General features: G+C 29.7%; 1 non-coding gene across 1 annotated transcript; it reads left to right on the top strand.

Moving 5' to 3' along the window:
* The first annotated feature begins 42,593 nt into the window (after positions 1–42,593).
* On the top strand, positions 42,594–42,756 carry LOC145271564 (U1 spliceosomal RNA). Its single transcript, XR_013865974.1, has one exon. It is a non-coding gene; the product is annotated as a U1 spliceosomal RNA (small nuclear RNA).
* The last annotated feature ends 29,333 nt before the right edge of the window (positions 42,757–72,089 follow it).

Raw genomic sequence — 72,089 nt, 5'->3', positions numbered from 1 at the left:
AAGTACGATTGAAAATGTTTGATTTATGTAAAAATGGCAGCAGTAAATAGGATTGCTGGACTTTAATAAATGTTTGTAGCTAAATTTTTCAGGAAAAAAGTTCAAGTTAAAAACGTTTAAAAGAAATAAAACCAGAAAAATGCTAAATTGAAAATAAATTTTTTAACCATATTAACTTGCCCTGTCGTAAGATACGCTTAGATATATTTTAATCTATGCAAATTTCATATCCATTACTCTAACAGCGCCATTTCTATAGTGATTATTATAGTATACCTAATCCATAGTACTGGCCCGGTATACAGTACTGATTTCAAACGATAATAAAAAATGACATGGGTGCCATCAGCTTGAATAGAAAGCAAAGCATTTAACGGTCCAACTCCAGTCGAAATCATTCAAACGATCGTCAAATGGATAAGAAATAGTTAAATATGAAACGACTTTAACGTTTAAATGTATATTTACGCATACATAAAAATACAATTTAATTTGATTTATACATGCGAATTGTCAATAATTATTTTCAATTTTAACAGCTTAGCCATTATTTTTACCGACCAAATAAATTTATAAAGTAAAAATAATTGTTGAGGTGTAAAAATCGAAAAGAAATATATACAATTCGCATGTATAAGGCAGATTAAATTGTTTTTCCACGCATGCGTAAATATACATTTAAACGTTAAAATCATTTCATTGTTTAACTATTTCTTATCCATTTCACGATAGTTCAAATGGAGCTGGAGCGCTAGATGTTTTGCTTTCTATTCAAGCTGTTTTTGTTAACTTTTGTAATCACTACTATATATCGGGTACAATATATTAATCAATAGGATAATGGCTCTATAATATTAAATATGAAATCTGCGTGAACTAAAATATCATATTTACGCGTAGTTTACGACCTGGACATGCCGGGTGGCATTACAATGTATTATAATATAAAAATCACTATTAAAATTGTCGTTATAAGAATGTTGAATTGTTTGGGTTTTTTTTTTTTTTAATTACATTTTTACCTCAAACAAGGCACATTGCCACTTTGGTGTAGGGGGCTACTATCAAGGGCAACGACTACTGGGGTACTATGTAGGGATTTGGGCAGCAAGATGTCGGTTCACGTTACACTTGAACTTCTGCACGTCAGTACATTTGGGGAAGCAGGGACCTGGAATGGAATTCCAAAGTCTAACGGTTCTGGGGAAGAAACTACTGAGTAGAAAGATCTTTTACATCTAGGGATCTCTACTGTGTGGGGGTGGGATTTAGCAGCCTGTTGGGTTTGTCGAGGGTTCTCACGTCGTGGGGGCACAAGTGCTTGCAGTTCGTCAGAGCATTCTCCACTAAAATACTTGTAGAACAGGCAGAGGAATGCAACATTTCGTCGATAGGACAGAGGCTGAAGCTTAGATGCCAGTTCAGGGCAATATATCAGATTAGAGTGAGTTTCTAACAGTATTTTGTCTAGTTTTTATTTTAAACCCCTCCCCCCAAACTTACCGTTTGAAAGAGAGATTCAGCCGCCATTTTTAACTTTCCAATACATCGGTAAACACAAATACGAAATCTGCATACATTAAAATATATTTAAGCGTATTTTATGACTGGACAAGTTTATATGATTAACAAAAACAATTTTCAATTTAGCATTTTTATGACTTTGTGTTTTTAAACGTTTTTAACTTAGCTTCCCCCCTGCAAAATTTAGCTACAAACATTTATCAAAGTCCAACAATCCTATTCACTAGTGCCATTTTTTTAAACATAAATTAAACATTGCCAATCGTACCTGCCTATCTCATCTTTTGGTCGTGCCGACTTGCAGTGCAAAGGCAAATTTCGTGACAGTGTTGCTGTTGCTGTTGTCGACTGTTAACATATAATAACGCAGAACGAATATATCTTAATTTTATTCGTTTATTTTTTTTATTTAGCATTTTTATGACTTGATTTTTAAACGTTTTTAACTTGGCTTTTTTTTCTTCATGAAAAATTTAGCTACAGCCATTTAAACGTATCTTACAACCGGGCAAGTTACAGACATTTATTACAGTCCAGCAACCATATTTATCGGTGCCATTTTTTACATAAATATAACATTGCCCATCGTGCCTGCCTATCTTATCTTTCGATGGTGGCGAATCCCAGTGCAAAAGCAAATTTCGTGACAGTGTTGTTGTGTTGACCGTTAGCATATAACTAATGCAGAACAAAGATATCTTAATTTTACTCGTTTTTTTACCTTTAATTATTTTCGTCTTTTGAATGGACAATACGTTGCAAACATCATCGGAAAACGTTTACTCACACGTAATTAACGAACTTTTAAGAATTTAAAACGTTTCATTATAATCGTTTTTCGTTTTTATATCTTTTAATCTTTTCTAATCTTTATATTTTATTTTCATTTTCATTTTTCAATATTCATTCAGCCATTTTTTCTACGTTTCAATCGTGTTTTTGATTTAAACATTTTTAAATGCTTTTTCTTAATGATTTGGACACACACAATCGACTTTGTAGAATTTACCAAACAAAAAAAAATCCCAAGAAACCGAAAAAAAGTGACAGTTTTGAACAAAAACAAAAAGAAATCATCCAATTTTCATGGTCTTTTTTTTTCGTATTGAATTGTTTAGAAGTAAAGGTAAGTTTTTATTTTTCGATATTTTATTCCCTAACAATTAACAATTTAATGCATTCAAAATAAGATTTTGTAAATTTTATTCTATGAAAATTTTGATTTCCTTTTTACCAGATCTTGCGTTTACCAGGTCTTGCTTAAAAAAATGTAATGGTAAAGAAATTTAGGTTAGAGAATTTATGTATTAGAAAGTTAAAAATGGCGGCCGACTCTCTCGTTCACAAGGTAAGTTTTGTGAAAGGAGTTAAAAATAAAAACTAAACAAAATACTGCTAGAAACTCACTCTATATATATTACCGTGACATGGGCTGACGTATATTCGGTAGGTTTTTAACAGTATTTTGTCAAGTTTTTATTTTTAACTCATTTTCTCAAACTTACCGTGTCAAAGAGAGAGTCAGCCACCATTTTAAACTTTCTAATACATTGGTAAACACTGTAGTTTCATCTATAATTTAATAAACAACAGATCCCATAAAAATTGAATGTAACCTAGAAATAAGCAAAATTAGTTTGAAAAAAAAATCGAACTAAGTGTTCTAATTATTGTAATGATAAACAATTGTTTTTTAGCAACAAAATCTGTTTTTTTTCTGCCAGTAAATCGAATAATAATCGATGATAACAACCGTCTAACGCAATTCTACTGCAACAACACAACGTTGTGAACCACAAATCCAATTTGTTCGTACGATGAGGGTCAAATACGCAAGAAATATACTCAGAATTATATATATATATATATATATATATATATATATATATATATATATATATATATATACTCGGGTTTTTTTGTATATTCAAAAGTAATGGACTAATGAATTCAACGAGGTTGTTAGATAGTGCTCAATAAAAAGAACTGATAATACTTGTTTATTGTTATATGAACATGCTCACATCCCGCTGCTACAAATAGCCACTTGTTTCAATCAAACAACAGATATCATCAGGCAGCGACTTGACTATTCAAAAGTCCAATGAATAATCTTTATAAGCTTTATTCATTGAACTTTTGAATAGTCAAGTCGCTGCCTGATGATTTCTGTTGTTTGATTGAAACAAGTGGCTATTTGTAGCAGCGGGATGTGAGCATGTTTATATAACAATAAACAAGTAATATATATATATATATATATCATTCATTTACGAATATACCTTATGGAGTGTTTAAAAAATAATTAAAACTGTTTAAGCTGAAAAAAAATGTTAATAAAACGGTGTATAGCAGAGAAGCCAACAAACAAACAAAAGTTTTTAAAAATTCAAACAAAGAAACAAAAAAATATTACCAAAGGCAAGATAAGTTACTCTTTTATGTATCTGGATAAGATTTGAATTTTTAACGTATTATGAAGTTTTATTCCGTTCGAAAAAAAAAGAACAAAATAAATTAGTGCCGATTTGCAAAGTTAAAAAGGAAATATAACCAACAGAAATGCCTTCTTCGAAGTGTCATTACTGGCTTAAAACTCTACAAATAAACTAAATACTGAAAGAAATTAATCCAATAAGTCTCACCGTGAAATTAATTGGATAAATTTCTATGAGTATATTGATTTGTTGTCGTGATTTAAGCGATTATCGAGACTTCCCAGTTAAATGATTACATGTCGGCTATCTTCTCGTCCTAATTTACCAAGTCGGCACTACTTTTGTTTCAGATTAAATAGACGCTTTAAAATATGTACAATCACACAAAACTTATTCAGGTAGGTAACAGAATAATTTATCTTGCCTTTGGTAACATTAATTTGCCATATATTTCAATTTTTGATCCATTTTTCGTTTGTGGGGTTTTTCTATTAAATTCCCAAATATAATTTTACATATAAGGAATTTTTTTAAAGACTTTTACAATTAATTTATTTAACTTCAAAATTTACTTTAATTTGCTAATGTGGCAACATATTTTTCATTATAATCCAAACAATCGTCATAGCAACCCTAACGACCTCTTTCGACTTTTAGGAAAAAAAACCTAGCACTAAGGATGTGGAGTGTTGGCGCTTAAAATATAGTTATTTCCCCGTGCTGTGTTCCAAAAAAATTCCAAGATTCTACCTTCCACGCGCTGTCATAAAAACGTGATTTACCGCTGTTAAGAAAAAAAAAAAATGAAAAAAAATAAAAACTATCTCAATCAAATTAAGTGAACTTTTTTTCTTTTTTTTTTTTTTTTTTTTTTTTGGCGATCTTCTGTCCAAAACGGATACGTAAAATATAGCCCCCCTTTTTTTTTTGAGACATTTTTAGTTTTTAATGTCTTGATTAAACTATACAAGTGCCAAAAATAAATGATGTGAAATGTTTTTTTTTTTAATTATTTTTAGTCCAATTTAAAAAAAAAAAAAAATGATTTGTTTTATTATGAAAACAAAATTTACAAAATGAAAATTTCTTTAATAAAAAATTTTCTAGATGCCAGCCATTGTAAATGAACATTTTTAATTTAACAATAAACGGTACTGTCATAAAAACGTGATTTACCGCTGTTAAGAAAAAAAAATGAAAAAAAATAAAAACTATCTCAATCAAATTAAGTGAACTCTTTTTTTTTTTTTTTTTTTTTTTTTTTTTTTTTTTTTTTTTGGCGATCCAATACGGTAGAAACTGGATTTAACTTAAATTCACAACTAATAAGTAGTATTTTGCACACACGCAAGAAAAACGTTTTAATTCATGAATATTTTATATGGAACATGGCAGTACTATGAGATGTAATAAATAAAATAAAGTGTATTATGATTTGTTTAATTTGGAAAAAAATGCTGTTTATGAAAAGATAGATTGAATAACTTTGGCTTTGTTTTACTTTGGCATCCCCGTTGTTCTGAGATACTAGGAACATGGCGGTGTATGCGAAAAATTCGTCCTAGGCAATGTTTTAAGTCAATGTTATTTAAAAAAAAAAATCTAGATGATTTTTTTTCACTTGCCTTACAAACTTTATTTGAACTTTTAAACAAACTTTTACAAACATAAAAAATAAACTTTTATAATATAGAATTTAAAAATTTATTTAACTAAAATATATGATGAAAAATCGCCCCCGGTTTTATCATGTCGCAGTAATGTCCAAAAATTACGAAAAAAAACGAAGGTGTAGAAAATTAATTTACAAAAAATCAAGGTACTTGTACAGTTTAATCAAGACATAAAAAAATGAAAAAAATGGTATTTTTTTTAGTTCACCGACCCCTCGGCATTCATCTTTAATTTATCGACTTTTTACGCTGAGAACGAATATCGCATTCATTTTTTGCGCAAACAAGTAGTTATCCAAATTTGACAAGAAATATTTTTCATAAAATAAAAAAGTTTTCGCCTCATTTAAAATTAAAAATATTGCTGTCAGTAAGTTTCAGGAGCGGTTATGTTTTTCGTTCTTTTTTTTTGGGGGGGGGGTATTCCATTATAGAACTTTAGGTCAAAGGTGCTTCTGCACTTTAATTAACCGTTTTTTCATAAGTCACGCGCCGACATTTATCGAGTAGAATACTATTCAACATTTCACATAATTTCAGTGTTTACATTTGGGGAAGGCGGTGGAGGGATGTGGGCGGGAGTGCTGTTGCTGTGGCCCCCAAAAAAGAACGAAAAACATAAGATATGCGGGTTTGTATTACTGTACACATAGATTCGAAAAAGTTGTCAAAAAACAAATATATAACAAATAAATGTTATCAAAAGGTAGATCAGTTATTTTTCTACCTAAATGGATATAATTTTCGTGTTTTTATTCAATGTAACAATAACATGTTTATTCAGCTCGAAAACCATACAGTGTTCACCAATGTATTTGAAAATTCAAGATGGCGTCTGACTCTCTCTTTAACACGGTAAGTTTGGGAAAGGGTGTTATAAATAAAAAAAAACTGGATGAAATATGTTAAAAATTCGCTCAATATATGTTACCGTGACATAGGGTGACATATATTCGGCGGGTTTTTAACAGTATGGAGAAGAGGGCATTCCTTCACATGCCTTTTTTGGCGTTTTTTTCGTTATTGGAAAACAAGATGACCGCCATTAAAAAATGATAAGGATTACGTTGGATACTGAATGTCTTCAAATACGGATAGCTGCTAGAAAGGACTTGTCCTGCCTTGATAGAGTTCAAGATAGACTTCGTAGCCTCGTAGATGTCCTTTTCTCTTCCCTGCAACCTCTATCTCACAGAAGAGACGTTGCGAGTTTGTCTCTGATGTGTCGTTATTTTCATGGAAAGTGTTCGACTAAGCTTTAGTCTATGGTCCTCCATCGCCAAACTTTCACAAGAAACACTCGTCTAGTTGAAAAAAACTATCAATAATTTCCGCCACTCTTTCCCTGTGCCTAAACCTAAAAGTAGATTCCATGAGCAAAGCTTCACTGCACGCCTGTAGAATTTTCCTGCTTTCCGGCTAACTACAATATGGTTGTGTTTACGTCCAACGTAAACAAGTTCTTGTGGAGCCGTTACCGAATTTCCATTACTAATGATTACTATATTGTCCAATTTCTACTGTACACTCTTTAACCCTTATCCTCTAGTGACCTCTTGGCCTTGATAATGTCGTGATGTCTATGTAAAAAAAACTGCGTGTTTGCACAAATAATAAATGCGATATTCGTGCTCACCGTACTCGAAAACTTATAAAAGTCGACAAATTAAAGGTGGACGCCGAGGGGGTCAGTAAACTAAAACTTTACCAAAAATATATTGTACGTACTCGTTATGGAATAAAGTTTTCATGAAAAAAAAATCACTTGATTTGATCAAGTATTTTTTTTTCCAAGGAAAATCAAATTTTAATAAGATCGATTCGGTAGCGACACCCCCCCCCTCCAATTTAATATATATTTTAGCTTTTTTGTTTCTCTTATTTTACAAAATTTCTTTGCCCTTTTTTAATCCTTTTTTATTTTGTCATTTTTTTTATCAATTTTTCGTTTAAAGCCACCCACACATCCTCGTGCCCGTAAACAGCCAAATGGCAACGATAGATTGATATCAATAAAATGGGATTTTCCTCTGTAAAAAAAAAAAAAAAAAAAAAAAAATACTTGATAAAATTTAGTGAATTATTTTTTTTCGGGGAACTTCGTTCCCTAACGGCTACGTACAATATTATTTTTTCAATATTTTCATTTTTTTAATGTCTTGATTAAACTGTACAAGTACCAAAACAAAATTTCGAAGTGAATAAAGTTCTGATAAAATTTCTAAGATAAAAAAAAACTTCCTTTGTTACGATTCGAACTCTTCGGTTTCTTTTATTTGCCAACTCTCAATTTTCGTTAATTGTATTCGAAACGTATTTTCATTTATATTTAATTTTATCGTTTTTCGTAATTTTTGGATATGTTCGTAAGTGTTACATGGTAATTAAGTATACACCATTGGTTTTACTCAATGTTCGTTCATTGTATTCGAAACATTTAATTAATATTTATTTTCTACCTTATCGTTTTTCGCAATTTTTGGATATGTTCATTACTGTGGTATGACAATAAAGTAGATACCATTGGTTTTACTTGGAAGTTTGTATTTCGACTTTAGATACAATTAGTTTTATTTTAAAGTCTGTATTTCGACTTTAGATGTAATAAAAGCAACTTATATTTTAATGTTTCCCAATACTGTTTATAAAAAACAGATTTTATAATTTAAAAATTTTGAAAAAAGAAAGTACTTGTACAGTTTAATAAAGATATTAAAAAAAAATGAAAATATCGAAAATGTTTCAATTGTGCGTATCCGGTATGGAATAAAGTACTCTGAAAAAGAAATTCACTTAATTTCATCCAATATTTTTTGTTGTTCCATTAAAAAAAAATTTTTTACAGCGAAAAAACAATGTTTGATACCGAACAAAAGGTTCAATTTTTAAGAAGAAACGCTAGCATTAAAGATGAGGAGAGAGTGTTGTCGCTTTACATTGAGGTATCTCCCCGTGGCGCGTTCAAAAAAATTCCAAGATTCTACCTTCCACGCGCTGTCATAAAAACGCGATTTATTGCTGTAAAAAAAAAAAAAAAAAAATTCTCAATCAAATTAAGTGAACTTAATTTTTTTTTTTTTTTTAGATCTTCTGTCCAAAACGGATACGTAAAATATAGCCTTTTTTTTTCGATATTTTCAGTTTTTAATGTCTTGATTAAACTATACAAGTGCCACAAAAAATTATGTTAAATTTGAAATGTTTTAAAAATTATTTTTAGTCCAATTTAAAAGCATAAAACAGATTTATTATTTTATTGTAAAATAAAATTTACGAAATGAAAATTTCTTTAATAATAAATTATTTCCTAGATGCTTGTCATTGTGAATGAACATTTTCAATTTACCATTTCTATCTTGGTGAGTGTGCAAATTAGTCATCTTTTATAATAACGCATTTCAGATGAAAACAGAATTACGTACTTACTTGTCAGGTAAAAATAAATTTAAATTTAAAGAATTACGAAAAAAAATCATCCAGTAAAAAATAATTTCAAGTAGAATAGAAATTAAAACTTGTCGAAAGCAATCTACTTTTTGGGTTGTTTTAAAAATGGAATAGAAATTAAAATTTCGTTTCGTTTTACTCTTTTTTTATTATGTCAAATTGGTTGCATATTTTACCAAAGTAATGGTTGACAAATATACTTTTTAAAAGTTTTATTTATTGTTATAATTCTTAAAAATTTATTTAATTTATTTCTCAAATACTAGACTACATCTTCAAATTCTAGATTCTATTAAAATATTATTTGTTGCTTAGTTGTTCTTTCTTATGAATGAACAGAAGTTAAAAAGATTCATTTCAATAAAATATTAATTACAATATTCTTATTCCCCTGCTGGTTATGTTAATCATTTAATTAAAATACTTTTTATTCATAAGTTTTTTTTTAAATTTAATCTTTCTTGTACATTTGCGATGAAAGGGAGATAACTTTTTATAGTCAGTTTTTACTAATTTATCGTTTCCATCTGAATTTTGCTTTTTTTTAATTCTGTATTACTGGTCTTAGCCTAATTTTAAATTAATAATACTAACATTATCTTTTAATGACAAGCTCATTTTAGTTTAAACTTATTATATTTTTTGTGTGTCTGCACACCTCTCTCTCTATCTCTCTCTCTCTCTCTCTCTCTCTCTCTATATATATATATATATATATATATATATATATATATATATATGTGTGTGTGTGTGCTTCATAACTATGTTTAATCTTGGTTTTTAAATGATTAATATATAAATTATATTTTACTAACAAACTCATTTTTATTTAAACTTAATATATTTTACACACACACATATATATATATATATATATATATATATATATATATATATATATATATGTGGTTCATAACTATGTTAAATATTTTTTTTTAATGATTAATATATATATATATATATATAACATAGATTACTTTTTAGATTCAATATTTACCAATTCATCGAAAGTACCTGCGTTTCTATCTTAATTTTGTTTTATTTCTATTACTGGTTTCGCCTAATTAAAATTTTTTAATTCAAACTTTATCTTCCTAATGGCAATCTTATATCAATTTCTCTCTCTCTCTCTCTCTCTCTCTCTCTCTCTCTCTCTCTTATATATATAATGTGTGTGTGTGTGTCATGTTTTTTCTTGTTTTTACAAAGATATAATACATATTTGAACATGTCGTAATCAACGATTGTATTGTGGCTATAAAGTCCGACAACAAGGAAACTCCAAACCAGATGTTTTGGATTTACTCTGACTCTTTTTACCTTGCCTTTATAAAAGAATCAACAAAGCAGCAGAGTGGAGCTATTCGTTTATAGCTGATTAATATTATTAGAATATTAAAATATTTCCATGTTTCACAAAAAATCAGGGAAATTCATCGTACTTATGATTGTATCACTATAAAATCAACCTCCTGGCCATTGTTGAGAAGATCAGCTTATGGGACAGAATAAAGAGGATAAGAAAAAAAACATGCCAGAATAGTCACAAGAAAAGCATCAGCTTTTTACTTTGCCTTTAGTTAAGAATCAACAAAGCAGCAGAGTGGATCTATTCGTTTATAGCTGATGAATATTATTAGAATATTAAAATATTTCAAATTTTCACAAAAAAATCAGGGACATTCATCGTAATTATGATTGTATCAATATAAAATCAACCTCCTGGCCATTACTGAAAAGATAAGCTGCTCAGTTTAGTTTATGGGACAGAATAAAGAGGGTAAGAAAAAAATGCCAGAATAGTCACAAGAAAAGCATCAGCTGATGATTATTGAAGTCTCCTGTTCAAGAATGAGGATACATTCAATCAAGAGACCGAACAGATCTTAGATATGATGAAAAGCAACAAAAACAATCAGAAATTTTAATTTATTGTATCAATATAAAAAATATATTTATCAACGGTAACAGCAATGAAAAATTAACATGATAAAATATTAAAGAATCGGTTTTGGAATCGGAAATTAGGCACAAATTTTTCCGATTCCGATACCGATTCCGATACACCGAAAACTACCGATTTTTCCGATTCCCGATTAATCGGTACAGCACACACACACACACACACACACACACACACACACACACATATATATATATATATATATTATATATATATATATATATATATATATGTCTGTGTGTCATTACCATGTATATTCTTGTTTTTACAATGATGAAATATATAAATTATTATTCACCTTTGAATATGTCGTAAGAATAAAAAAAGCAAACATGCCATAATAATCACAAGAAAAGCATCAGCTGATGATTATTGAAGTCTCCTCTACAAGAATGAGGGTACATGCAATCAAGAGACTGAACAGATCTTAGATATGATGAAAAGCAACAAAAAACAATAAGATATTTTATAACAACTTAAGTGAGTTTTCTTAAAGATTATGATTGTATCAATATAAAAGATATTCATCATAGATATGATTGTATCAATATAAAAGATATTCATCATAGATATGATTGTATCAATATAAAAGATATTCATCATAGTTATGATTGTATCAATATAAAAGATATTCATCATAGTTATGATTGTATCAATATAAAAGATATTCATCATAGTTATGATTGTATCAATATAAAAGATAATCATCATAGTTATGATTGTATCAATATAAAAGATAATCATCATAGTTATGATTGTATCAATATAAAAGATATTCATCATAGTTATGATTGTATCAATATAAAAGATATTCATCATAGTTATGATTGTATCAATAGAAAAATATTAATCATAGTTATGATTGTATTATATAAAAGCGAAATCTCTAAATAATTTTTCTTATAGAGTTGGCTCTCGCTCCTAGACAAGGTTCAAAAGAGAGTCGTGAATCTGATAGGCCCTTAACTGGCATCTAAGCTTCAGCCTCTGTCGGATCGACGAAACGTTGCATCCCTCTGCATGTTCTACAAGTATTTTAATGGGGAATGCTCTGACGAACTGCAGCTGTTATATAGTTATTCATGTTATGACTAAAGTAAGAGTCTTATTAAAAGAGTGTTGTATCTTAGAGAGGGAGAGAGATGTATGTTGTTGTAAGAAACTTAGAGAGATTGTTCATGCTTTGAGAGATTGTTCATGTTATTACGATTCTTATATATTAAATGTTCATTCCTTAGACGTGTAGAAGAAGAAAGCTCTTAGAGTGAAGGAGATAGTATTGAGACAGTCTTAGTGTAGATATGATGTAGATTCACATTGTGGATATGAGATGTCGAGACGTGTATGTAATGACATTTTATAACACAAATATATAGACATATACTACAATTGTCACTTTACCTTTTTGCAAGAATCACAAACACAAGACGACGTTTTTATCAAAACACATAATGGGTTTATTTCTTCACGACCGGCCGTGGTTTCCTCATCAAGAATTCAAAGCTTCATATTTTAGTTTCAAAGTGACGTCTCGCTTACTAGACGTTCGAATTCCAAACTCCAGACTCTCTCTGAGTTTCTCACTGACTGTCTCTCTAACTAACTAACTCTCACTTCCTATATTGAGAAATCCATGCATTCCGGCCACGTGAGAAAAATTCACGTGTTTCAACATGCGCGACTTTGCACGTTTTTCCGACATTATGATTTCCCAATAAACTATTTTTCTTTGATGTTTTTACAAAGAAATTCAACCTACATATCTAATTTATTTAACCCATATTTTATTATCCACATTCTTTCTAACGATTGAATAGTTTATTATTTATCTCATCAGAATTAACAATTTACTGGACATTCTTTTAAACCTATTTTTCTTTAAAATTTATGTCCAGGGTTTGATTTCTGCTTTCTCTCATTTTATTTTCATTTTAACTAATCTCTCTATTTTTATACTTACATGAAAAGGGGACAGCCCTTATCATGTAACACAGCCACGTGCCCCCACGACGTAGACACCCTCGACAAATCCGACAGGCAGCAAAATCCCACCCCACACAGTAGAGATCCCTAGATATAGAAGATCTTTCTACTCCAGTAGTTTTTCCCCCAGAACCGCTAGACTCTGGAATTCCATTCCAGGTCCTTGCTTCCCCAACTGTACTGACATTCAGAAGTTCAACTGTAACGTGAACCGACATCTTGCTGCCCAAATCTCAACATAGTGCCCCAGTAGCTGCTGCACTTGATAGTACCCCCTCTACACCACAGTGGCAATGTGCCTTGCTTAGGGTGAAAATGTAATTAAAAAAAAGAACTCCATAACGATAGAAATTTAAAAAAATATTTTAATACAAATTATTACAAATAATATTGGCAATAAATAATAAAAGTTAATGTAATTTCTTTTTGTCATTGCAGATGTTCCTGCTTGAACGCTTGTTTTAAATCCGAGCATGTCTATATTTTCTTTAATATTTGCTAAAGTTAAAATCGGATTCGTGTGAAATTGTTTGTTCTGATAAATCAAATTCAGTAAAGCATATGAGAACTCACACTGGAGAAATACCATATTCTCGCAAACAATGTTAATGTTCACGTACTGAGCAACCAGATCTAGCGATGCATATGAGTACTACCACTAGAGAAAATCAATATTCTCGGGAACACTGTCAATATTCAGGTTCTGAGGAACCAAATCCAGCTATGAATATGAATACTCACACTGGAGAACTGCCATATTCTTGGGAACAATATAATTATTCCCGATCTGAGAAACCAAATCTAGCGATGCATATGAGAACTCACACTGGAGAAATACCATATTCTCGTGAACAATATATATATCCACGTTCTGAGAAACAAAAATTAGCGGTGCATATGAGTACTAATACTAGAGAAAATTCATATTCTCGTGAACTATGTCAATATTCACGTTATGAGAAACCAAATCTAGCGAAGCATATGAGTACTCACATTGGAGAAAAGCCATATTCTCATGAACAATATCAATATTCACGTACTGAGAAACCAAATCTAGCAATGCATATGAGTACTCACACAGGAGAAAACCCATATTCTTGGGAACAAAGTCAATATTCACGTATTGAGCAACCAAATCTAGCGATGCATATGAGTACTAACACTAGAGAAAATCCATATTCTGTTGAACACTGTCAATATTCAGGTTCTGAGAAACCAAACCTAGCTATGAATATGAGTACTCACACTGGGAAAATGCCATATTCTTGGGAACAATATCAATATTCACGTACCGAGAAACTAAATCTACCGATGCATATGAGTACTAACACTAGAGAAAATCAATATTCTCGTGAACACTGTCAATATTCAGGTTCTGAGAAACCAAACCTAGCTACGAATATGAGTACTCACACTGGAGAAATGCCATATTCTTTGGAACAATATCAATATTCACGTACCGAGAAACTAAATCTACCGATACACACGATTACTAAGGCTAGAGAAAATCAATATTCTCGTGAACTATGTCAATATCCACGTTATGAGAAACCAAATCTTGCTATGAATATGAGTACTTACGCTGGGGAAATGCCATATTCTTGGGAACAATATCAATATTCCCGTACTGAGAAACCAAGTCAAGCGATGCAAATGAGTACACACACTGGAGAAATGCCATATTCTCATGAACAATGTCAATATTCACGTTCAGAGAAACCAAATTCAGCTATGCATATGAGTACTCGCACCGGAGAAAATCCATATTCTCGGGAACAATGTCAATATTCAGGTTCTGAGAAACCTAAATTAGCGATGCATATGAGTACTTACACTAGGGAAAAGCAATATTCTCGTGAAAAATATCGATATACACATCCTGCTAAACAAAATCTAGCTACGCATATGAGTACTAACACTAGCGAAAATCAATATTCTCGGGAACAATGTCAACATTCAGGTTCTGAGGAACCAAATCTAGCTATGAATATGAGTACTCACACTGGGGGAATGCCATATTCTTGGGAACAGCATCATTATTCACGTACTGAGAAACCCAATTTAGCGATGCATATGAGTACTCACACTGAACAGCCATATTTTCGTGAAAAAAGTCAATATTCACGTTCTAAGAAACAGCATCTAGCGAAACATATAAGAAATCACATAGGAGAAAAGCGATATTCTTGTGAACAATGTCCATATTCATGTTCACGTAAATCACATCTTGCGATACATATAAGAACTCACACTGGAGAAAAACCATATTCTTGTGAACAATGTAAACGTTCTTTTTCTACAAAAGCTAATTTAGATACACATATGAGAACACATTCTGGCGAAAAACCATATTCTTGTGAACAATGTAAACGTTCTTTTTCTCAAAAAGCTAATTTAGATACACATATGAGAACACATTCTGGCGAAAAACCATATTCTTGTGAACAATGTAAACGTTCTTTTTCTACAAAAGCTAATTTAGATACACATATGAGAACACATTCTGGCGAAAAGCCATATTCTTGTGAACAATGTAATCATTCTTTTTCTCAAAAAGCACATTTAGTTACACATATGAGAACACATTCTGGCGAAAAGCCATATTCTTGTGAACAATGGAAACATTCGTTTTCTCATAAATCAAGTTTAGATACACATATGAGAACACATTCTGGCGAAAGCCATATTCTTGTAAACAATGTAAACGTTCTTTTTCTCAAAAATCAAATTTAGTTAAACATATGAGAACACATTCTGGCGAAAAGCCATACTCTTGTGAACAATGTAAACATTCTTTTTCTCGAAAATCAAGTTTAGTTGAACATATGAAAACACACACTGGCGATTATATATCAGGACCTCAATAACAAAATATCAGGACCAAAAAAAATGATCTAAAAACGACATGGTCTCTGAAAGAAATAAACATTATACCGGTTGTGATAGGAGCAACTCGCTTAATAAAAAAGAATCTTCATAAATACTTAGGAACAATCCATAGAAAACCAAGCTGTAATGAAATACAGATAGCAGCCATAAAGGAAACAGCATCTATCCATAAAAGAGCCCTCGGATATAAATTTAAATCACAACGGAATCAAGTGTTAGCTCCAGGAATGAACCCCTTGATCTCTTAAAGTTTACTGAAGTAAAATACAAAAAAAGCGATTTGATAAATGTGTTAAATGCACAATAACACAAGGGAAAAACAACATCTGAACATCTACAGATCAATGACAGCCTCATTGACGATTTTGAAGTGGATTCCACATACAAATGCCTCGCCATTGAGAAAAGCATAAATGTTGAACACGATAAGATTAGGCGTAGGGCAGAACAGAAATATAGTGTACGTTTGAAAAATATCCTCAAATCTGAACTAACCCCCAAAAACAAAATTACAGCTATAAACACAAAATTATAGCTATAAACAAGCTTGCAATACATGTGATCGCATACGGTTTCGGTATTATAGACTGACCTCAATATAACATAAACAGGCTCAATACAAAGACCAGGAAATGACTGTCCCTACATATGTTAACATACCGAAACCAATGCATGAACAGAATATACCTATCACGAAAAAAGGGGGCTTAGGCCTGAATTCAATCATAAATATCAAGCCACTATAGTGAGCATGGGCCAATATATTAAAAGTTCAACGGACATGACAATGGAAATGGTGAAAGGCCATCATGATCACCTTTCTCAACAAACCTCAATCACAAAGCTTGCTGAAAACTTTGGAGGATTCATACCGCAGAACACTGTCGACGTACATGATTAACCAGCGACACATATTGCAAGGATAAAAAGAGAAAATACACCGAAATGAGATTGCAGAACTAAAATGATGCACTCACCAGATGGCGACAATCGACAACCCGTCCTCATACAGGAAGCTAACCAGACAGTCAATATATATAGCCCAGCAACAAACCCTGTTGCACAGACACGTGACACAATGGAGAGATCTACACCGAAAGAAGGAGCACCCAACAAAATCTCCTCATCAATGAATGGCCTGTCAAAGAAACAAGACCACCAGATTCTGAGGAGACGACAGAGCCAAAATAATACTCAAAATCTACTGACAGATGCAAAGCAGATTAAGCTAGAGAACCTACTGGCTAATCAAATCGAAAGAACTATGCATCTACAACTACAAGATCGACCCAGACTGGTCCAAATAAAGATGACCAAGGCCTTCAAACATCTCGCTGTAAAAGTGAACGATGCCCTCTCTAAGTTAGTAGCAACAGATGCTTCGTTAACAGAAATCAACTATGCAACATATGGGGCTGCATGATTTATCCAAACAAAACTCCTTCCCCAAACATCCGAAAGGAAAAAAGGAGAACACAGGAGGCCTAAACCAAATGAACCAGTCTGGAAAACCAAACTCTAAAAAAGGATAAATGGTCTTAGAAAAGAAATATCCCAGATATCTTCTTTCCTGCCGACCAAAAATCCCGGACAAAACTTAAAGAAAAGGGTGAGCACTTTAAAATGTCGATACTCCCTTCAAACCAAACTAAGAGCCCATATAGCAGAAAATCAGGCAAAAGTGAAGGGCTTAAATAAAAAATAAGCAACAAAAAATTGACTCGAGGTCCATAAACAGGTTGTTTGACAGAAACCCAAGGATAGTGTACCGAAATCTCATCAGAGATATTATCAAAGTAACGTCACCACCAACACAAGAACAGATCGATACATTGAAATGGAAATTACCAAAGCAGCTGTAAATAAAAAGATAATCCACTACAGCAACTTCAAAAGCCCAGGAATTGATAACATTCCAAATTTGTGGATGAAAAAGCTGACGGCACTACATCAACACTATGCCCTAACATTCAACCGAATAATTGGTGGCAAAGAAGAACCACCAGAATGGGTCACTATTGGCAAAACAGCTCTTATACCCAAGAGCCAGGAAACGCATTTGCCAAATAAATACCGGCCTATCTGCTGCCTTTCAACCACATACAAATGGCTTACTCGAATAATTGCCGATGCAATTTATCAGCATTTGACTGATGGTGAATACCTTGAAAAGGAGCAGAAAGGATGCACGAAAAAACAATATTGGGATAAAAGATCAACTTCTTTTGAACAAAACAATCCTGGAAGACTGTAGGAAGCGACAATAAACCTGTCAATGGCCTGGATTGACTACAAAAAGGCATTTGACAGTGTGCCTCATTCCTGGATAATGCGGTGTCTGGAGCTGTATAATGTCCATGAGAACATAAGATCTTTTATTAAAAACAAATGACAATGTGGCAAACATCTATTTCCCTACACTACATGGAAGGGACAATATAGTCTTCAAATATTAGCATCCAGCGAGGCATATTTCAAGGCGATATCCTATCACCACTACTATTCTGCCTTGCAATCGATCCACTCAGCAAGTTTCTAAAAATCTTATGCTGGGTACAATCTCAGTAGAGGCAGAAAAAAGATGAAAGTAAAAGTGTGAATCATTTACTTTTCATGGACGATCTAAAACTATATGCAGAGACAGAAAAACACCTTGTCTCCCTGATAGAAATTGTGGAACCGTTCTCAGAGGATATCTGCATGGAGTTCGGATTTGACAAATGTGCTTAATGCACAATAAAAAAGGGGGAAAACAACATTTGAACATCTTCAGATAAAGGACAGCCTCATTCAAGAGTTGAAAGAGGATTCCACATACAAATACCTCGGCATTCAGGAAAACATAAACGTGGAACATGACAAATGAGATGTAGAGCAGAACAAGAATATACAGTACGTCTGAAAAAGATCCTCAAATCTGAACTAACCCCCAAAAGCAAAATTACGGCTATAAACCAGCTTGCAATACCTGTGATCACATATAGTTTCGGTATTATAGACTGGCCTCAATATAACATAAACAGACTCGATACCAAGACCAGGAAACAACTATCTCTACATAAGGTAACATACCTAAACCAATGCATGGACAGGATATACCTACCACGAAAGGAGTGGGGATTGGGTCTTACTGAATTCAATCATGCATATCGAGCCACTATAGTGAGCATGGGCCAATATATTAAAAGTTCAATGGACATGACAATGGAAATGGTGAAAGGCCATCATGATCATCTTTCTCAATAAACCTCAATCACAAAGCTTGCTGAAAACTTTGGAGAAGTCATACCGGAGAACACTGTTGATTGACACGATAAACCACCGACACAGATTGCAAGAATAAAAAGGAAAAAATACACAGAAATAGAGATAGAGACAAGATAAAAAGGATGGAAAAAATAAGCGAGCAGGGAAGTTCCTAAAGGAGCTGAACCTTCAGTCCATAGACAAAGATGCACAACAGTATCAGTTTAACATTTAATATTCATTTAATGTGGGAGACTTTAATTTGATGAGTAAAGACTTATTGTAGCCGGGCAAGATCAGAGCTTACTTACAAATGGATTTAAAAAAATGAGTGGCCTACAAACAAATGGCTAGTGTAGGTTTTGCCACTCAGCGATTGAAAGCGCAAGCCATCTAATGTCTGCATGCCCAATCTTGTTGGCAGATGGCCATTACACTGCTCGTCACAACAAAGTATGTAAGTACCTCCAGATCGCCAAACATTTGGGAACATGAACCACCAGCAATAACATCAAACAGAAATGTGACCGTGTTCTAAGATAAAGATATACAGGCAGGCAGATACATACAAGACAAGGCCATCAAACCAGATATTGTAATATGGAACAAGCCTAAAAGAACTGCACTCATTGTCGATGCCACAGTCCCAAATGATTTCGGCCTTAACAGAGCTGAACGGTAAAACATAACAAAATATCAGGACCTAAAAAATGATCTAAAAACAACATGGTCTCTGAAAGAAATAAACATTATACCGGTTGTGATAGGAGCAACTGGCTTAATAAAAAAGAATCTTCATAAACACTTGATCTCTTCAAACTTACTGAAGTAAAATACAAAAGAAAAAGAGAAAAGCCATGTTCTTGTGAAGTGTGTGGATATTCTTTTTCTAACAAATCAATCTTAGTGAGGCATATTAGAACTCATATCGGGGAAAATATGCAAAACAAAAGCATCAAAGACAAAATGGCAGAACAGCCACCTGGAGGCTTTTTTTCATTTTTATCCTTGAAAAGCTTACATCCCGCCAGGAAGGATAACAACATAGCGATTTAACAGCCTGAAATTGTTCTACTCAAGAGACTACATGTCTGCAAAAGTAACAGCTCCTCAGCTAAGCAACAGATGTCCGCTGGAAAACCCAATAAAAATTCCCACAATAGACCTACTCCAACAACAACCACTAACTTCACTATCAAAACTCATCCAATTGTTCCACCCCGTGCCCATCTCTCCTGATATTCCTGTGCCTCTGGAGTCTCTGGCTGACACAACACCTGTGTTCACAAACTCTCTGCTAGGAACCCCACAACAACCGACCCATGAATGTACATCACCTAACCGGATACTATCAGTTGAATCACCACTACAATAACATAGACCACCACCATCAGTTGTACTCCCAGAAGCAGATGACGAACAGTTAGCTTTGGAGGAGGATATCAGTAACACAATTGAGGAGATGAAAATGAAAGCCAGATCAGGTTTGTTCAAGATCAAGCAGCTGAAAGAGCAAAGACTGTTATAAAAAAAGTTAACATCGCTGTCAAGAGGCTAATACCAACAACAGTAACGCCCACAGAATCAACCACACCACATATGTAGCTGGGCTCTATACTGACAGAAATATTAATCCTCGAACATTGGATCATAATCCTCGAATAGGGCACAGTCTCCAGACACGCACTTCACTGTTTGAGGCAAAAGTTTGAAAATTGGAAGACCAAGTTGCAAAAACAAATAAACCTCTGCAGGAAGGAACTAAGTCAAATAAAACAGTTTCTTGATGATTCCTCAGAACAGAGCCGACTTAAGACCCGCATCAGAAGACTTTGCACCAAATAACACTATCAGGACATTGATGAGTTGCATAATACAGCTAGGGGGTTGGAGAGGACAATAGCAGCACTTGCTCAGTAGATTAAACACCAGGAAAACAAGATAAACTCCCAGATTCAAAATAGGCAGTTTAAAACGAACCAAAGGACGATTTACAGGCAGCTTATAAGGGATACCATTACTGTAGATAGTTCACCTGCAGATAAAAACTACTGGAAACCTCTATTTAAAATAGAAGGCAAATACAGTTAAGACGCCCAGTGGATTGAAGATATTATTACGCTCAACGAAACCAACCCTCAGATGCCAGAAAAAGTCATAACTCCTGGTACGGTAACAAGAAAAATGGTACATGTATCCAACCACAAAGCACCTAGCATCGACAATGTTCAAAACCTTTGGCTGAAGCAATTGGCTGCACTCAACCACCACTACAGTAATTGCTTCAGCAGGATCCTAAGAGGTGAGAAAGCAACACAACCCTGCCTGACAGGGGGCATATCTCCAAATAAATACAGGTCGACATGCCGTCTAAAAACTACCTACAAGCTTTTCACTGGTCTGGTAGCCGACGATATATATATATATATATATATATATATATATATATATATATATATATATATATGACCACCTTTCTTCTGGGACCCACCTTGAAAAATAGAAGACAGGGCGCAGAAGAAAATGTTTCGGTACCAAAACCCAGCTATTAATCTACAAGATTATCATAGAAGACTGTATGTAGAAGCAAAACGCCTGAGTATTTTACAGGCATGGATCGATTACAGAAGGCATTTGACAGCCACAGTCATGGTTACTTCGGTGCTTTTAGTCATACAGGATCGGTCCGATTATTAGACAAACAGTGGCTGCTTACTTTAACATGTGGAAAACCACAATATCATTAAGTCATAATGGAGGAAAGACAATGATCCATGAAGTAAAACTCACGAGAGGTATATTCCAAGGTGACAGCTTTTCGCCCTTACTCTTCTGTATGACAATAGCCCCACTCAACAATCTCCTGAAATACAATCCTACAATTTGAGTCAGGGAGGCTATCTAGATCGAAGTAAGTGAGTAAACAATTTGCTCTTCATGGATGATCTAAAACTGTATGTAAGATCTGACACGGATTTGCACCAGTTTCTGCGGGTAGTACACATCTTTTCCAATGATATCGGAATGAAGTCTGGCCTGGATAAATGTGCCAGGTGTACACTCAGAATTGGAAAGAAGACCCAACACAGAAAATATGCAGCTTAATGAAAACATCGACACCAGGGATCTAGAAGAGCATGAGTCTTATAATTACCTTGGTATTGGGGAAAACGGGAACATACAACATATACAATGCCAAGATGAGGTGTGAGGAAGGTATACAAAACATAGCTTACAAATAAAAATAAAATAACTCCCATCAGCAACTTGTAATAACATACAGCTTTGCCACAAAAATATATCAACCAGCTAGATGTGTAAGACACGGAAGCTACTAACGCTTCTTAAAATAATATATAGAAATCAGTTTTTCCAAGGCTGCATTTGCCCCAGGGTAAAAGGAGGATTGAGGCTCTTGGAGGTGAAACATCAACATAGGGTAACTATCGTGAGCACAGGCCAGTATCTGAGAAGCTCCCAGAACCACGCCCTCTCATGATGATGATGAAGCACCAAGAAGCCTGCCGCAGAAATAATAAGAAAGAGCCGAGAGAAATATAAAAATATTAGAAAGTGTGAGCGGCCTGAAATCGAATTGCATGGTTTTGGGGGGACGGATATTATACAGCGAGAGATGATGGAGTATGTAAGTACCTCCACCAGATCACCTGTAAAAAATTAAACGTCCAGTGTAGCAACAAGTTCTGTGAACATCAATCTGACAGAACAGTTGGAAATGACTTATATACCATAGATTACGACCATGTAATCTTTACAGCCACCTATCTTGAAAATACTGTTAAACCTGACACAGTTATATGGAATATGTCAGAGTGGCAACAATTATTATAGGTTCTACAGGGCTTATGAAGAAAAACCTGAAGTCCTACTTAACAAATATTCCTGGTGAACCAAGTGCAAATGAGATCCAAACAATTGCACTTAAGGGAACAACAAGGATACTAAAAAGAACTCTCGGTTGTTTCAATAAAAAGCAAGGCAATGTTGACAACTGGTCTGGATACCCAATACCTAGCATTAAATCTTCAAAGAAAGAAAATGAAAAAAGGGAAACGCCACATTATTTTCAAATGTGTGGATATTCTGCCTCCCGAAAATCATGTTTACTAAGGCATATGATAAACATTATACCGGTTGTGATATGAACAACTAGTGAAAATGACCAAATACTTGGAAGCAATCACTGGAAGACCAAGCTGTAATGAAATACAGATTGCAGCTATAAAGGGAACATCTATTCTGGAAAAAGCCCTCGGATATAAACTCAAATCGTAATTTAATAAGTGTTAGCTCCGGAAGGATGCCCCTTGGTCTCGAAAGTAAAATAAAAAAAATGGAAAGCCCACTGGATATTGTTTTTCAAGAAAAACATCTTTATATTTATTGGAACTCCTACTCGAGAATAGCCACATTTTTGTCAAGTAAGTGGATATTCTTGTTTTCAAACATCAAATTTAGTGATCCATACGAGAACTCCATGAGAACCTTAACTAGTATGTAGACAGGGATGCTTTACTCCAATGACTTAAGAGCGGAAGATTTCAACTTGACGAAGAAAGACTCATTGTATCCAGTAAAGATCAGGGCCTTCTCACAATTGATTTTAAAAAATGGCTGACCTGCAAGAAAATGGTCAATGTAGGTTCTGATATTCGACAATTGAGAGCCCTACCCACCTAGTATCTGCATGCCCAATCTTATGAGCAGAGGCCTTTACATTGCCCGTTACAACAAAGTATGTAAATACCTTCATTGGAAAATCTGTGGAAAGATGCAACTCGACGGCTCTACAAACATATGTGAATAAGAACCACCACCGATAACATCAAACGGAAAAGTGACCGTGTTCTATGAAAAACATACAGGTAGTAAAATACATAGAAGACAAGATCACCAAACAAGACATTGTTATATTGAACAAGTCCGAAAGAACTGTAGTCATTATCGATGTCACTATCCAAATTGGCTTTGGCTTTATTAGATCTGAACGAGAAAAGATAATAAAATGTCAGGATTTAAAAATGGTCTAAAAACGATATGGTCCCTACAAGAAATAAACATACAGGCTGTGATGGAAGCAACTGACCTGATGAAAATAGAAACTTCAGAATCAGTTAGAAGCAATCTCTTGACAGATTGCAGATAACAGCCATAAAAGAGCACGAACTAAACATTATCAAGGTTGTGATAAGAAAGACTCGCCTAATTAACTCTGCAAAGAATACTTGGAAGCAATCGGTGAAAGCTGTAATAAAATACAGTTGGCCACCATAACATAAAACATTGTCTGAATATGCAATCTCCATAATAAATATGCAAACTCCATAATAAATAATCACACCGTAATAAAATACATTTGGCAACAATAACATACAACATCGTCTAAATATGCAAACTCCATAATAAAAAGCAATCTCCATAAAAATATGCAAACTCCATAATAAATATGCAAACTGTAATAAAATACAATTGGCAACCATAACATAAAGCATCGTCTAAATATGTAAATTCCATAATAAATATGCAAACTCCATAATAAATATGCCCTCTGTAATCAGGTACAAGCTCCATAATAATAATATTAATAATAATAATAATAGAGCCACTTGATTTTGTAAAACTAATTGAAGTAAATTAAAAAATCAAACACTACGTGGCAAATATATCTGAATCGAGTTGTATTTAAAAGGAACCATTGAAATGTCTAAGTTGTATGAGATAAGAGGTTAATGCTTGGTATCTGCTAGGTAGGCTCATCCCAGCAAGACAAAAATGATAGGAAATATAAAAAAGAAAATAAACAAGAATTCAAGTAGATATTGACTATGCTTCAATATAATGAAAACAAATCTGAATATAAGACCCAAGAATAACACCTTAAATGTTGATCCAATATGACAAAATCCCTGCGTAGAATTCCTTATAGATTTTTGATTTACGAATCTAGCATCATTCTATAACTCTGTTCATTCTGCCTGTTTCCCACCTTACTACAACCTGGATGTTTCCCACCTTACTACAACCTGGATGTCTTCAAGTCCAACGTAAACAAATCCCTGATGACACGCCCCCTTAAGTAGACACTTTATTAAATCTCAACACTAACGCACTGTACATACAATAACCCTTGTGACCACCTTGTAAAAAAAATAGCGTTTTCCTCATCATTTTGTTGATTCGTAAGATACACTAACATGGCTACTTATTGGTGACACAAATTCATCCCCCATGACAGTGAGAGACTACTGCCTTACAAATACAAATGAATATTCTGTCTTACTAAAATAAAAACGCCCTTTACTCAGTGGTTGCATACAACATCTGTACAATATTATTGTCTGAAGTATATCTTAAAAAACAATCAGGATAATTTTTTCTTTGCAATAACAATCAATTGTTGATCAAGAAATGTAGTAGAACTGAACAACACTCCGGTGGAGCTATGTAGAAATGTTATTTTCCACTTTCTGTCTTTCCTTCTCTCTCCCTCCCCTTCTTTACCTCTCCCTTTTTTTCTTGGTGTATCTTGTGCTGTTACTGCTTGTTATATCACGTGTTGAATGCTTGCCTTTTGATTGATGAAAGGAGATGTGTGCGCGATTTTGTGGGAAGTTTTAAACACGAGAAAGAAGTCGGCTTGCTATTCCGCGTCAAGAAAAAAGACGTTAAAATTGCAAGTTTGAACACGAGAAAGAGAAATCGGCTAGCTATCTCGCGTCCAGAGAAAATACGTTAAAAATCCCAAGTTTAAACAAGAGACACCAGTGGTTTGTTTTCTATTTCTTCAATTGGGATTCGTCAAGGAATACGACACATAATTAGTCAGAAAAGACTGTTTAAAAAATCAGTTGTAAACGAAATTACAGCGACGTATTCAGCGAGGGAAAAAGAACTATTTTACGGCATAGAATTAGTATTCTTTTTTTTTTTACAAGACCAACTCCAGAGAGGTATTAGAAATCACGTCAAAAGGAAGCAAGAAATATTCTATAGAAATACACAGATTTGGATTATTTTCTTGGATTACAGAACCAAGAGGATTGAAATTTTCTCATGTTTTATTTAAGTTCTTTGACACGCAGTAAGCCCTGACTACACATACATTCTTACACCTATTATCACTTACAATATTGTTAATGGAATTCTTTGAGAACAGTCAGAGGGACTAATGTAGCCGACGCTGTTATTGGTGAACATAAAATTGAATATACCTTTCCTTCCTATTTACCTTCCATTTATTAAAAAGTTTATCGTGGTATTCTTTCGTTTTTTTTTCTTGTTGTGCAATGGACGTCATGATAACATTTCCGTTATCTACTGACGTGCACAAGAATCACCGTGATTCGAACCCGGAATCCGTCAAGTACAAAGATGAGAGAGATATGTAAATTGTGATAGTGTTGCGATTAAATGTCTGCATATGATATGACAGTGGATTTTTTTGTGAGAGCGACGGAAGGTAATTGGTGAACTGAAACCTCCGTCACTCGTCCCAATGCACTAAGTAACCGTCTGTCGTGTAACGTCACCTGTTTAGCGTCTGAACAGCTAAAGCTCTCCAAGCGACCTGCTTTATATTACACTCATCCACGTGAATCTCGCGAGATTACACGAGATCGTTTCTGTTAAATATCACAGACGCCATCTTGCTTTTTCTTTTTCCTGCATGACAAACAGACACGTGGGCGCTTCTTCACAGGTCATAGGTCATGTGTCTGTCCGTTTCTATTTTCCCTACACTTATTCTGTGTGTGTGCGTCAGTGGGAAGAAAAAGAACGACGAGTTTTTTTTGTGCACAAAACAATATTCGCCAATTGAAAACATCAAGTTTTACTCTACAAAAAGATAAACACTGAGAATTTTAGAAAACGGTACATAATTCTAATCTTTGCTTAGATTGATTACCAATGAGAATTCACACAAGGGAAATTATTCCACACACAATAAATAAAGTAGATATTGAATATATCCCAATGTGACGAAACCAAGATGAAAATGCTAGAGACACAAATAACTCATGGAAATTTAACGTTGGATTTCAATTATTGTTGCAAATTCAATGCATAGAAAATTTACCGAATTTCTGGTTGAACAAGCTTGCATCACTCCATAGCAACTACTGTTCTTGTTTCACTATTCCTTTGAATTGTAAAAAGGCTTTAAAAACATGATAAAAGTCGATACAACCCTCATATGCCCATAACAGTGAGACACGGTGTCCTAACAAATACACACAAATGTAAAAGCTTTTCTGGATTACATACAACATCGATGAACAATTATTGTCACACGTTTAGTTTAAAAAGAATAAGTTGAATGCAGGCACAGATGGTTAAACAAAGCGACAGAAAAGTCTAATCTTGGGCTCGATTGATTACCAACGAGAATTCACACTAAGCAAAAATAATTAAGAGTTTTAATAGATCTTAGACATAAGACTAATTTATTAAAACAACCTTGAAATGACAGAGCCAATAATAACGTTGAAATGTTAAAGTTGGATGGATACTAGTATCGCAAAATTCATACGACATAGACTAACTATCAATATTCTGGCTGAAGAAACTCGTATAACTCTATAGCAAAAACGAGTAAGACACTACACTATTGAACAATACAGATTAATATTATGTCTTATTACCAAACATTGCTTCATATTGTGACTTCAAACATTGTTTTTATTGTGAGTTGAGATTTAGTTCAGAAAAATAAATAAAAGACGTATGAATGCAAGTTAATCAACATAAAATTGTGACAAATAATTTTTAAAATAATGGGAATAAAATACAGATTACAACAAACAATAAGACTGGTGGTGTAATAGAATGAATAAACGAGTTATCATATCGTCTCCTAATCAGAGTAAATCAGTCAGAGTTGGCGGAGGCAGAGTGTGGATTGGCCAGCAGACCTGGATGGTGATTTTGCCTTTGAATATCCTGAAAGCAGATGAAAACACTAGAAAAAATATAGAATAACAAAAAAATCGTGTGCAACTCCGCGAGAAGTAACAGAAATGAAATAAAGTTATATAAAAATATATCTTGGTGTTATACTGTTTTATTTTGAAGGATGATTTATTCTTTTTTAACGTAAAAAATGTATATCCGCCATGTTAAACTGTCATGCATACATCATTTGTCGTGGTTGTTAATATACATCCGCCTCCAAAAAACATCCGTCACTGCACACTACCAAAACACTATATACTATCAAAACAAGAAAAGAAAACATTATACATGCATTAAGAGACACATTCATAAGAACACAGTTACATAGACGTAATTAAACGTTACAAATACACTGGCGGCAAAAAGAAAGTCTGCACTTGTAATATTTTTCACAAACTGACAAATTTAAGGTAACAAACTATACCTCATCTGAGTGGTCTTTTATTCTTCTATAAGTTTACCTGTTCATATTTGACTTTTAATTGAAATATTCTAGTGTTCACGTCAATTAAAAAAATAATTTCAAATTGAGGAGGCAAAAAGAAAGTCCGCACAATGGAAAATTGTTATTTAAATGTAACTTTAGGACATTAATGCAACACAAATACAACAGGAACACAAAGAACTAGTTAATATTTTGTAGAATAGCACACTCTTTAGTGCCGTTTTCTCACCACATTTCAATCAGCAGCCGATTTCCCGATTGGATAAACCAGAAAGGCAGATATTAATGAGCTCCTGATGATCACTAAGAGAAAGTCGTGTCATATGGACTAAATGTTACGTGGTATAATCTGGAACAACAAAAATTACGATTAGAGATGCTTTGTTGCCTGTTGGTAGATATTTTTATCTGATTTTGGGGCGATAATTTAAGCTCGTGTAAGCGAATTTGTTGCTGCGGTCTTTCTTTTTGCCTCCTCAATTTGAAGTTATTTGAATTAAAAGTCAAACATGAACTAGTAAAATTATAGAGGAATAAAAGCCGAATCAGATATAGGTTGTTTAAACAGTTACACTAAATTTAGCTTGAATTTGCAGTTCTAACAAAAATACAAGTGCGTACATTCTTTTTGCAGGCACTGTATATATGCACGTTATATATATATGTATACACTCCAGTATACTATAATTCCCGAGGCTATGTGTATACATTTAGTATTGTAAATAAATGAAGACGTAAAAAAAACTTTCCAAGACTTTATTGAACAAAATTCACAGCTACTAAAACAAGAAAAAGGAATGCGTGCAAAATCTTGGCCAACGCAGACTTGTTTGGTGCTTCACCCTCATTTGACCAAAATGCTTTTGTTTCTTGATGTTCATATAGCATTCAGACGGTGTGGTTCTGGGTGCTTCTCAGATACTGTGCTGCCCTATATTTTGCAGATCTTCCTCACACGGCGTGCATATTCTTTGCATATCTTCTCCCTCATCTTGGCATCTGTGTTGCTGGTTCATCATATACCTTGGCAGTATTTTCCAGTATGTCACCCCCAAAGTTTTCAGCAAGCTTTGTGACTGAGGTTTGTTTGTGTATGCGTTCATGGTGGTCCCTCACTATTTCTATTGATATATCTGTTGAGCTTTTAATATACTGCCCCATGCTTACTATGGTGGCTCGATAGGCATGGTTTATTTCAGTGAGACCGAAGCCACCCTCTTTTCGTGATAGGTATATCCTGTCCATACATTGGTTTCGATATATTATTTTATGTAAGGTTAGGAGTTTCCTGATCTTTTTATTACACCTATTGATATTGCATTGAGGCCAGTCAATAATACCAAATATAAATACCAAACCCATATGTGATGACAGGGATTGCAAGTTGATTTATGGCAGTTATTTTGTTTTTTGGGCTTACTTCAGATTTGAGGAGCTTTCCCCAGTGTGAGTTCTCATATGTCTCACTACCGAAGATTTCTGAGAAGAGGAATATCCACACACTTCACAAGCTTGTGGCTTTTCTCCAGTGTGAGTTCTCATATGTATCACTAAGTATGATTTCTTAGAACAAGAATATCCACACACTTCACAAGAATGTGGTTTTTCCCCAGTGTGACTTCTTATATGCATCACTAATTTTGATTTGTCAGAACAAGAATATCCACATAGTTCACAAGAATGTGGCTTTTCCCCAGTGTGAATTCTCATATGCCTCATTAATGCTGATTTATGAGAACAAGAATATCCACACACTTCACAAGAATGTGGCTTTTCTCCAGTGTGAGTTCTCATATGTATCACTAATTTAGATTTCCTAGAACAAGAGTATCCACACACTTCACAAGAATGTGGCTTTTCCCCAGTGTGAGTTCTCATATGCATCACTAACGAATATTTTTCAGTAAAAGAATGTCCACACACTTCACAAGTATATGGTTTTTCCCCAGTGTGAGTTCTCATATGTATCACTAACGAATGTTTTTCAGTAAAAGAATATCCACATAGTTCACAAGAATGTGGCTTTTCCCCAGTGTGAGTTCTCATATGTCTCACTAACTTTGATTTTTGAGTAAAAGAATACCCACACAGGTCACAAGAATGTGGTTTTTCCCCAGTGTGAGTTCTCATATGTGTCATCAAATTTGATTTTGTAGAACAAGAATATCCACATACTTCACAAGAATGTGGCCTTTCTCCAGTGTGAGTTCTTATATGCATCACTAATTTTGATTTCTCAGAACAAGAATATCCACATACTTCACAAGAATGTGGTTTTTCCCCAGTGTGAGTTCTTATATGCCTCATTAATGCTGATTTATGAGAACAAGAATATCCACACACTTCACAAGAATGTGGCTTTTCTCCAGTGTGAGTTTTCATATGTATCATTAATTTGGATTTCTTAGAAAAAGAATATTCATACACTTCACAAAAGTATGGCTTTCCCCTGTGTGAGTTCTCATATGTATCACTAACGAATATCTTTCAGTAAAATATCCGCGCACCTCACAAGAATGAGGCTTTTCCCTTTTTTGTTTTATTTTACTTTATTCGAAGTTCTCAGAAATCAAGGGGCCCACAACCTGGGGCTAACACTGTAACTGTATATGAGATACCTAGATATTCAAACATTCGATTTAACTTCTTTATCTCTCAAACACTGAGTTAGTAAAGAAATTGAGAACATAATTTTCCTCTCCCAAATTAACTATTTTCATACGTTGCAGTCCCCAGTGTGAGTTCTCATATGTCTCACTAACTTTGATTTTGAGTAAAAGAACCCCCACACACTTCACAAGAATGTGGCTTGTCCCTAATATATATACTCATATTTAAATTAAATTGCTCCTTGAGCAAGATATTCACTACCAAGTTATAAGCAATGTGGCATTTATCCTGACTTTTTTGTTTTTATTTGGATTTGTTGATGCAGCTCAGAGTTTATACTAAAGAAATTTCCATTGTGTATCACTTTTCATTTGTTTGATAAGAGATATCTTGTAGTGTAAAAGTTACAATATTCTCTTTTGTAAATTAAAATTGAAATATGTGTGATGTTCTCATTACTATTTGAGAAACAATCCAGATAAAATTACTCTTCACACATATATGTCTAATAACGTTGTGTGTCGCCATTTTTGTTGTCTGCCACGTAAGGAAATAATTGTGTATATAATACTGCTTAAGGACAAGGATGGTCACTTAATATTCATTAAAAACATTTAAGCAGGAACATCTGAAAATAAAAAAATAAATGAAATTAAATATTTTAATATCATTGTTTATTTTAATCATGCCAACAAAACACGGAACATAACTTCATAAAACATTTAAAAATCACAGAAATAAACACTTAATTCACATTCATATTGTTTAAATGAAAAATAATCTTCATAGTATTTTGTAATAGATAAAGGAATAATGCAATTAATAAAGTAAAATAAACAATAATATAGTAATAATTTGTAGAAACAATAAAAATACAACTACCATAGTTGCTACTGATGATAATGAAAATATATTGCTACCAATAGAAATATAATTAGTTTATATTATAGGAAAAGAGAATTTAAATATTCAGTAAATTAAAGTTAATACAAATCAATATACAATCTAGTTACTTAGCAATGGATGCTAATATGGTCTTTTAAAATAGCTTTCTTTTTAAGTCATATGTGTGGAAATATAGCCGGTTATTTATAATGTATTTGATATTAAACTGGATATTTTCTTAACATAAAATATTTGTTAATACTTATAATAGCAAATTTTATGCAACAGAATTAGGTTTTTATTTTTTTACTTTTTATTTTTAGAAATCAAGAGTTTTTTTCATTCCACGAATTATTTCATGCAACGCTTTTTAATGCATTATTATCATTCTCATATTTTATGATCAAAATGATATAAGCAGCTTTAATAATCGATTAGCACAATCATATTTACAAATGTAACGTCTGATAATACATATTTGTATACCAAAAAGCCCCCAAAAGTTGTGAAGTGGTAGCCTTACCGAACATTGCAGAATTGATATTCTTAGTAGTTATTTTAATTTTTATTAAAATATTTTTTTTTTATTTTTGAAAGTAAACAAATTATTTAATCCAACATTTTTTAGCGGATTTTTATTAATCATATATTTTGTTTTTACTTTCTTTATGATTTTTTATCTTAATTATTTTCACCTTCTAATAGTATAAATTATTAAATTGTATTAATGTTGAAAGCTTAGTATGAATTTAAATTTGGCCTGTAAAATGAGCCTATTCAACTAATGGTCTACGAACTAAACTACATTTTTCTGCATATTAATGTTGTATTATTACCAGTAGATTTTTTTTGTTTTTTAAACATTTTATTTCGCTTTAAAAGTACGTTTTCATTACTATTTTACTGGATTTGTGATGTTCAAATCATTTCTAATCAGCTTTAAACCAAGAAAAAAGTTAACATTTTTTTTTCTTTGATGAACTGATGAAAAGTCTGATAATTTGATTGGTTTATGCAATGAAACACGTGAAAGTGTAAATCATTTTCATTGAATTTAATAAGATATTTTTTATTGAATATATACATTATAAACGTATGCTGTTTTAAGGAAAATTTGTGTGTGTGTGTGTGTGTGAAAATCCAATTATTCACCTCTATTCATTCTACATTTTGAGGCAAATTTTTTTTAAAAAAATGGCGTTGGAATGTTTCATCTTAAAATATTTGTTCATTCATAATTCATCCATGTGTTAAAATTATTTGGAATAAATGACGTTTAACTTATAAACGTGTTTAATGTTTTACATTTAAATATTAGTCAGACAAAATATTTAAATGCAAAATTTTACATATAACCAACATTTAACCTAATTATATTATTTTGATTTTTAACTAAACATTTACAACTACCACAAAGTATTTCTCGCTTTACAGTCGAATGTTTTTATAGGTTGTTACACCTGCTGCAAACAATTTTGAATGTCGTTTATATAGTGCTGAGATGATATTAAATAATAAAATAAGCAGTGGATAGGTAAATATCATATTAAAAGATATGTTATTCAATGAACCCTGCACCTTATTATCCTCTTTACTGTTTATAGCAAAGTTTACATATAAATAAGAACTGCATGTCTTTAAACTTGAATCACAAATTTTAAGCATTTTTAAAAGTTATGATTTACAGAATAGTAAAAAATTTAGCAAATTAAAAAGAAGTCATAAAATGATATATTGTTACATATTACGGACCATACGTCGGTTGCAATAAAATTAGCTATTGTGCAGATTAGCGAGGCTTTGTTTTTCTTTTTCACCTACCACTATCCATTTTACACGTGGTTTATGATGTTCAGGCCAGATGCTATGACGTCATAAAATTAGTTATGAGGTTTTAAGAGCTCTTTTACCGAATAATAAAAAATTGTTCAAATTGAAAAGAAGTTATAGATTGATATAATATTACATATAAAATACCAGACGTTTGTGACGATAAAGTTAACTAACATGCAGGTTGACAAAGCTTACTTCTCATTTATAGCTTCCAATATCCATTTTGCATGTGGTTTATGATGTTCAGACCATATGGTATGACGTCATAAAATTGTAATGGTGTAAGAGTTGTATAGAAAATACACCAATAGTATCTTGGATAATTTGTATTATGTGTAAGGAGTGTGTAACAACTCACCTGCCAAGTCGGTTGGCCCTTAAAATATGTAGGCATTATATATATATATATATATATATATATATATATATATATATATATATATATATATATATATACTAACTATACCCTGCCACGCATTGCTGTGGCTCAAATTGCGCAATGGAAAAAGTTCCAACATGAGAAAAAGCAAGTTTCTTTTAGGTTTAATTTTTCATTTTGCATGGGTACAGCGTTTTTGTTGTTCCATTTTCTTAGCTGATATAGAGATTTTCCGGTGTGGTGACTCTTGAATACGTAATATATATTGTCCATGTGAAAAAAACAGTCAGTGTGTAACTGTAAGGCCCACAATTGTAAAGATTGTTCCCTGTGCTTTGTTGATGGTTATTGCAAATGACAATAAAATTGGAAAGTTCAATTTCCTAAAGTGTAATGATGTATCCGGTGGAATCATAGGAATGCATGGAATGAAGATATATTCATCTGTGAAAGGTCCTGTTAAGATTGTTGTTTCTATGATATTGTTTGTTAATTTTTTTTTACTGCAAGCCATGTGCCATTGCAAAGCTTGGATTGGTTTATATTTCACAACATGATGATTAGTACACCAAATTTCAGTTGCAATACATGCGGTGGCATCCCTCTCAAATATAGCTGTTTGATAATTAACCACTTTATCTGCTTTCACAACAGTGTCGATGGATTTGTATTTGACTACCTCACTTGGAATTTTACATTGAATAATAGCGTTAAGTTCATGGGCATCTTTGTATTGACCTGCAAGAATAGCTCATTCACTCAGTCAAATGGAATTCTTATAATTTGAATATCTGCAAAAACATTTTAAACTAACTATTTTTTGATGAAATAAAATTACAGAAATTACAGAAGTTGAAAGTCAAAGAATTTTGCCCTTAACTCTGATCAGCTGGCACTTTTTCGTACCCAATTTTCCACAAGTGATGCAAAAGTTTTTGTGCGGATCGAACAGTCGGCAACTGGACATGCATATTTTGAGTTAAGTTTAATAGCTTCACATGGAACAAAAAAGTAGAGTATTTGAGGCAAGGATTTATTTCATCTGCTGGTGTTGATTGAAGAATAACAGGTAACATTTGTCTGAAATCTCCTGCAAGCAATATTACTGCATTCCCAAATGGTCTGACATTGCCACGCAAATCTTTCAAGGATCGACCAAGAGCCTCAAGTGATTTTTTGCGTACCATTGTGCATTCATCCTAAACAATAAGTTTGCATTTCTGCAATATTTTTCCCCATATTGGATGTTTTTGAGATGTCGAAGATGAGATTTTTGAAAAATTGAATGTTTTAAAGTAGAATAAATAATTCTTCTACTTGGCAAGCAAGGTAGCAGGTATTCCTCATGCAGCACGGGCTAAGGCTATGTCATTTTGTTACCAAATGGCTGCCAAAATAAATTTAATTAGAAAGGTTTTACCAGTTACTTCTGGTACTGTTCAAGGTAGCAGTAATTTCCAAATAACTTCTATTCTCACAGTCAGTAAATTAGGTGACTAAAATAGGATTTATCCATGTTTTGACAATGCCTTATTCACTGTAATTAATTTAGGAGACTAAAATAGGATGAGGGATTAGAGATGGACAGATAGAGAGGAAGATATATAGATAGAAAAGAGAAAGTGAGAGGAAAATAGAGAAAGAGAAGGAGATAGAGAGATAAAGGGATTGATAGATAAACAGAGAGAGGGGGAGAGTTAGAAACAGAGAGGGATGAGACAGAGGAAAGGAGAGAGATAGAGGGAGTTAGAGAAAAGGGCTCAAAGAGAGATGGAGAGGGTGATATAGAGAGAAATATAGATTGAGAGAGGGAAAGGGAGAGATGGATAGAGAGAGATATTGAGAGAGGGGGAGAGAAACAGAAGGTGAACTACACTTCACCGTTTGTTTCCTCGTTCAGTAGAGAAGAAATCATTCGAGACTGAGGCAATTTTAATTTTTAGATTTTCATCACATTAGAAACAGACCGGGTTATCTGTACTTTCATTTAACAAATTAATAAAAGAAAAACGGGTTTGTATTACTGTACACATAGATTCGAAAAAGTTGTCAAAAAACAAATATATAACAAATAAATGTTATCAAAGGCAAGATAAATTACTTTTCTGCCAAACTGGATATATGTTTTGTGTTTTTATTCAATGTAACATATTTATTCAGCTCAAAAACCATACAGTGTTTACCGATGTATTTAAACATTCAAGATGCCGTCTTATTCTCTCTTTAACACGGTAAGTTTGGGAAAAGGTGTTATAAATAAAAAACCAGATAAAATACTGTTAAAAACCCGGCTCAACATAGACGTCACGGCCATACCACCCAGTATATAACAACCTGACAAGCAGCAAAATCCCACCCCAACACAGTAGAGATCCCTAGATGTATGAAAGCCTTCTATTCTAATAGTTTCTTCCCCAGAACTGCCAGACTCTTTATAGCTTCCTGCTTCCCCAACTGTACTGACATGCAGAAATTAAAATGTAATGTAAACAGATATTTTGCTGCTAAACTCCCTACATAGTACCCCTGCAACTTAGGTCCCAGATAATAGCCCCCTACATCAAGAGGCAAAAAAATCCCTGGTAAAACCAAACAGGACATCCATGTAAAAAAGTAAATTTATAATAATAGATAGTTGTGGACTGAAAACTACTTCTAAATGTAACCCCCCCCCCACTAAAAAAAACAATGAAAAACGAAAAACTATGCTGGTTTCGATTGTAAACATTTAAAAAAAATTAAAATATTAAAAAAAAATAATTTTGTGCTCAGTTGTCTAACAATTCGACAAATTTGGATCAACTTATTTTGTTCATGGTAAACATTATTTTCTCAAAAAATAACAAAAGTAAATAAACACATTTTTGATAAAAATCTAAATATCAGATTAAAAAATCGATTATTAGGAAGATTAGGAAGGGGTGGCTGCTCATTTTAAGTTTAATTTATAAAACAAAGTCTTAAATATTTAAATTTTGTGTTTTTGACATCCTATTTTTCGCAATATTTTTAATGGCTTTCAGGCGTAATGGCAAACAAAAAAGTACATTTTTTTAGCAGTAAAACTACATTGGATTCGATTGTAAACATTTACCATTTTTTATTTATTAAGTTTCTGTTAAGTGATCATTTAACAAAAGAATCATTTTATGTAAACGTAATAGAAGAATCCTTATTCCATTATTCAAAAACCTAAAACATTTTTGGGTTTGTTTTACTGTAAACATAGATTCGACAAAGTTGTCACAACACAAATATAGAACAAATAAACGTAATCAAAGGCAAGATAAGTTCCTTTTCTACCTAACTGGACATGTTTTTAGTGTTTGTATTTAATGTAACCTGTTTATTCAGCTCGACAAATATATAGTGTTTACCGATGTATTGGAAAATGTAAAATGGCGGCCAACTCTCTCTTTGACACGGTAAGTTTGAGAAAAGGAGTTAAAAATTAAAAAAAAGTAGACAAAATACTGTTAGAAACTTACTCAATATATGTTACCGTGACATAGGCTGACATATATTCGGCGGGTTTTTAACAGTATTTTGTATAGTTTTATTTATTATTTATAACTTTTTTTAAATTTATTTATAACTCATTTTCTCAAACTCAAACTTATCTTTGATAACATTTATTTGTTCTATATTTGTTTTGTGACAACTTTTTCGAATCTATGTGTACAGTAAAACAAACCAAAAGAATCCGTAATAGAAGAATCCTTATTCCAAAACCTAAAATAAAACATTGAATAAAATATCAAAATTCAAACGGAATTCTCTAGCGACATATTAGGTAAATTAGGACAGGAAATTATTTCTAAACACACATATGTGTGTGTGTGTATATATATATATATATATATATATATATATATATATATATATATATATATATATATGGTGCTAGTGCACTTACTGATCCGCACTATTTTTTAAATCATCTTTCCACGTTTAATTAAAGTTTTATGATGTTTTTTTTTTTATTCAATTGTAAGGTTAAAGTACAAAATAGGTACAAAACAACCTCCTCTCCACACGTTAAGAATGGCTTTTTAAATAATAACGTTATTATTTCAGCACGGTTCAATAAGTGCACTAGTACCAAATAAAACAATTAAATACCGAAAAAAAAACAGTTTTTGCGTTCAGTTGTTTAACAATTCAACCAACTTCGAATCAAATTATTGTGTTTATGGTAAACATTAGGATTTTCGCAGAAATCACGTAAATTTTACTCAAATAAACATATTTTTAATCACGAAATCAATATTTTTTATTGGATTGCAATAAAAGTAAACGTTTTTTACGTTTAACATTATTTTAAGAATCAATAATTTGGAGAGAGATTGCAGAAAAAAAAAACTTTTTCAGATTAATTTTAAAGTTATTGAATGGAATTTTTTTAAAGCGTAAAAAATAACTTACCTTTCATATTGGATTGCAATAAAAATAAACTTATTTTAATATTTAAGATTATTTTAATGTTTTGAATAATATTGTGGTAAAGTGAAAAAAAACCCCAAAAAACTTACCTTCCATTCCAGGAATTTAATACGAAAAAAAAATATCGTTATTCTCTTGTGTCCAACGCAGAAAATTTGTTTGTTTATTAGGATTTCTTAATATAATCTTTAGTAAATTGATACAAATTTTGTTTTGTGTGCCCAATTCATTAAGCAATTAAATATATGAAAATATAAAAGAATCAAAATTAAAAGATGAAAAAAAAAAACGATTTAAACGTGAAATTATTATAAGAAGAAAAATCAACTGCTTCAGAACAAAGAACTTATGTTCATCGTAAAACGGTGTAATCATTATTTTATTCCTCGTGTAAAAGATTAAACATTTCATTATGATTTGGATTAGTCGAACTACTGTTTACATCCAAGATGAGAACAGTAATCCAAATAATCCAAATATAAAAAAAATGCAAAACTGAATATTTCACATAAACAATTCAAAAAGAAAGGAATTGAACAAATAGCGAAGTCAATCAAATAACAAAAACTAGATTTGAACCAACAAGAAACAAAACAATAATCACATGATTACATTATGAAAATTTCGACTTATTTTTATCAGATTCGATTCCGTTAACTTTACGATGACCTTAACTTATAATTCCAGACTTAAACCTGATGTTTTATATGCAATCAACGACTAACGATGGAAGTGTGGTTGCTGTTTCTAGTTTGTTTGCGCATTTCAGCTATGTGTCGCGTTGTCACCATTCTGGCTTTCCTTGTCATGTTTTGCGCCATCCCATGTATTACTTCCTCTTTCCTTTGATAAAGAAGTAGTGCAATGTTGTAAAATGTATTGGAATATGAGAAACATATAACACAAATCGATACTGAACAACAACAACGATATATATATATATATATGTATATATATGTATATATATATATATATATATATATATATATATATATATATATCGACGATATATATATATATATATATATATATATATATATATATATATATATATATATATATATATATATATCAGAAAGAGATAGCGACTACAGCAAGGTCAAGCCTAATAAAAAAGCAATAAAAATTCAGCATACCAATGAATAATAAACACTTACAAGCCTCCACCCCTTGGAAAAACTTCAAATTAACTACGGAAATCGCCATTTTTACACATTTGAAAATAATTTCTGACGAGGACGCATCACCGTCTGAAACGCGCGTAAACGATCTCAATGACTTAAAAACATTATTACAATGATCCAAACATAATTCTCAATGAAAAACCAAGACACGGAATAATAAAATAATGTTAAAAAATACACATTGTTGGTGACTACTCCCTTATTAATATATATATATATATATATATATATATATATATATATATATATATATATATATATATATATATGTATATATATATATATATATATATATATATCAACGATATATATATATATATATATATATATATATATATATATATATATATATATATATAAAACTGTGTGTGGCGTACTGCAAAAATATTTTTTCTCAAAAATAAAAGTGAATACAATTTATTTTTAAAAAAATCTGTATACATGATTCTAGTGTATAAAATAATTACACATAAAATGTTTTTTATTTTTTTTATTTGTTTTTGAAAGATCGTTAGCAAATTAGCAGAATAAAAACGTTGGTGGCTTTTTTTTTTCGTAATTATATTAAAATTGATAAACTAAACCTGTTTTTCTTCTGTCGTCACAAATATAACTTTTAAAAGTATATTTTATATCATTTACATTAATTATCAGCGTTGTTTGCCTAAAATAATTTTTATAGTAAAGCAAGGAACTATGCTATATTATCGATTACCTCGACGACGACGACGACGACGACGACGACGATGACGACATATGAACAAATTAATATATGAACAAAAAAATATAGCGTCTATTGGCATTTTTTAAATTACTGCTCATGTAAGAGAAAATAACTCTTTCGATCATAATTTTTAATTTATTTTTGTTTCATCCGTGCTTTGATATGATTAATGGGTGCTTGTACAGTTTAATCAAGACATCAAAAAATTAAAATATTGAAAAAAATATATTGTATGTACTCGTTATGGATTAAAGTTTTCATGAAAAAAGAAATCACTTGATTTGATCCAGCAGTTATTATTATATTTTTTATCAAGGAAAATCAAATTTTAATGAGATCGATCGGGTAACGGCCATCTTTTTTTGCTTAGGAGAAGGGAACGCCAGGAGAAGATAACTTCAATCACAACTTAAAGTTTATCAAATTTTGACGAGATTATTTTCTTTTTAAACATGAGCAGAAAAAATACTTAGATAAATATTTTTCACTTATTTTACAGAATTTCTTTATCCTTTTAAAATATTTTTTCATTTTGTCCTTTGTATAAAGCCACCCCTCCTCGTGTCCCTAAATAGCCAAATGGCGATGATAGATCGATTACAATAAAATTTGATTTACTCTGTAAAAAAAAGTACTTGATCAAATTAAGTTACTTTTTTTCAGAGAACTTCATTCCATAACGCGTAAGTACAATATAACTCGGGCGTTTTTTCAATATTTTTATATTTTTATGTCTTGATTAAACTGTACAAGTGCCAATTAATGAAATACAAAACTGATTTAATTACATAAATATGTTTTTGGATTAGTGCTTTGGTTTGAATTCTAAAAGTTTTCATTCGTTTGTATTTGTTCTCATTGAAAAGATTATGAATTTATGTTGTTCACATGTAAATGACCTTGATATTGAATATTACAGCAAAATGTAAGTTCAGTTAAGAATTGAGGTATTTTGTAAAAATGTTGGTAATTTTAAATGATAGTAAATTATTTGTTATGAATTGTTGTTATTAGTGAATGAAACGTTGTGATATACTGATATTGGTGAGAATTATGTGGAGGTATTTTAGTTTTTTATTGGTGTTTGTCGGTGGCAAATATAGAAGATATAAAAACAGTGGTAGGCACCACATAAACAATTAAGTTCCGTTAAGAATTGAGGTATTTTGTAAAAATGTTGGTAAGTTTAAATGATAGTAAATTATTTGTTATAAATTGTTGTTATTAGTGAATGAAATGTTGTGATATACTGATAGTGGTGAGAATTATGTGGAGGTATTTTAGTTTTTTTATTGGTGTTTGTTGGTGGTTAGTATAGAAGTGTGATATAAAAACAGTGGTGGGCAACAAAGTGTAGTATCTGTTCCGGCAGATACTGCAAGCTATGACTAGCTATGACTAGCTATGACTAGCAAAGACCAGATGTGGGGGCAACCTCACATGCCTGACCTTTAACCAGCTCCAAATTTCCCACCTCTCGGGAGCTGGTCCCCTTTTTCCCTTTCCCCTCCCTTCACTCCTCACATTAAAAATTGGCTTTGTGCCTAATTTGCTCGGTGGGGGAGCAAATAAATACCATCTGTTCCGGCAGATACTGCAAGCAAAGACCATATGTGTGGGCGACCCCACATATAAGACCTTGGTCAATGTAGGGGTAACCATTCATACCAATTGTCACTATCCAGCTCCCCTACTCCCCAGGGAGTTGTTCCCCATTTCCCCTTCAGTCCTCACATTAAAAATCGGCCTTGTGCCTAATTTGGTGAGGGAGCAAATAAATACCATCTGTTCCGGCAGATGTTGCATTTTGTGACCATTGCCCTTGTTGCAATTGGTTATTGGTACATGTAGGGGTAACCCTATAGGTACCATCCCCTTCCCCTCCCTCCCTCTTCTCCTCACATAAAGCCGACCTTGTGTCACATTTTGCTTACGTGAGGAAGCAAATAAATACCTACTTACCTGACGTAGGGGTAACGGTGATCATTACGGTCGTTCCCCCAGAGAGAGGCCCATCCATTGCACTGCGGTTGGGTTGACCTTTGCGACCGTCCCAAATGTGGACGACTCGGACGTGCTATTTCTAAGTGTGGGGTCTGCGTTCGCGCTCACCCCGATAATACAATCAAAATCAGAAATTCTTCCCTACTTCTTCCACGTACCTCTCACTCGTAGGTCTATACTCCCTCCGATTAATCACGCTTAATCTCTGTAATACCAAGAAACATTACATTTCTCTCGACCAGTTTATGATCCACTTCAATTCCAACGTTCTGATTGTATCTAATTTGCATGTAAATGTAATCAACGTTTAATCGTGAGGAATTCGTCTAGCTGTCGCCTACAGCTACAGAAAGTGTCTTCTTTCGATATACAATATGGACATAAACCCTGTTACATTATGATAATATTGAAATAAATGGACAATTTAATTGTCATTATATAATAATGTAATGTATGATTTCTAATTTTTTTAGAAACAAAAGATGTTAATTTTTAAACAATGTCTGTTGAATTGGAGAGAAGATTAACCATAGATCAACATGAGAATGACGTACGGCACAAGAAATATTCAAGTTGGGGAAAACAAAACTCAAAATCAACAAAATGTTAAAAAAATGGACGATTACTAATTACTTGGAAACTTCGTTGATCAAAGATAAACAACGTCCCCACACCTTAAGAACTATTAGAATTATTACGGAGTCACTAGTATGGTGCCCTGTGATTGGATGAAAAACAACCAATCACGGGCTGCCATTCTAGTTTCCTCCCCGACCCCTATTTGCGCGGCGCGGCCCCTTCGAACTTTCGGCCTCTTTGCGGTTGGGACCTGATTGCGAGTACATCCATTTCGCCAGCTCTCCGCCACCAGAAATACGGGACGCACGAGGAGTCCAAGCCGTAATAGCAGCACAGACCAAGGCCGCACCTTTTCTCTTTCATACCAACTAAGGACACAGGAAAGATTTAATTGATAAACGGACACATCACATCTGTGAGATAAGTTTCCCGCAAACCCAATTGTTTGCAACACCTTTATTTTCCTTTTTGTAAATACAGTTTTTTTTATAACATTTAACTCTGTGTTTGTGTTTCCTTTCTTCTTGACGTCGTCACATTACTTTGTTACCTCAAACGTTTGGGAAATCCCAATAGAACACCTAAACTTATAAAAAAAACTAAGGAAAAAATCATACGAAATCCAAAATGATCTATGAGAAAAGGATATGTCGAAGTCACCTATTAATGTCATCTTATAAGCTCCAAAATCGGCAGTTCTCTCTGCAGCCACTATTGCAAAGAAACTCATCAGAAATCGACTCTTGTTAAACCTTATTATCAGACAAGGCACGCTCAATAACATCATCTTCACAGATGAAAAGTTATTCTCACTTCAACATCCCACAAGCATCAAAATAAAAAAAAGTCCTTGTCAGAATACCTGATAATGCAGAAAAGATTTTCAAAATGAAGAAATTATCACCAGTGATGGTCTGAGCAACCATTTTTGAAAGAGGAAAACAAGCTTTAAACATTGACAAATATAATCCGAACTTGATAGGAAAACAATTCGATACGTTTTAATAATAAACGGACATTTTTACACGAGGAACGAAATAATGATTTCACCGTGTTATTACGATGGCCTTAACTTCTTTGTTCTTTAGCAGTTGATTTGTTATTTAAATAATTTCGCGTTTAAATTTTGTTTTTTATCATTTAATTTTGATTCTTTTATATTTTCATATATTTCATTTTCTTAATGAATTGGACACACAAAACAAAAGTTGTATCAATTTATCAAAGAAATCCTAACAAATTTTCTGTTTTGAACACAAAAGAACAAAGAATTCAACCCGATGTTTTTGTTTCGTATTGAAACTGGAATGAAAAGTAAGTTTTAAAATATTTTTTGTTTACATTTCTAATCCGATTTTTTTTAATAACCTTAAATATTAAATTATGTTTATTTATTTTTTATTTATTTATTTTATTTTATTTATTTTTTTTGCAATAAAAATATTGATTTTTATATGATTTAAAGCAAACGTGAATATAAAATGAGAATTTCAAATTTATTTGGTTGATTCTTAAATCCTGGGATGAAAGATAAGTGGGGTTTTTTTGTTTTTGTTTTTTACACTAAAAATCTATTCTGAAAAAAAAAAAACTTGTGTGATTTCTGATAAACAATAATTCAATTTGAAGATCGCAAAAAAATAAAATAAAATAATTTTCGGTATTTAATTGTTAAATGATTATCCACTTATGTTTCTGTCCTATTTTTAAAAAAATCGTATTTTTAAGTTCAGTTCGAATTTTACAATGTCTCGTTTTATTAAATTTACTATTTAATTGTCATTTTATGATAATATTGTATGATTTATTACTTTTCATGATAATATTAAATAAATTTACTTGTTAATTTTCATTGAATGATAATGTAATGTATTATTTATTACTTTTCATGATAATATTAAAATAAATTTACTTGTTAATTTTCATTGAATGATAATGTAATGTATTATTTATTACTTTTCATGATAATATTAAAATAAATTTACTTGTTAATTTTCATTGAATGATAATGTAATGTATGATTTATTACTTTTCATGATAATATTAAAATAAATTTACTTGTTAATTTTCATTGAATGATAATGTAATGTATGATTTATTACTTTTCATGATAATATTAAAATAAATTTACTTGTTAATTTTCATTGAAGGATAATGTAATGTATTATTTATTACTTTTCATGATAATATTAAAATAAATTTACTTGTTAATTTTCATTGAATGATAATGTAATGTATTATTTATAACTTTCATGATAATATTAAAATAAATTTACTTGTTAAATTTCATTGAATGATAATGTAATGTATTATTTATTACTTTTCATGATAATATTAAAATAAATTTACTTGTTAATTTTCATTGAATGATAATGTAATGTATTATTTATTACTTTTCATGATAATATTAAAATAAATTTACTTGTTAATTTTCATTGAATGATAATGTAATGTATTATTTATTACTTTTCATGATAATATTAAAATAAATTTACTTGTTAATTTTCATTGAATGATAATGTAATGTATGATTTATTACTTTTCATGATAATATTAAAATAAATTTACTTGTTAAATTTCATTGAATGATAATGTAATGTATGATTTATTACTTTTCATGATAATATTAAAATAAATTTACTTGTTAATTTTCATTGAATGATAATGTAATGTATGATTTATTACTTTTCATGATAATATTAAAATAAATTTACTTGTTAAATTTTCATTGAATGATAATGTAATGTATTATTTATTACTTTTCATGATAATATTAAAATAAATTTACTTGTTAATTTTCATTGAATGATAATGTAATGTATGATTTATTACTTTTCATGATAATATTAAAATAAATTTACTTGTTAATTTTCATTGAATGATAATGTAATGTATTATTTATTACTTTTCATGATAATATTAAAATAAATTTACTTGTTAATTTTCATTGAATGATAATGTAATGTATGATTTATTACTTTTCATGATAATATTAAAATAAATTTACTTGTTAAATTTCATTGAATGATAATGTAATGTATGATTTATTACTTTTCATGATAATATTAAAATAAATTTACTTGTTAATTTTCATTGAATGATAATGTAATGTATGATTTATTACTTTTCATGATAATATTAAAATAAATTTACTTGTTAAATTTTCATTGAATGATAATGTAATGTATTATTTATTACTTTTCATGATAATATTAAAATAAATTTACTTGTTAAATTTCATTGAATGATAATGTAATGTATTATTTATTACTTTTCATGATAATATTAAAATAAATTTACTTGTTAAATTTCATTGAATGATAATGTAATGTATGATTTATAACTTTTCATGATAATATTAAAATAAATTTACTTGTTAAATTTCATTGAATGATAATGTAATGTATTATTTATTACTTTTCATGATAATATTAAAATAAATTTACTTGTTAATTTTCATTGAATGATAATGTAATGTATTATTTATTACTTTTCATGATAATATTAAAATAAATTTACTTGTTAAATTTCATTGAATGATAATGTAATGTATTATTTATTACTTTTCATGATAATATTAAAATAAATTTACTTGTAAAATTTCATTGAATGATAATGTAATGTATGATTTATAACTTTTCATGATAATATTAAAATAAATTTACTTGTTAAATTTCATTGAATGATAATGTAATGTATTATTTATTACTTTTCATGATAATATTAAAATAAATTTACTTGTTAAATTTCATTGAATGATAATGTAATGTATTATTTATTACTTTTCATGATAATATTAAAATAAATTTACTTGTTAAATTTCATTGAATGATAATGTAATGTATTATTTATTACTTTTCATGATAATATTAAAATAAATTTACTTGTTAATTTTCATTGAATGATAATGTAATGTATTATTTATTACTTTTCATGATAATATTAAAATAAATTTACTTGTTAATTTTCATTGAATGATAATGTAATGTATGATTTATTACTTTTCATGATAATATTAAAATAAATTTACTTGTTAAATTTTCATTGAATGATAATGTAATGTATTATTTATTACTTTTCATGATAATATTAAAATAAATTTACTTGTTAAATTTTCATTGAATGATAATGTAATGTATTATTTATTACATTTCATGGTAATATTAAAATAAATTTACTTGTTAATTTTCATTGAATGATAATGTAAGGTATGATTTATTACTTTTCATGATAATATAAAAATAAATTTACTTGTTAATTTTCATTGAATGATAATGTAATGTATGATTTATTACTTTTCATGATAATATTAAAATAAATTTACTTGTTAAATTTCATTGAATGATAATGTAATGTATTATTTATTACTTTTCATGATAATATTAAAATAAATTTACTTGTTAATTTTCATTGAATGATAATGTAATGTATGATTTATTACTTTTCATGATAATATTAAAATAAATTTACTTGTTAATTTTCATTGAATGATAATGTAATGTATTATTTATTACTTTTCATGATAATATTAAAATAAATTTACTTGTTAATTTTCATTGAATGATAATGTAATGTATGATTTATTACTTTTCATGATAATATTAAAATAAATTTACTTTTTAATTTTCATTGAATGATAATGTAATGTATTATTTATTACTTTTCATGATAATATTAAAATAAATTTACTTGTTAAATTTCATTGAATGATAATGTAATGTATGATTTATTACTTTTCATGATAATATTAAAATAAATTTACTTGTTAATTTTCATTGAATGATAATGTAATGTATGATTTATTACTTTTCATGATAATATTAAAATAAATTTACTTGTTAAATTTCATTGAATGATAATGTAATGTATTATTTATTACTTTTCATGATAATATTAAAATAAATTTACTTGTTAATTTTCATTGAATGATAATGTAATGTATGATTTATTACTTTTCATGATAATATTAAAATAAATTTACTTGTTAAATTTCATTGAATGATAATGTAATGTATGATTTATTACTTTTCATGATAATATCAAAATAAATTTACTTGTTAATTTTCATTGAATGATAATGTAATGTATGATTTATTACTTTTCATGATAATATTAAAATAAATTTACTTGTTAATTTTCATTGAATGATAATGTAATGTATGATTTATTACTTTTCATGATAATATTAAAATAAATTTACTTGTTAATTTTCATTGAATGATAATGTAATGTATTATTTATTACTTTTCATGATAATATTAAAATAAATTTACTTGTTAATTTTCATTGAATGATAATGTAATGTATGATTTATTACTTTTCATGATAATATTAAAATAAATTTACTTGTTAATTTTCATTGAATGATAATGTAATGTATTATTTATTACTTTTCATGATAATATTAAATAAATTTACTTGTTAAATTTTCATGGAATGATAATGTAATGTATTATTTATTACTTTTCATGATAATATTAAAATAAATTTACTTGTTAAATTTTCATTGAATGATAATGTAATGTATTATTTATTACTTTTCATGGTAATATTAAAATAAATTTACTTGTTAATTTTCATTGAATGATAATGTAAGGTATGATTTATTACTTTTCATGATAATATTAAAATAAATTTACGTGTTAATTTTCATTGAATGATAATGTAATGTATTATTTATTACTTTTCATGATAATATTAAAATAAATTTACTTGTTAATTTTCATTGAATGATAATGTAATGTATGATTTATTACTTTTCATGATAATATTAAAATAAATTTACTTTTTAATTTTCATTGAATGATAATGTAATGTATTATTTATTACTTTTCATGATAATATTAAAATAAATTTACTTGTTAAATTTCATTGAATGATAATGTAATGTATGATTTATTACTTTTCATGATAATATTAAAATAAATTTACTTGTTAATTTTCATTGAATGATAATGTAATGTATGATTTATTACTTTTCATGATAATATTAAAATAAATTTACTTGTTAATTTTCATTGAATGATAATGTAATGTATGATTTATTACTTTTCATGATAATATTAAAATAAATTTACTTGTTAAATTTCATTGAATGATAATGTAATGTATTATTTATTACTTTTCATGATAATATTAAAATAAATTTACTTGTTAATTTTCATTGAATGATAATGTAATGTATTATTTATTACTTTTCATGATAATATTAAAATAAATTTACTTGTTAAATTTTCATTGAATGATAATGTAATGTATTATTTATTACTTTTCATGATAATATTAAAATAAATTTACTTGTTAATTTTCATTGAATGATAATGTAATGTATTATTTATTTCTTTTCATGATAATATTAAAATAAATTTACTTGTTAAATTTCATTGAATGATAATGTAATGTATTATTTATTACTTTTAATGATAATATTAAAATAAATTTACTTGTTAAATTTTCATTGAATGATAATGTAATGTATGATTTATAACTTTTCATGATAATATTAAAATAAATTTACTTGTTAATTTTCATTGAATGATAATGTAATGTATTATTTATTACTTTTCATGATAATATTAAAATAAATTTACTTGTTAATTTTCATTGAATGATAATGTAATGTATTATTTATTACTTTTCATGATAATATTAAAATAAATTTACTTGTTAAATTTTCATTGAATGATAATGTAATGTATGATTTATTACTTTTCATTATAATATTAAAATAAATTTACTTGTTAAATTTTCATTGAATGATAATGTAATGTATTATTTATTACTTTTCATGGTAATATTAAAATAAATTTACTTGTTAATTTTCATTGAATGATAATGTAAGGTATGATTTATTACTTTTCATGATAATATTAAAATAAATTTACTTGTTAATTTTCATTGAATGATAATGTAATGTATGATTTATTACTTTTCATGATAATATTAAAATAAATTTACTTGTTAATTTTCATTGAATGATAATGTAATGTATGATTTATTACTTTTCATTATAATATTAAAATAAATTTACGTGTTAATTTTCATTGAATGATAATGTAATGTATTATTTATTACTTTTCATGATAATATTAAAATAAATTTACTTGTTAAATTTCATTGAATGATAATGTAATGTATGATTTATTACTTTTCATGATAATATTAAAATAAATTTACTTGTTAATTTTCATTGAATGATAATGTAATGTATGATTTATTACTTTTCATGATAATATTAAAATAAATTTACTTGTTAATTTTCATTGAATGATAATGTAATGTATTATTTATTACTTTTCATGATAATATTAAAATAAATTTACTTGTTAAATTTCATTGAATGATAATGTAATATATGATTTATTACTTTTCATGATAATATTAAAATAAATTTACTTGTTAATTTTCATTGAATGATAATGTAATGTATGATTTATTACTTTTCATGATAATATTAAAATAAATTTACTTGTTAAATTTCATTGAATGATAATGTAATGTATTATTTATTACTTTTCATGATAATATTAAAATAAATTTACTTGTTAATTTTCATTGAATGATAATGTAATGTATGATTTATTACTTTTCATGATAATATTAAAATAAATTTACTTGTTAATTTTCATTGAATGATAATGTAATGTATGATTTATTACTTTTCATGATAATATTAAAATAAATTTACTTGTTAATTTTCAGTGAATGATAATGTAATGTATGATTTATTACTTTTCATGATAATATTAAAATAAATTTACTTGTTAATTTTCATTGAATGATAATGTAATGTATGATTTATTACTTTTCATGATAATATTAAAATAAATTTACTTGTTAAATTTCATTGAATGATAATGTAATGTATGATTTATTACTTTTCATGATAATATTAAAATAAATTTACTTGTTTAATTTCATTGAATGATAATGTAATGTATTATTTATTACTTTTCATGATAATATTAAAATAAATTTACTTGTTAATTTTCATTGAATGATAATGTAATGTATGATTTATTACTTTTCATGATAAAAAATGTTAATTTTTAAACAATGTCTGTTGAATTGGAGAGAAGATTAACACACAAAACAAAAGTTGTATCAATTTATTAAAGAAAGCATAACAAACAAAACAAATTTTATGCTTTGAACACAAAAGAAATACAAATTCATAATTAAATTATTTTTTTGTATTGAATTCCTGGAAAGAAAGGTAAGTTTTTTTTTAATTTTTATTTTTTGTTAAACTTTTAAATAATCATAAACGTTAAACTAAGTTCATTCTTATTGCAATACAATATAGTGATTCCACCATGCTTTATAACGGACGTGAATAAAAAAAAAGTGTGAATCTCCGATGAAAAAAATCGGCGCGTCTACACTATTGGGACGATATTTCAGAAATCGTAAAACTGATTTTCACATGAAAACAATGGTATTTACGTATTTTTAGATGATTATATCCAAATATTACGAAAATCGATAAGGTAGAAAATTATTAAAGAAAATAAAAAACGAAAATAAAAAATGATCGTAAAACACAGGAGAGGTCAAAAGGGAAGTAATTTTCCGTTTCGATTAAAAAAGATGGCGAGAATTTTTCACCTGCTAACACGATTAAAGTTGTATTTTTTAATAATTCAGTAAAATTCAGGTAATTTCGAATGCAAAATTTTTTGCAAGCTACTATTGTAATTTATTAGAATTGACAAAAAATCAGTTGATATCATTGTTTTTTTATTTTATCTGAAAACTCTATCGACTTCACTTGTAGAAGTGCCAAAAATCTAAAAAAATGTTTTTTCTGATTTTTAGATTTTTGTCAATTTTTTTAATTTAACTTGAAAAAACTATTTAAAATATCGAGATTCACTAACTTGTCCAGAAGTAGATTTAGAAGACTTTGAAGGTAATTTCATCATCAATATCTAGCAGTGGTGAATTGGTGCTGTAGAGACCTTTGCAATTACCACAAAAATTTAAATGTTTCCTGCAACTGCCTCGTACACCGTTAAGTACATTTACACTTTTTTATAGCCAACAAATTTACAGGACCAGTTAGAAGCCAGTCTTGATTTGTTGTAATTTATCATCTTAAAGTTTCCATCCCCACTCAAGTTTTAGCCACTTTCTACCTTTCTATTTCTGAATTTGGAAGGAAACTCGACGGCTGTGCAATGTTATAGCTGCTCTTGTTGGCAGCAATGATTTTGCCTCAACATTTGAGCTTTTTGCAACGTTTTTCTGAAAGCGCCTCGGAGATGATTGATGTTTTCCCCATCATTAACATTGTACAGGCACACCAAATCCTCCCTAGTTCGATAAGCTCTTGTGTACATTTATCCTTGCGAAACACTGCTTGAAGAAGTTTCTATTGCTCATCACAACCTAGTAGTGCATGGATGAAAAGAATGTTGGAACAAACCACAAAGATTTCCTCATCTCTTTGATGTTACAGACTTTCACACATTTTGCACTAGCCTTTGGTAGTTGCATGAAGATGTTGTAATCATCGTCTCTATTGGCGTGAAAACATTGAAGGACCAATAGGTTTGTCATCCACTATCAAAATTCTTCCTTCTATCTGTACGAGTTCTAGAGTAGTCTTCACAATCAATATGTCAGTGTCTCTAAATGAATGGACTACGTTTTAGCCTGCTTCTGCTAAACTTTTTCCTGTTGGTGAACAATTGATTGCTTTGTTGATTAGCAAGAAAACTCATTAAATTGATCAATGACACATTAATACCAAAAGAGATGCCATCTCGGCGTTATTGATTCGTATCTTTAATAGATGGACCACAATGCATTCTTTTTCCATATCTAGTTATGACATATCTGCTGAACTGGTGAATCTGGGGATGTCAGTTCCCATATTGCGTTTGCCAAAACACTTTTTTTTGCCTCTTGCGGTAGTCTTTTTTTGCTGAAGTAATCTCCTTGTGCTGATCACCAGTATAATAATGAATGCCTGCAAGTTCTTGCATTGTAAACTTGATTTCAACGCGCGATGGCAATAATAGCGTCCGAACCAATCATTGAATTTTATCCATTCCTGCTATGAGTAGACTTCAAACCGTCTTCATGTGTTTCAGGAAAACCTACTCAATAACACGATCTGTTGACAAGCAAACCCAGTAGTGATCGCTCTCTCTAATCACATGGAATCCTTCAGAAAATTTTTGATACACTTCAGCTTGACTTTCCATTTGCTACAAGTACAAGTAGGTTTACATTGCATATAGTATGTTCCTGCTGCAGCGAATATTGGCAGCATTTTTTATTATATTGAATCCGTAATTCTGCTGTTTGCTGGTTAACCATCACACCCTCCATATTGTTAATTCTCTGAGCAATCCTGATCACAGACTCTAACGGCAGAACATTATGCAATGTCTCAGTCTCATTAAGAAGACTCTTCGGTATCAGTGTTTGGTTGATCATTCTCAGTGACATGTGAAACTGGCAAATCATAGGCTTTTGCTAAAAAGATTCAGAACAGCATCAAGGAAGAAGTGAACATGAATGCTTCTTGCAATTGCTTTGCCACATAGCATGCGCTTGACTGCATACACAAATTCCAAAAGTTCTTGTAATCCAGAACCTCTCATCAAGTACCCGATTGACTGCAGCAAGCTCATCTTTGTATAAAATTCACTAAGTCGCAAGAGAAATTAGTTTAGGAGACTGGAACTTGGCTGTGACGCGACTATCATCATTGCTTTGTACCAAAGTGGCTAGACGGACGTTAGAATTGGTGTAAATAAATAACGTTGAGTATACACAAGTTGTGTTATTACGATACATGTCGATTATATGTTCTTTTGTGCATAAGGCTTGATCATGGAAAATAAGTGAGCCCTCCAAAACATTAGAAGTGAATTCGACAACTTTCTTGTCCTGGAGGTCTTTTAATTTCACTCGTGATCTGTTGGTGTTCTGTGAATCTAGGTACCTGATTTGGATCCTTTCAACTCATGTTATATCTTCTGAAATGATCTGAATCCTTGGGATTGGTTTTCCCTTAACTTTTCTGGGCGTAAAACATGCTATGATGGCCATACCATGGAATGTGTTGAATCCATTAATACTCCTTACATTATGTCCACATTATTAGTTATGAACTGCACAAATTCAATATCAACAAGGGGAGAGAGTTTTAGCGCCATGTACAAGAATTTCCGAACTACCAAGTAAGATGAAGGGAAACCAGAATTAAGAAACTTGATTCAAACTGATTAACGAAACTGCAACGGTAAAAGGGAACCTCAGTCTGCATTATTGCTTGTCCTATTGACGCAAGGTTCAAATCATTGCTGCAAATATTTTCCTGAGATCAACAAAGTTTTACAAACATATTCAAGAATCGCATCCTGTTCAAGATCATTCTTAGACGGGTAATAGGTTGAACTTGTCTGGATACTTTTAATGTCATTCATGATAAGCTTTACTACCCAACAAAGACAATGCATTCTTTTTCCATATCTAGTTATGACATATCTGCTGTACTGGTGAATCTGATTATACAGGGGACGTCAGTTCCCATATTGCGTTGAACTTGCCTGGATACTTTAAATGTCATTCATGATAAGCTTATCTGCCCTCTCTATGATTCTAACATCCTCTGATTTCATTGTCTGTTGAACGGCTCTGTGCATAGAATTCATAGAGAATAAGTTTTTCTGTACTTAAGACATTAGGTTTCCCCTTAACTTAAATCAGACTGATTTTGTTTTTGAAATGTTCTAGCAATCGATATTTCATGTATGAGAGACTGCATGGTTCAATGCCAGTGTCCTCGGGAATTTCATCCATTTTTTAACAAGATCGAATATATTGAGTTTCTTCTCATTATTTTGCTGCAAATAATTAGCAACTCCCAGAAATGTCTTCTCTCTCTCTAAATCCTCTGGTCAACCAAGGTTTGTTTCTTAGGAGAATCAGCTGGAAAGAATGACTTTATTTACGTTTCAACAACCTTAAAATATCTACTGTTTAATATTTTAGAGTGATGATCACTTTCCTATATATTTTCTCATTTTTGTGTGACACTTTACTTTATATATAAATATAAATGTATCTCTTCTCACTCATAAAAAACTGCAAAGTATAATCTTATATTAAGCGCATGTATCGATTGGATCTGTGTCATGTTACAAAATATTTATTCATTTTTAAATTTGTCTCATATGACTTTTATAGATTAAATTTAGAGTCTGTGTTCAATCCAATAATATTAGACAAAATAAAAACAAAAGACCAATAATATATGAATGCAAATACTAAAACTATTGAATTTAATTATTTCTTACAGATGTTCCTGATTGAACCGAATAATTCAATTTTAATGGAGTATCATTGTCTTTAAACATTATCCTGGAAAATATATTACTTTATTTGGAAGACTACAGCGACATCTGTCGAAAGATTTATTATAATTAACACTGCTATTTAATGAATTCTTGAAATACTGGTGAAAACATAACATTACTTGAAGGTAAGATCACATTACAAATTACAGCTTCTAAAATAGAATATTTTCTACAGAACCGGAAATTTTCTTGTAGAACATTAACACTTATAAATTCTTTGAAAATTAAAATAGTAGGTAAATGTTTCCTTATCCTCAGCATGAAGAAAGGAAATTGAAAAGTGATATAACTGGTCTGAAAAATCGTAATGTAACATATGAGAACTGACACAAAAATCAAGTGATATTCTTGTTTTTTAATATTACTACTTATACATAAGAGTTTAGTAAATATATCAGAATTTTTGTTAAGTGTAGAGATATTCTGATTTTTAATAATCAACGTTTCTAACACGTAACAAATCACGCTGAAGAAATGACACATTCTTGTGAAGTGTGTGGATATTCTTGTTTGGAAAAATCATCGTTAGTTATACATATGAGAACTCACAACGGAGAACAGCCATATTCTTGTGATGTGTGTGAATATTCTTGTTCTGTAAAATCAAGGTTAGTGAGACATATGAGAACTCACACTGGAGAAAAGCCATATTCTTGTGACGTGTGTGAATATTCTTGTTCTGTAAAATCATCGTTAGTGAGGCATATTAGAACTCACACTGGTGAAAAGCCATATTCCTGTGAAGTGTGTGAATATTCTTGTTCTGTAAAATCAAGGTTAGTGAGACATATGAGAAGTCACACTGGAGAAAAGCCATATTGTTGTCAAGTATGTGGATATTCTTGTTCTGAAACATCATACTTAGTGATACATATGAGAACTCACACCGGGGAAAAGCCACATGTTTGTAAAATCTGTGGATATTCTTGTTCAAGAAAACACTCTTTATTTAAACATATGAGAACTCATACTGGAGAAAAGCCACATATTTGTAAAGTGTGTGGGTATTCTTGTTCTGAAAAATCATCAGCAGTAAGACATATGAGAACTCACACAGGGGAGAAGCCACATTCTTGTGAAGTTTGTGGATATTCTTGTTCTGAAAAATCAGACTTAGTTAGACATATTAGAATTCACACTGGAGAAAAGCCATATTCTTGTGAAGTTTGTGGATATTCTTGTTCTAAAAAATCATCGTTAGTTTCACATATGAACACTCATATTGGAGAAAAGCCGCATTCTTGTTAAGTGTGTTATATTCCTTTTATCAAAAGTAAAGTTAGTGAGACATTTGAAAACTCACACTGTACAATCTGGCCCGAGGATACTTTTCTCTAGAAGTAAACCCCGGGACAATATTTAAAATCACATAGTATTCGCAGCCCAAATAAGATCTTCTTTCTATGGTTAACCCACATTAGCGAAGAATGTTGAACCTTCTCAAAGTGATAGATGGATTCTTGTCCTGGAATCCAGTAAGACAAAGAGACCCAAATGAAAGATATACCAGAACATAAAAATAGTAAACAGGGAGGAGGAAAGTTACGTTCTCAATTTCTTTACTAACTCGGTGTTTGAGAAAGAACTTTAATAGAACATTCAAATTCCTTTATCGAATACCTCATATCGATTTCAAGTATTAGCCCCAGGTTGTGGGCCTTATACTTTCTGAGAACTTTGACGAAAGTGAAATAAAACCCAAGTGAAAAGTCTGTGTATATCATTGTTCTAAAAAGTCAATGTTTCACATATGAGCACTCATATATTAGGGAAAAGCTGCATTCTTGTAATGTGTGTGGATATTTCTTTTATGAAAACTTAAAATTAGTGAGACATTTGAAAATTCACAAAAAAACACATTCTTGTGAAAAGTCAACGAATATAAAACACAAGAATTCAACACAGGAAAATTCATATTCAATATCAAACATTCTTGTTTTTATATGCGCATATTCTTGTTATAAATAAATTTTAGTGGTAGATATGAAAAACAATTTACAAAATATGCTTATAGTTCTATTCTATCAATTTACATTTATTCATATGAAAACGTCAATCTTTGACTAGGATATGTTTAAATCCTATTAAAATCAAATATTTGACCCAGCCAGCTATCAACTTAGTTTCATGCAATTCATATAAATAAAAGCCGAAAAATTTCGTAATAAAATGTTTCAAAAATAACAATTGAAAAAGACATGCATATCAAGCGGGTTTGTGCGACGAAAGAATAGAGTCTATGCCTCATTGAAGCAAACCATGCATATTGGGCAGTCTGTAAAAAGTTAAACAGATATAGAAATGTAAATAGTGCGGGATATGAAAGTCTACACTTACAAATATCAATCACTTTCGTTGTTGGCGTCATACTGGAAAATTCTGTTATATGAGCAACACAGCAAGAGAAAAGGAAAGAACTACACAAAAATCCATATGCACACAAGAACACAATGAGGTCGTAAGACAGTTACCGGAAGAGCTTTATTCTGATGAGGAAAAACTATTTGTAGCAAATGAAAATGCAGGTCTTACAAATGCATTTTAAAAAAATTGCTGGCTTCCAAGCATGTTTCGCTACAATTCGTTTAAAGCCTCGAGCCCCTAATGTGTGGATGCTCAATTCTATTGTCAGTGTCTATTTACTTTCATTAGACGATCTGTCAAGAGATGCAACTTTACAGCCGGCAAACATAAAAGTAACATTTATGATTAAAACATATTAAAAGAAAAAAGAAAAAACAATTTGTCAAATAAATGTGTTGAACCATGTTCCAGATATATTCGAACAATTGTGCTCTAAGGGAATGTTAGAATCTTTAAAATGTTTCGGTTGGAATGTATAAGTTTTCCCATTTAGAATAAATACAGACGAATCAGGTATAAGATGAGGCAGGTTGCCCCATCTAGAACAAATAGAGATGAATCTGCTGTCTTACAATTGTGCTCTAAGGGAATGTAAGAATCTTTAAAATGTCTCGGTTGGAATGTAAAAGATATGGTAGGTTTTCCCATTTAGAATAAATACGGACGAATCTTCTGTCTTACTACAACATAAAAGCATTTCACTTAACTCGTGTCATACAATATCTATGAAATATTATTGTTTGATGTGTAGATTTAAAAAAATCATCAAAGGATGAATTGTCTTACTACAATATACAAGTTCTAATTGCTAGAAACTGCTTACATTTGAGAGTATTCTGTACCTCTGTTAGGCCACCATTCGCCCATGTATGAAGTATTATTGCCACATCTGGGATGGTGCATCTACTACTATTCTTGGATAAAATCTACAATCTAATAAGTTCCATTTTGTCAAGTAGGCTTCAACCCCTGTCCCATCGCCGCAATGAATCTGCTGTCTTACTACAATATAAAAGCTCTTAACTCAATTGTTTGCATACAACATCTATGAAATGTTTTTGTTGAAAATCAAACAGGATTAAAGGTGAATTGTTTTCATAGCAACAACCAGTTATTGCTTAACAAAATCATGTTTAGATTTAAAATAAACAAGCAGGATAGAAGTACATGACTATTAGAATGTGATACAAACTTCATAGACAAAACGAGTGACATATTACGCTATTCAACAATACAGATGGACCTACTGTCTTGCGCCCAAACATTGTTGCATATTGCGACTTCAGGACAGAATGAATCGAGAGAACACCCTGACTGAAATATTTCGATATAGAAAGATTGTTACAAAATAAAATATAACAATTTAAATTTATTTCATAAAAATGAACAAAAGACATTGGAATGCAAGTTAATCAAAATATTATTCTTACAAATAGTTTTTAAAGCTAGAAAGAACAATACAGTTTACAATAAACAATGTGATGCGCCCTAGAACCAACAAACAATTCTCTCCCTCCCAAATTTCCCTATGCGGACGGAAACCAAAATTGATGATCTGAAAATAACCCCTTCCCATGTCCACGATGTCATAAATACCTAGATATTTCCAACGTGTGTGGATCTCATTCCTGCTATACTAATTAAGAAATGATCAGATGAACTAGCCCCATACTTGCCAAACTCTACAACAAATGTTTTCATGAATCCTGCTTCCCTACTAGATGGAAGATGGCCTCTGTAGTACCAGTGTACAATAATTATTGCAAAAGGACCGATCCTTTCAATTATCGCCCTATAACTCTCCTCCTCCTCCCTTTCGCTAAAATCTTTGCTACATTAATCAATAAGCTCTAGTCCACTACCTGGCAAAAGCTAATAATCTTATTGACAAACAGTACGGATTGATGAAATGTTCTACAGCAGTTATTTTAACAGTGCTCTCTGAATGTATATACCATGCACTGAATAAGGCAGGTGAAGTCAAGGGTGTTGCCCACGATATATCCAAGGCTAAGTTTGACATGAGGAGCTTCTAAGGAAAATCAAATAATATGGTATAACTGGACGAATACTAAATATAATTAGGTTTTTCTTATACAATAGGACCATTCAGGTTGTCATTGATGGACCTTCCAAGCAGCATAATCGTTGGAGCACTATTATTCCTGACATTCATAAATGACCTCCGCGATAATATTGAGTCCAAGGTGGTTATATTAGCTGATGATACAACGATCTATAACACGCATGATGGAAGAACGGATGTACACAAATCCAAGACCATGGCTTTATCATTACAAAATGACCTCCGGACCAGAGTTGAATAGGGACGTAAATGAATGGTAGAATTTAACGTTAGTCAGACTAAGCTGCTCCCCTGTAACAATTACAAAAAAAACCCTCTCCAACCACAGATATCCATGACAAATAACACTACCTGAGAATTCCTCCTTCAAACTCCTTTGTTTAACATTCACAAGAAATATGAACTGGAACCTTGCGAAACCTGCTGCAAGGAAGGTGTGCTCCCTCTATCTTGATAGAAACTGCTTACATTTGAGAGTATTCTGTACCTCTGTTAGGCCACCATTCGCCCATGTATGAAGTATTGTTGCCACATCTGGGATGGTGCATCTACTACTATTCTTAGATAAAATCTACAATCTAATAAGTTCCACTTTGTCAACAAGGCTCCAATCCCTGTTCCATCACCGCAATGTTGCATCCCCGTGCTTCTTTTACAAGTATTTTAATCGAATGTGCTCTGCTGAACTCATTACACTTGTGTCCTCTCGACGTACACATCATCTGCAAACCCGCTTGACAACAAAATCACACCCTTTCATTGTTGAGGTCCCTAAATGCCAGAAAGTGTTCTACTCAAATAGCTTCTTCCTAAGAACACCTAGACTTTGGAATTCTCTGCACGTTGTCTGCTCCCTTAACTGTACTGATATGCAGAAGTTCAAATGTAACGTAAACCAATATGTTAATCTTATGTATCATTCAATTAGTAACCCCTTACGTCCAAGTGCTTTGTTTGGAATTCTCTTCATGTTGTCTGCTCCCCAAACTGTACTGATATGCAGAAGTTCAAATGTAACGTAAACAAATATCTTAATCTTTCTTAAGTATCATTCAATTAGTAGCCCCTTACGTCCAAGTGTTTTGTTTGGGGTGAAGGTGAGAGAGAAAAGTTCTCAACCAACTGGAGGAGCTGTTTTGGGATCGAGAAACAGTTAACTGTTGAGGTTTGTTGAAAGGTACAGAGAAATCTAAGCATAATTACCAAAACACGTGTTTTACATTGAACAATAACAATCGCTGATGACAACATGCTAATCTAGCATTTACAAACAAAATGTTGATTAGAATAAAATGATTTTAAAAATCTAAGCATTATTTGGATTGATTACAAAAACGCATCACTCTTAGTATCTTTGAATAACTTGAAAATAAAGTAAACTTGCAAGTAAGTAATATAATTATTGTCATAAAATCATAAAAAATATACCCATTTTTTGTAAAAGCAATTGGACTCGTGAAAAATATGAAAAATATACCCATTTTTTAATAAGATAAGCTGTAGCAAAACTGTTGGAAGATAAACTCTATTATCTTATTATTACATTTAAGAAATCTTAGTTATTGACACGATAACACATTGAATATTAACTCATCGAATCGGTTGCCATTTTATATTTTTAGTTGTTTGATCTGCCGAAAACACTCTTATTAGTGTTCAGCGATGAATTAAATGTTTCCATTTTTTAATCTTCATATTTTCATAACTTCTCAATCAATTCAGAAAAAGTGAGTATAAAATATTAAATCAACCAAATTCAATATTGACATTAGTTAAATTAATTAGAATATGTTTATAAATGATTCTGTTTACATTAACCTGAGAATATTTTTGTAAAACATAGTCAACACATTTAATCAAACATTTTTCTACATCGCTATTTCTTCTACAATATTTGTCTGTCTACAGTGTCAACTCTATTAAATGTTTCAAATGTTTCATGAAATGTAATTTCTTTATTTCTTCTACAATATTTGTATGTCTACAGTGTCAACTCTATTAAATGTTTCAAATGTTTCATGAAATGTAATTTCTTTATTTCTTCTACAATATTTGTCTGTCTACAGTGTCAACTCTATTAAATGTTTCAAATGTTTCATGAAATTTAATTTCTTTATTTCTTCTACAATATTTTTATGTCTACAGTGTCAACTCTATAAAATGTTTCAAATGTTTAATGAAATTTAATTTCTTTATTTCTTCTACAATATTTGTCTGTCTACAGTGTAAACTCTATTAAATGTTTCAAATGTTTCATGAAATTTAATTTCTTTATTTCTTCTACAATATTTGTCTGTCTACAGTGTCAACTCTATTAAATGTTTAATGAAATTTAATTTCTTTATTTCTTCTACAATATTTGTCTGTCTACAGTGTCAACTCTATTAAATGTTTCAAATGTTTCATGAAATGTAATTTCTTTATTTCTTCTACAATATTTGTATGTCTACAGTGTCAACTCTATTAAATGTTTCAAATGTTTCATGAAATGTAATTTCTTTATTTCTTCTACAATATTTGTCTGTCTACAGTGTCAACTCTATTAAATGTTTCAAATGTTTCATGAAATTTAATTTCTTTATTTCTTCTACAATATTTTTATGTCTACAGTGTCAACTCTATAAAATGTTTCAAATGTTTCATGAAATTTAATTTCTTTATTTCTTCTACAATATTTGTATGTCTACAGTGTAAACTCTATTAAATGTTTCAAATGTTTCATGAAATTTAATTTCTTTATTTCTTCTACAATATTTGTCTGTCTACAGTGTCAACTCTATTAAATGTTTAATGAAATTTAATTTCTTTATTTCTTCTACAATATTTGTCTGTCTACAGTGTCAACTCTATTAAATGTTTCAAATGTTTCATGAAATTTAATTTCTTTATTTCTTCTACAATATTTGTCTGTCTACAGTGTCAACTCTATTAAATGTTTAATGAAATTTAATTTCTTTATTTCTTCTACAATATTTGTATGTCTACAGTGTCAACTCTATTAAATGTTTAATGAAATTTAATTTCTTTATTTCTTCTACAATATTTGTCTGTCTACAGTGTCAACTCTATTAAATGTTTCAAATGTTTCATGAAATGTAATTTCTTTATTTCTTCTACAATATTTGTATGTCTACAGTGTCAACTCTATTAAATGTTTAATGAAATTTAATTTCTTTATTTCTTCTACAATATGTGTATGTCTACAGTGTCAACTCTATTAAATGTTTCAAATGTTTCATGAAACTTAATTTCTTTATTTCTTCTACAATATTTGTATGTCTACAGTGTCAACTCTATTAAATGTTTCAAATGTTTAATGAAATTTAATTTCTTTATTTCTTCTACAATATTTGTCTGTCTACAGTGTCAACTCTATTAAATGTTTCAAATGTTTCATGAAATGTAATTTCTTTATTTCTTCTACAATATTTGTCTGTCTACAGTGTCAACTCTATTAAATGTTTAATGAAATTTAATTTCTTTATTTCTTCTACAATATTTGTATGTCTACAGTGTCAACTCTATTAAATGTTTAATGAAATTTAATTTCTTTATTTCTTCTACAATATTTGTATGTCTACAGTGTCAACTCTATTAAATGTTTCAAATGTTTCATGAAATTTAATTTCTTTATTTCTTCTACAATATTTGTATGTATACAGTGTCAACTCTATTAAATGTTTCAAATGTTTCATGAAATTTAATTTCTTTATTTCTTCTACAATATTTGTCTGTCTACAGTGTCAACTCTATAAAATGTTTAATGAAATTTAATTTCTTTATTTCTTCTACAATATGTGTATGTCTACAGTGTCAACTCTATTAAATGTTTCAAATGTTTCATGAAACTTAATTTCTTTATTTCTTCTACAATATTTGTATGTCTACAGTGTCAACTCTATTAAATGTTTCAAATGTTTCATGAAATGTAATTTCTTTATTTCTTCTACAATATTTGTCTGTCTACAGTGTCAACTCTATTAAATGTTTCAAATGTTTCATGAAATTTAATTTCTTTATTTCTTCTACAATATTTTTATGTCTACAGTGTCAACTCTATAAAATGTTTCAAATGTTTCATGAAATTTAATTTCTTTATTTCTTCTACAATATTTGTCTGTCTACAGTGTCAACTCTATTAAATGTTTAATGAAATTTAATTTCTTTATTTCTTCTACAATATTTGTCTGTCTACAGTGTCAACTCTATTAAATGTTTCAAATGTTTCATGAAATTTAATTTCTTTATTTCTTCTACAATATTTGTCTGTCTACAGTGTCAACTCTATTAAATGTTTAATGAAATTTAATTTCTTTATTTCTTCTACAATATTTGTCTGTCTACAGTGTCAACTCTATTAAATGTTTCAAATGTTTCATGAAATGTAATTTCTTTATTTCTTCTACAATATTTGTATGTCTACAGTGTCAACTCTATTAAATGTTTCAAATGTTTCATGAAATGTAATTTCTTTATTTCTTCTACAATATTTGTCTGTCTACAGTGTCAACTCTATTAAATGTTTCAAATGTTTCATGAAATTTAATTTCTTTATTTCTTCTACAATATTTTTATGTCTACAGTGTCAACTCTATAAAATGTTTCAAATGTTTCATGAAATTTAATTTCTTTATTTCTTCTACAATATTTGTCTGTCTACAGTGTAAACTCTATTAAATGTTTCAAATGTTTCATGAAATTTAATTTCTTTATTTCTTCTACAATATTTGTCTGTCTACAGTGTCAACTCTATTAAATGTTTAATGAAATTTAATTTCTTTATTTCTTCTACAATATTTGTCTGTCTACAGTGTCAACTCTATTAAATGTTTCAAATGTTTCATGAAATTTAATTTCTTTATTTCTTCTACAATATTTGTCTGTCTACAGTGTCAACTCTATTAAATGTTTAATGAAATTTAATTTCTTTATTTCTTCTACAATATTTGTATGTCTACAGTGTCAACTCTATTAAATGTTTAATGAAATTTAATTTCTTTATTTCTTCTACAATATTTGTCTGTCTACAGTGTCAACTCTATTAAATGTTTCAAATGTTTCATGAAATGTAATTTCTTTATTTCTTCTACAATATTTGTATGTCTACAGTGTCAACTCTATTAAATGTTTAATGAAATTTAATTTCTTTATTTCTTCTACAATATGTGTATGTCTACAGTGTCAACTCTATTAAATGTTTCAAATGTTTCATGAAACTTAATTTCTTTATTTCTTCTACAATATTTGTATGTCTACAGTGTCAACTCTATTAAATGTTTCAAATGTTTAATGAAATTTAATTTCTTTATTTCTTCTACAATATTTGTCTGTCTACAGTGTCAACTCTATTAAATGTTTCAAATGTTTCATGAAATGTAATTTCTTTATTTCTTCTACAATATTTGTCTGTCTACAGTGTCAACTCTATTAAATGTTTAATGAAATTTAATTTCTTTATTTCTTCTACAATATTTGTATGTCTAGAGTGTCAACTCTATTAAATGTTTAATGAAATTTAATTTCTTTATTTCTTCTACAATATTTGTATGTCTACAGTGTCAACTCTATTAAATGTTTCAAATGTTTCATGAAATTTAATTTCTTTATTTCTTCTACAATATTTGTATGTATACAGTGTCAACTCTATTAAATGTTTCAAATGTTTCATGAAATTTAATTTCTTTATTTCTTCTACAATATTTGTCTGTCTACAGTGTCAACTCTATAAAATGTTTAATGAAATTTAATTTCTTTATTTCTTCTACAATATTTGTATGTCTACAGTGTCAACTCTATTAAATGTTTAATGAAATTTAATTTCTTTATTTCTTCTACAATATTTGTATGTCTACAGTGTCAACTCTATTAAATGTTTCAAATGTTTCATGAAATTTAATTTCTTTATTTCTTCTACAATATTTTTATGTCTACAGTGTCAACTCTATTAAATGTTTCAAATGTTTCATGAAATTTAATTTCTTTATTTCTTCTACAATATTTGTCTGTCTACAGTGTCAACTCTATTAAATGTTTCAAATGTTTCATGAAATTTAATTTCTTTATTTCTTCTACAATATTTTTTATGTCTACAGTGTACACTCTATTAAATGTTTCAAATGTTTCATGAAATTTAATTTCTTTATTTCTTCTACAATATGTGTATGTCTACAGTGTCAACTCTATTAAATGTTTAATGAAATTTAATTTCTTTATTTCTTCTACAATATTTGTATGTCTACAGTGTCAACTCTATTAAATGTTTAAAATGTTTTATGAAATTTAATTTCTTTATTTCTTCTACAATATGTGTATGTCTACAGTGTCAACTCTATTAAATGTTTAATGAAATTTAATTTCTTTATTTCTTCTACAATATTTGTATGTCTACAGTGTCAACTCTATTAAATGTTTAAAATGTTTAATGAAATTTAATTTCTTTATTTCTTCTACAATATGTGTATGTCTACAGTGTCAACTCTATTGTTTAAAATGTTTTATGAAATTTAATTTCTTTATTTCTTCTACAATATGTGTATGTCTACAGTGTCAACTCTATTAAATGTTTCAAATGTTTCATGAAATTTAATTTCTTTATTTCTTCTACAATATTTGTATGTCTACAGTGTCAACTCTATTAAATGTTTCAAATGTTTTATGAAATGTAATTTCTTTATTTCTTCTACAATATGTGTATGTCTACAGTGTCAACTCTATTAAATGTTTTATGAAATTTAATTTCTTTATTTCTTCTACAATATGTGTATGTCTACAGTGTCAACTCTATTAAATGTTTTATGAAATTTAATTTCTTTATTTCTTCTACAATATGTGTATGTCTACAGTGTCAACTCTATTAAATGTTTAAAATGTTTTATGAAATTTAATTTCTTTATTTCTTCTACAATATGTGTATGTCTACAGTGTCAACTCTATTAAATGTTTTATGAAATTTAATTTCTTTATTTCTTCTACAATATGTGTATGTCTACAGTGTCAACTCTATTAAATGTTTTATGAAATTTAATTTCTTTATTTCTTCTACAATATTTGTATGTCTACAGTGTCAACTCTATTAAATGTTTCAAATGTTTTATGAAATGTAATTTCTTTATTTCTTCTACAATATTTGTATGTCTACAGTGTCAACTCTATTAAATGTTTAATGAAATTTAATTTCTTTATTTCTTCTACAATATGTGTATGTCTACAGTGTCAACTCTATTAAATGTTTCAAATGTTTCATGAAACTTAATTTCTTTATTTCTTCTACAATATTTGTATGTCTACAGTGTCAACTCTATTAAATGTTTCAAATGTTTAATGAAATTTAATTTCTTTATTTCTTCTACAATATTTGTCTGTCTACAGTGTCAACTCTATTAAATGTTTCAAATGTTTCATGAAATTTAATTTCTTTATTTCTTCTACAATATTTGTCTGTCTACAGTGTCAACTCTATTAAATGTTTAATGAAATTTAATTTCTTTATTTCTTCTACAATATTTGTATGTCTACAGTGTCAACTCTATTAAATGTTTAATGAAATTTAATTTCTTTATTTCTTCTACAATATTTGTATGTCTACAGTGTCAACTCTATTAAATGTTTCAAATGTTTCATGAAATTTAATTTCTTTATTTCTTCTACAATATTTGTATGTATACAGTGTCAACTCTATTAAATGTTTCAAATGTTTCATGAAATTTAATTTCTTTATTTCTTCTACAATATTTGTCTGTCTACAGTGTCAACTCTATTAAATGTTTCAAATGTTTCATGAAATGTAATTTCTTTATTTCTTCTACAATATGTGTATGTCTACAGTGTCAACTCTATTAAATGTTTAATGAAATTTAATTTCTTTATTTCTTCTACAATATTTGTATGTATACAGTGTCAACTCTATTAAATGTTTAAAATGTTTTATGAAATTTAATTTCTTTATTTCTTCTACAATATGTGTATGTCTACAGTGTCAACTCTATTAAATGTTTAATGAAATTTAATTTCTTTATTTCTTCTACAATATTTGTATGTCTACAGTGTCAACTCTATTAAATGTTTAAAATGTTTTATGAAATTTAATTTCTTTATTTCTTCTACAATATGTGTATGTCTACAGTGTCAACTCTATTAAATGTTTAAAATGTTTTATGAAATTTAATTTCTTTATTTCTATTACAATATGTGTATGTCTACAGTGTCAACTCTATTAAATGTTTCAAATGTTTCATGAAATTTAATTTTTTTATTTCTTCTACAATATTTGTATGTCTACAGTGTCAACTCTATTAAATGTTTCAAATGTTTTATGAAATTTAATTTCTTTATTTCTTCTACAATATGTGTATGTCTACAGTGTCAACTCTATTAAATGTTTTATGAAATTTAATTTCTTTATTTCTTCTACAATATGTGTATGTCTACAGTGTCAACTCTATTAAATGTTTTATGAAATTTAATTTCTTTATTTCTTCTACAATATGTGTATGTCTACAGTGTCAACTCTATTAAATGTTTAAAATGTTTTATGAAATTTAATTTCTTTATTTCTTCTACAATATGTGTATGTCTACAGTGTCAACTCTATTAAATGTTTTATGAAATTTAATTTCTTTATTTCTTCTACAATATGTGTATGTCTACAGTGTCAACTCTATTAAATGTTTTATGAAATTTAATTTCTTTATTTCTTCTACAATATTTGTATGTCTACAGTGTCAACTCTATTAAATGTTTCAAATGTTTTATGAAATTTAATTTCTTTATTTCTTCTACAATATTTGTATGTCTACAGTGTCAACTCTATTAAATGTTTTAAATGTTTCATGAAATTTAATTTCTTTATTTCTTCTACAATATTTGTATGTCTACAGTGTCAACTCTATTAAATGTTTCAAATGTTTAATGAAATTTAATTTCTTTATTTCTTCTACAATATGTGTATGTCTACAGTGTCAACTCTATTAAATGTTTCAAATGTTTCATGAAACTTAATTTCTTTATTTCTTCTACAATATTTGTATGTCTACAGTGTCAACTCTATTAAATGTTTCAAATGTTTCATGAAATTTAATTTCTTTATTTCTTCTACAATATTTGTCTGTCTACAGTGTCAACTCTATTAAATGTTTCAAATGTTTCATGAAATGTAATTTCTTTATTTCTTCTACAATATTTGTCTGTCTACAGTGTCAACTCTATTAAATGTTTAATGAAATTTAATTTCTTTATTTCTTCTACAATATTTGTATGTCTACAGTGTCAACTCTATTAAATGTTTAATGAAATTTAATTTCTTTATGTCTTCTACAATATTTGTATGTCTACAGTGTCAACTCTATTAAATGTTTCAAATGTTTCATGAAATTTAATTTCTTTATTTCTTCTACAATATTTGTATGTATACAGTGTCAACTCTATTAAATGTTTCAAATGTTTCATGAAATTTAATTTCTTTATTTCTTCTACAATATTTGTCTGTCTACAGTGTCAACTCTATTAAATGTTTAATGAAATTTAATTTCTTTATTTCTTCTACAATATTTGTATGTCTACAGTGTCAACTCTATTAAATGTTTAATGAAATTTAATTTCTTTATTTCTTCTACAATATTTGTATGTCTACAGTGTCAACTCTATTAAATGTTTCAAATGTTTCATGAAATTTAATTTCTTTATTTCTTCTACAATATTTGTATGTCTACAGTGTCAACTCTATTAAATGTTTCAAATGTTTCATGAAATTTAATTTCTTTATTTCTTCTACAATATTTGTCTGTCTACAGTGTCAACTCTATTAAATGTTTCAAATGTTTCATGAAATTTAATTTCTTTATTTCTTCTACAATATTTTTATGTCTACAGTGTCAACTCTATTAAATGTTTAAAATGTTTCATGAAATTTAATTTCTTTATTTCTTCTACAATATTTGTATGTCTACAGTGTCAACTCTATTAAATGTTTCAAATGTTTCATGAAATTTAATTTCTTTATTTCTTCTACAATATTTGTATGTCTACAGTGTCAACTCTATTAAATGTTTCAAATGTTTCATGAAATTTAATTTCTTTATTTCTTCTACAATATGTGTATGTCTACAGTGTCAACTCTATTAAATGTTTAATGAAATTTAATTTCTTTATTTCTTCTACAATATTTGTATGTCTACAGTGTCAACTCTATTAAATGTTTAAAATGTTTTATGAAATTTAATTTCTTTATTTCTTCTACAATATGTGTATGTCTACAGTGTCAACTCTATTAAATGTTTAATGAAATTTAATTTCTTTATTTCTTCTACAATATTTGTATGTCTACAGTGTCAACTCTGTTAAATGTTTAAAATGTTTTATGAAATTTAATTTCTTTATTTCTTCTACAATATGTGTATGTCTACAGTGTCAACTCTATTAAATGTTTAAAATGTTTTATGAAATTTAATTTCTTTATTTCTTCTACAATATGTGTATGTCTACAGTGTCAACTCTATTAAATGTTTCAAATGTTTCATGAAATTTAATTTCTTTATTTCTTCTACAATATTTGTATGTCTACAGTGTCAACTCTATTAAATGTTTCAAATGTTTTATGAAATTTAATTTCTTTATTTCTTCTACAATATGTGTATGTCTACAGTGTAAACTCTATTAAATGTTTTATGAAATTTAATTTCTTTATTTCTTCTACAATATGTGTATGTCTACAGTGTCAACTCTATTAAATGTTTTATGAAATTTAATTTATTTATTTCTTCTACAATATGTGTATGTCTACAGTGTCAACTCTATTAAATGTTTAAAATGTTTTATGAAATTTAATTTCTTTATTTCTTCTACAATATGTGTATGTCTACAGTGTCAACTCTATTAAATGTTTTATGAAATTTAATTTCTTTATTTCTTCTACAATATGTGTATGTCTACAGTGTCAACTCTATTAAATGTTTTATGAAATTTAATTTCTTTATTTCTTCTACAATATTTGTATGTCTACAGTGTCAACTCTATTAAATGTTTCAAATGTTTTATGAAATTTAATTTCTTTATTTCTTCTACAATATTTGTATGTCTACAGTGTCAACTCTATTAAATGTTTAATGAAATTTAATTTCTTTATTTCTTCTACAATATATGTATGTCTACAGTGTCAACTCTATTAAATGTTTCAAATCTTTCATGAAACTTAATTTCTTTATTTCTTCTACAATATTTGTATGTCTACAGTGTCAACTCTATTAAATGTTTCAAATGTTTAATGAAATTTAATTTCTTTATTTCTTCTACAATATGTGTATGTCTACAGTGTCAACTCTATTAAATGTTTCAAATGTTTCATGAAATTTAATTTCTTTATTTCTTCTACAATATTTGTATGTCTACAGTGTCAACTCTATTAAATGTTTCAAATGTTTTATGAAATTTAATTTCTTTATTTCTTCTACAATATGTGTATGTCTACAGTGTCAACTCTATTAAATGTTTTATGAAATTTAATTTCTTTATTTCTTCTACAATATGTGTATGTCTACAGTGTCAACTCTATTAAATGTTTTATGAAATTTAATTTCTTTATTTCTTCTACAATATGTGTATGTCTACAGTGTCAACTCTATTAAATGTTTAAAATGTTTTATGAAATTTAATTTCTTTATTTCTTCTACAATATGTGTATGTCTACAGTGTCAACTCTATTAAATGTTTTATGAAATTTAATTTCTTTATTTCTTCTACAATATGTGTATGTCTACAGTGTCAACTCTATTAAATGTTTTATGAAATTTAATTTCTTTATTTCTTCTACAATATTTGTATGTCTACAGTGTCAACTCTATTAAATGTTTCAAATGTTTTATGAAATTTAATTTCTTTATTTCTTCTACAATATTTGTATGTCTACAGTGTCAACTCTATTAAATGTTTAATGAAATTTAATTTCTTTATTTCTTCTACAATATGTGTATGTCTACAGTGTCAACTCTATTAAATGTTTCAAATGTTTCATGAAACTTAATTTCTTTATTTCTTCTACAATATTTGTATG

Source organism: Euprymna scolopes, chromosome 46 (assembly GCF_053919585.1).
Source record: "Euprymna scolopes isolate OS-2025 chromosome 46, ASM5391958v1, whole genome shotgun sequence".
In the NCBI taxonomy this organism is placed as follows: Eukaryota; Metazoa; Mollusca; class Cephalopoda; order Sepiida; family Sepiolidae; genus Euprymna; species Euprymna scolopes.
This window is presented reverse-complemented; position numbering and strand designations above follow the sequence as displayed.